The sequence below is a fragment of the Cryptomeria japonica genome, chromosome 3 (genome assembly GCF_030272615.1).
Source record: "Cryptomeria japonica chromosome 3, Sugi_1.0, whole genome shotgun sequence".
Taxonomy (NCBI): domain Eukaryota; kingdom Viridiplantae; phylum Streptophyta; class Pinopsida; order Cupressales; family Cupressaceae; genus Cryptomeria; species Cryptomeria japonica.
The window spans coordinates 995,625,585-995,697,673 of NC_081407.1; the positions used below are offsets into that span (position 1 = coordinate 995,625,585).

The 72,089-nt window shown below is 36.8% G+C and overlaps 1 protein-coding gene and 1 non-coding gene across 2 annotated transcripts; both read right to left on the reverse strand.

The window, feature by feature from the left end:
• Positions 1-1,316: 1,316 nt before the first annotated feature.
• Positions 1,317-49,959, reverse strand: LOC131045314 (adenine phosphoribosyltransferase 1). Its single transcript, XM_057978887.2, has 6 exons — positions 49,589-49,959; positions 47,731-47,841; positions 44,276-44,368; positions 38,300-38,449; positions 22,521-22,579; positions 1,317-1,756 (listed from the first exon to the last, which is right to left on the reverse strand). Exons 1-6 carry the CDS (start codon positions 49,668-49,670, stop codon positions 1,703-1,705), a joined length of 549 nt encoding a protein of 182 aa, XP_057834870.1. The 5' UTR covers positions 49,671-49,959; the 3' UTR covers positions 1,317-1,702.
• LOC131045315 (U6atac minor spliceosomal RNA) lies at positions 49,188-49,315 on the reverse strand. Its single transcript, XR_009105792.1, has one exon. It is a non-coding gene; the product is annotated as a U6atac minor spliceosomal RNA (small nuclear RNA).
• Positions 49,960-72,089: the final 22,130 nt, after the last annotated feature.

Consider the following 72,089-nt stretch of genomic DNA (forward strand, 5'->3'; position numbering starts at 1 on the left):
TGAGGGGTACCGTAAATCTCCAACTGTACTATGCTAATAATTAATTATTGAGCAGAAGGGCCACGGGCAATATTTTATATGATGGTGGTCTATGTTATTTACCATACCAACCGGGGCACGTGAGGAGAGAATGACATGGTTTCTAATTTGGTTCTTCTTATTATAGAAAACTGTGTTTAGTTTGTATTTTTTCCATTCTCGAACATGCTTTGTATATTCTTCATCATCTAGAGTGAAAGCAATAAAAGCTAAAAATGAGATTAACAGTCTCCTAAAAACATCGGCCAAAATTGCGATTAGCAGTCTCCTGTAAACATTAGCCAAATTGCGTTGATAACAGTACACCTTGTGAATAACTATCAATTTTACTACCAAAAATAAGATGTGAAAATCAAAGGCAGTTTTAACCATCATAAATTATTATATAAATACCAAAAGACGTCATTTAGGGGTATCTTCGATTGGCAGACCAATGAATATATTGCACCTATTACGATATCACCAAACAAGGTTGTAGAAAGACGTCGTTAAGCGCAAGCAATCCAAGACAATTTAGAATGGGATCCTTATCTTCTCAAATGTTACTAATTCTACACAGGAAATACTTAAGTATAACAGATCATCTCCAGGACTGAAATTAGTCCACAAATTAATATTTTGTCAATCACAATTTAAGGTTCAAAATGATGTCAATAGAGAATAAAATATTATAAACGGGATGAAGATGCCGAACACCAAATGCTTAACTACCATATGCTGGTTACACAAGTTCAATATGTGAGCATTATGGGTCCTGCTATCCAATTTCGTTCAGAATTTGACGCATAGAGTTTTTCTCAAAACAAGAGGCGAACACTTGGTGCAATCAACACAGACGTGTACATCCATACTTTTTACAAATTTTTAATATTAGAATAGTGTCTACTAGGATTTTCAAAGGAAATTGTCCAAAGTCCATAAATTTTGCAAATACAATCCATCTGTCTAGATTTAAATATGAACATTATGGCAGCCCACTGCTCACCAGGGTTTTCAAAACACTATTCTACAGCAATTTTTTTCAGAGGACGATTGAATATATGTATGACATCCATCATGAGTTCTCCCAACACTTTTAGTCGGCAGTTTAAGATCAGAAATGTGACATGTTGAGGACCCAAAATAACTTCAAAGTTGTTTCATAGTTGCTAAAGAAAATATCACTTAAATAAAACATCCACGAAAAATTTTCTACCATGGAAACCATTTTGAAGCATATTTCTATCACCTAGATGCATCAAACCATGTTACAAAGAAACAATTACTTGCTCAGAATATGAACAATGAGAAGTGCAACTGCTGTACCAAGTAAGAAATCTTAGATCAGGGCTGGATACAAAAGTCGCACATTTAATAGTGCACTAATGCCATGAGTAATAAGAAATTGAAAGTCGGCAAAACTAAAATTCCATGAAAAGAACCCGAAATACTCTTAATGTGTAACTAAAGAACCAGGAAACTAAAGCATAACCCAAGTCAAAGTTTGAAATGAATTAACTGAGTTTAACAAAATACAAATTAAAATTTTCAATTTAGCCTTGCCCTCAGCTAATAAGTCCACTTGACCAATATTCATGCTGTAGAAAGAATAATGTGAAAATATTAATCTTGTAACCTTCAAATGCATAATGCCCAATGGTATTTCCTCGATTGCTCCAAGGAATTAAGCAGACTCTACTAGGATGTAAAGTGGTTTCCCACCTAACCTCTCCCGGCCCTGGAGAAATAAAGCTTAGGTCAATTAAGAAATAAATAATATTTTGATTCACCAAGTCCCTGACGAATGGTGTTGTTGAATCAACAAAACTTAATGCACCTACATTAGACATCAATGCTGGAATGCAAGACGCAATATTCCTGAATATAGTGAATGTAGCATATCTCAACTAACAACTTCAAAATAATGCTTGTCTCAATAAAGAAGGCATATAAGGCATATTGAAAAAACCAAAACAGATTTATTATGTAAAAAGGAAAAACAGAGCATCTACTTCACATCTAAAAATCTTGACTGGTTTATTCACCTTATGTTGTACAACTGTGAACTCAAGATTTATTTTTACCCTTTTACAATAAGGCGTGAAAACTATAGATGAAAACTTATAGCTACATGAGATAAAACTGATAAAATAAGAATAAAATATTTCATGGGTGTTAAAGCGTAATAGTCAAGTAGTGCATTTGTAAAGGCAGTAACTAAGTTCAACTACCCACATCATTGTTCGGTAATCCACAGTCCAGTCTAGGTCCAGTGATGTCCCCAGTTCTCAACAAAAAGCAACGCACTACTATATGAAGCAAGTCGATGTAAACTAAAACCAAAAAACTCCCTAAGAGTAATGGCCTGGGAGACGGGGCCAGATATATACCAGTTTCATCTTCTCTATTAACTGTTTCAATTAAAGTCGATGAAACTAAAACCATTATTATTAACATTTTTAAATGCAAATCTAGATTAGATCTTGCTCAGCTCTTAAACCATCAAACTTATCTTTGGCCTGTGAAGTTTTCCTGATTGAAGAAACATGACCTAACCTCGTAACCAGAACCAATAGAACCCGTAATGCTTTCTAGAACAAGTGCAATCATGATTATAGTCTGTAAACTAATAAGTGAATGCAATGTGATCTTCAGTTTTGACTGAGCTGAGGAATTTTCCTGATTGAAGAAACATGACCCAACCTCATAAGTGTATCTCCAATTTGGCACCAGAAACAATAGAACCTGTAACACTTCCTAGAACAAGTGCAATCATGATTATGGTTTCTAATTTGTAAACTACTAAGTGAACGTGATGTGATGTTCAGTTTTGATTGAGCTGATGACACTAAAGGTCAAAAGGCATCAGCCTAAAAAGAGGGTGCAGGTGACTGATGTTACTGAGAACAGAAAAACCCATCTAGAATGGAATGTGAAGAATTTGTAGATCCAAAATCTATGGCTGACAAATAATCTGTTGCAAGTGAAGAGCTGAATCCACCAGTCAAAAATCTTTGACTGGCAATAGGCCTTGCGCGATCCTTAGAATGCATTTCAAGGCCGTATGCAATATGGTAATTATTTCGAGGGTATAAGCATTATGGGAGTGCATTCCATGCCTATATAGCAAAAACAATCCACTTTATTCATCGCAGGTAACCTAGAGCTTAAGAACTGCAGCTTGATGACATGGGATTGTAAGGGGGAACACAGGAAATCAAAGAGTAATCTGTATCTACAAACACAAATAATCTCTTCCTAGCAACTAATGAAGATAAAGCTGAGGATACCAATGCTATAAGCTAAAGAACAAAAAATCCAACAGACAGCTTCAGTAACTGAGGCAGGCACATCATCCATCATTAGGATGTGTCTTGTCCAAAGTTACTTTCTATATTCAGTTATTTTCTTTTTCTTTTCATAAATTCCCCTTTGTGCTTGACGTGTGCCTACCCTCAGGCTAGGAGGCCAGACCAAGCAGTCTCTTCCATTAGATTCAACTAGAACTTGAACCCAGCCTTTCCATCAAAGTCGTCAGAGAATCACAGCCAGCCATGTATGTGGGGCCACAACAAGAGTGTTGCCTGTGGAAATGTACCCAACTTCAATGCTTTTATCAGTCTCCTGGCATTTGAACCTTAGGCTTTGCACTGAAAGACCTTTTTGTTTCACCACTTGAGCCATTCATTAAAATTTTCAACCAATATCAGTTATTTCTTAATTAGCAAAGTAAAGATATTCTATAAATTATGTACTATAGAAAATGTCTACCACTACCCATAAGTTCAATACTTAAAACAAGTAAATTGACTATTAGGCTAACCATAATAAGATGCAGTCAATTAAAAAGGTGTACTTACAAAATAAGTAAGGATTTACATATTCAGAAATGTAGCATATCAAAATGGGATACTGATTTTGTTTTATTCAATAACTAAGGTTTAACCATCATTTGTGATTTACATGATCAACCAAATATAGCCATATTCCACCTTAAAGAAGGTGAAATTGTTCTCAAATGAATTTCCACCAATTAAACTTACACAGACATCAATTCTGAAAGTTTGGGGGAAAGCGGAGAGGTGGCATGGAGTGGGGCAGACTGACGGGGCATTGGAAAGGGGACCAAGACTTTTGTTAATATCATAAAATGATGCCATGTCTTGAATAACCTAAGACATTTGCCACGTACCTTAACTTGGATAGGTTAGTTAAAGTTGAATTGGTGTAAGATAATTATCAACAATATTCTTTAATATTTCTTTATAAAACTAATAAGAATTTCTTTTTGTTTAACCTTAGTTATTTTTAAATTGCAATTATTTTAAAATGTTCATTTTAAAATTTATTTTCAAAATACCCAACAAGTTTGGAGCGAACTGTACATAATGATGAGTTTCACACCACAAATCTAGGCTCAATTCCCATGGACAATGCACCTTGTAGTGCCCGTGCAGATACCTTGAGGTCATTGTCAAACTTGAACTTATAGTAATGCATGGGCATAAACACTCCCCTATGTGTCACCATGGGGGCATACCGAGGTACAAAAGGGTGTAACCATATTAACAACAACAGCTCACACTACTTCATTTACTGGCTCTGCCCCAAGTTCAACTAAACCTTTTAGTCAAATAGGATGAGCTCAAATGGTAAATCATTGAGGCTTTCACCATAGAGACATGCTCAAACTCCCAAGAGACATGTTACATGCTTAAAAATGTACAACTATTGAATCCATTAAACTACCACATCCAATTCTACATTTGGTGTACGCCAACAGAATAGGACAATTGCAAGTCCAGGGTGAATAATGTTATGAAATTGAAGCTAATTCCTATATAACCTAAGTTCTGGGAGAAACTATACTAATAGGATGCAGAATCCATAAATCAAAATGGTAGGCACAAATCCTAAGATGCACTACAACTAAATAACACTATTACAATATTATTATCATGTAATGTGCACAAAACATTCTCAAACAATTTTCCACTTTGTGTATACATTGCATAAGACATTGAGATGTCAAAAGAAAATCAAACTAGGAGCAACCCCACCCACAGCTACCAGCAAACTTGCTACCAACTTTCTCTTTAGATAGAGTGACACTTACATCAACGAGCACATCTTCAACAGCGTGAACATCCATCTATTTGAAACCACCAGCTACACAAAAAATAATCTCATGCCAAAAACAATCTAATGCAACACTCAAAGATCTGGGAGATCATTATGGCAAAATGATCCACATCCTTAATTCAGAAGGACCGTCCATCTCCAACCAACAGAACCACAACATCCACATCATGTCAAAACTCCCAATATAGATCTAGAGTCACCAAAGTGCAGCAGTACACATTCTCACTACCAACAGAACCACAAATATCCACACCAGTCAAAACTCGCATTGTAGATCCAGAGTCACCAAAGCACAACAGTACACATTCTCAATACCAGAAGTCCATTTGTCTAACTGACAAATCACAAAAACCAGGAGTTCCTCATGCCACCACAATTTATATCTTCAAAACATCAAAGGTCACACATGACCAAATCTCAGCCAAAAATCCACCTACATGCAAAAGCAACAGCTTGTCATGGCAGAAAGGTCAACATCTCCAAATTTTAATTACAACTGCACCACTGTGTAGGGCTTGAAAAAATATGTCGTATCAAAAGAAAAGTATCAACTAACTCCATATCCAAAAGCAATGGCATCCCATAACTTGGCCTCCAACTAGAGTTTACAAGGCAAGTACCAAATCCCTTGGGTACATCGTATGACCACAAGGCTGCTACACAGTGCTTTCCAATATGACCAGGGGGCTACTTTCAAGCACCCATCTATTCCAAGCACCTACCAAATCCACCATATGTTCATCAGCTAAAAAGAAGTGGGCTTCACCCTTTTTATTAAAGGAATAAACTTTTTTACAACTTCCAACACCTCTATACGATGTGAATCTACACTTCCCCATCAACGCCATAATTGTGCCAAACAACCTTTGCCTATGTCATGGTGTTAATACTACCCACAGCATGGTGCTTCTGCTGCCCATTCCCTATCATTTCAACCACAATCCTAGGCTCCTCTAACATACTTGATTGTAGTTCTTTGCTACAGCCTGCATATGGGAGCTTTGAGGGTGGCTCAAAAACATAGTTCCACAAAGTTTTGGAAAGAGGGGACTAGAGAAAAAGGACCTTGATTTGAGGATTGCAGCTAGTGGCACATCTGGCATGGGGAGGGTCAAGGGGCAACACCCCTTGCGGCACCTTGAAGCAACACCTCTCACATGTTCCCGATCTGAGTTCAAGGTAGGGTCAATGAGCAAAGCCCCCATGTTCACAATCTTAGTTTGAGGTAGGGTCAAGGAGTGAAGCCCACACCACCTAGCACAAATTAATGCCGAACGACAAGAACCTTCATGGTGCACACCATTTTTCATAATTTTTGGGGGGCCACATTCCAATGGAGCACAACTAACAAAATGTTGCTTCCCAAAGCATTTACAATGCTGATCTTGGTGCTCAATGGTGATGCCAAAATAATGACAGCCTTAATGTCATGCTTCCATTGCATTCACAAAGACACCAGAAAAATAATAAAAGGTTTACAACACCACTTTTCAAGGAAAATAACACCTACACATGAAAAGCCAGCAACTCAAGCCTTGCAATCAACAAAAGGGATGCATTACATACAACAATGGTTGTACAGCCAAAAACCAAAATCAAAGCAAAACCTCAAAACTTTGAGCTATGGAAGCTCAAGATGAAGGATCTCCTTGTCAATAGAGACATGTATCTACGGAATGCTTTCTGAGAAAGGAAACCACTAGGTATGTTATTTTTAACACTTTCAAATTGATATAACTTAGAATTTAGACTTAGTTTCTAGTTAGTTAGTTTAACTGAAAGAAAATGATAATATAGAAATGAACAAATTGAGAGCAAGACACAGTTACCCTGGGAAAACCTCCTAGGAGGAAAAACCCAGCCAGAAAAGATCCTTAGATCTGATTATGGATTATAGTTATGTAATCATTACGACACTTATCTCTTGTATTTGCAGATTCAGATGTTGCTGTCCAGGAGGTGCCTTCAACATTCACTTGCTGTCATATGCAGAATAGATACTGCTGCTCCCTTCTCCAGATTGTAGGCTTCTAAGAATTATGCTGTGTATGACCTTAAGTTGACAGTCCTTCAATTAGTACTTCGCTGGATATGGATGGCTGGTAGACCTCCAATCAGTTTGCTATGCAAACTCCAATCAGTTTGTTGTGCATACCCTGAATGTTGCCAAGTACCCTAAGGTGAATTTCGCATCTTCAAATGGTGAATGAGGTTGCTGCTTGAAGTTGACTGAAGTTCGCACTATGTAGACATATGAATTTTCGCATAGGATGAGAGAGCTTATGTTTGCTTGATTGAATAACAAATGAATCTTAATCTTTATTTATATGGAGTGAACCCCTTAACTAGGTCGGCTTCCCAAATAATTAATCTTTAATTATTTCCTTTTTAACTGCCTTTGTTAATAGGGTCGGCACTATTGGACAGCACGTTGAATGTTTATTTGATGTAGCGTGGGGGATAGGCCACGTTGGAGGGAAAAGGGGCCAGCCCCTTTTTGGGCGGATTCCAATGTTGCCCAAGGCAATATGAATCCGCCCTTCCCTAATTAATATCAACACTCCCTCTTAATTGGGGAGGAGAACATAACTATAATCTTCCATCTTGCATACCCAAGCAAGGAATGGAATTACATAATACAATCTTCCAGCTTGCACACAAGCATAAGACTGGATCCACCTTACATTACCCGCAGAGGGTGGAGAGGATCTTTTCGACCATCTTACATTGCCCGCAAAGGATGGTCAACAATTACACTAATACCATCTTACATTGCCTGCAGAGGATGGTTTAACAATTACACTTCTCCCTGAGAAGTTTTTACAATACCATCTTACATTGCTCGCAAAGGATGGTTTAACATTTACAATACCATCTTACATTGCTCGCAGAGGATGGTTACTAATTACACTTCTCCCTGAGAAGTTTACAATACCACCTTACATTGCCCACAGAGGGTGGTTTAACATTTACAATACCATCTTACATTGCCCGCAGAGGATGGTTAATAATTATACTTCTCCCTGAGAAGTTTACAATACCGCCTTACATTGCCCGCAAAGGGTGGTTTGATACAACACAACGTATCACTGAGATTGAGACTCCCTCTCAATTAGGGTTTCATTTTCCATAATACCAAGTCTGTCCCTGAAGTGCGCAAACTTCACTTTGGATAGAGACTTGGTAAGAATATATGCAACCTGCTCATCAGTGCTGACATACTTCAGCTGAATAGCTCCTCTTTGCACCATATCCCGAATGAAATGATAGTGGGTTTCCACATGTTTTGACCTGTCATTATCACAGTGAATAGTTGTAGGATCCCAAGCCTGACCAAACAACCCTGCAAGAAGCTTGCGAAGCCACACTGCTTCTCTAGAAGCTACACTTGCTACAATATACTCAGCTTCAGCGGTACTCAATGCCACTGAGGATTGTTTTCTGCAAGCCCAAGAGATTACTGCGGATCTGTTGTGACATATTCACACATCGCCCCATTGCAAATGGGGACCCCTGCTTTTTTTTTGCTTTCTAGGGTTTGTTTTCCTAGGTGTTTAGGGTTTGTCTATTAGCCTTTGCATTTTGAGTGTCGCCAGGGGATCAATAGGATGGTAGGCTTTGCTTGAGCCAAGGGAGTCAACAGGTGTCCCAGAATTAGGGTTTCTTTGAGAGTCTTCTTTAGGGCCTGGTTTTGCTCTTGTTGCTAATTGTGTCTTGCTTTGTGAGTGGGTATCATCCTTGAAGGTCTGAGTTAGGTCGAGTTGGTGAGTGATGAAGTCTGGAATGTCATCCTGATCTTCAAATGCCCTGAAATTTGGCTAAGTCTGGAATGCCCTGATCCTGAAATTTGGCAAAGTCTGGAATGTCCTGATCCTGAAATTTGACTAAGTCTGGAAAACTGAAGAATCCTCCAAAAACTAGATTTTGCAATATAACTCCTGGAGGTTCGAAACCACTCTCAAACATCCTGAAAGTATATATGGAATATAACTGAAGTATAAGAAAGAAGAAAGATATTCTTATACTTAAATGTTATATTCCATATTTTGATCCTGACGGAGAGTTCAAAAAGTCAAATTTCGCTCCTGACCCTTCCAAAGGGTCCAGAGCGAAATTCTCCATAAGACATTCTACTTTGACCAAAACCTAGAACTAATGCATTCCCAGGCTTGAATGAAGGTAAAAACGCTTGTTTGAATGAAGAAATGTGAAAATGAAGTCAAGATCTTGGCCAGGATAAGGAATTTCGCTCCTGACCCTTCCAAAGGGTCCAGAGCGAAAATCTTTATAACTCTTGTTTTCCTCCTTATTTTGGCTAGGCGTTGGCTTGATGGGAGATGAATGGGTATGTTTTGCCTTGAGAGGGAGTTTGATTGATTTTGAAGAACAAGATTTTGGCCTAAAGGAGAATTTCGCTCCTGACCCTTCCAAAGGGTCCAGAGCGAAATTCATCATAAACCCTATTTCTTGCCTTGGATAGACTTGCAACCTTGTTCCTAGCTTGGAAAATGACCTAACTTTGCCTTATGAGGTGGTTTGAAACTTGAAAAGTGAGCAATATGGTCTGGAATGAGATTTTCGCTCCTGACCCTTCCAAAGGGTCCAGAGCGAAAATCTTCTTAAAGCTCATTTCTCCCTAACTTTGGCTAAATTTTGATGTGCAGGGTATCTTGGAAGGAAGGTTGGACATTCTTGTCACCTTTGAAGATTTGAAAGCATGAGAAAATGAAGAATTTTGGACAAGAAGGGAAATTTCGCTCCTAACCCTTCCAAAGGGTCCAGAGTGAAATTCCCAAAGGCTCTTATTTTGCATTGAAGAAGGTCAATTTTTTTGACATGGATGGAAGAAGAATAACTTGCTTTTGCCTCTTGAGGTTGTTTTGAACTGAAAAAAATGGACTTAGCCCAAATGGAGAATTTTGCTCCTGACCCTTCCAAAGGGTCCAGAGCGAAAATCTCTATAAGAGACATTTCTTGCTTGGTTTGGTCAAATTGAGGTGTCCAAGACATGATGAAAGGAAGAATGAACATATTGAAATCCTTGGGCATGTTTAGAAGTTGTGAAAATGAAGGATTCTGGCCAGGAAAGGAAATTTCGCTCCTAACCATTCCAAAGGGTCCAGAGTGAAATTCCTTGTAAACCTATTTTTAGCCTTTCTTGGACATGAAACTTTATTCCTAGCACAATGAAACATGAAATCCTACCTTGCAAAGAAGTTTCAAGTTGAAAAAATGAAGATTTTTGGTCAAGATTGAGAATTTCGCTCCTGACCCTTCCAAAGTGTCCAGAGCGAATTTTCTCAAAACTTCTTTTTGCTATCAAAGTTTTGCTAAGTCGAGTGTGGGATAAGGTAAAATCAAGAAGGAATTGCCCTTGGGAGTGACTTGAAGTTGCAAGAAATCATGAAAGATGAAGGAATTGAGCCTAGAAGAGATTTTCGCTCCTGACCCTTCCAAAGGGTCCGGAGCGAAAATCCTCAAAGTCATCTTTTCTTCCAAATTTTGGACAAAACTAAACTTAGACAAGGGTGTGAGAAGGCATTTGGTTTGCCTTAGAGTGGATTTTGGTTGCTAAGAAGGAAAGTTTTGAAGCCTAATGAAAATTTCGCTCCTGACCCTTCCAAAGGGTCGAGAGCGAAATTTCTAAATTCTCCTTTTTTCCTTGCAATTTAAGACAAGATTTTGGTTTTCATGACATGGAGAGGAGTGAGGCAAGATGTTCTATGCCTTGGAGGTGATTTGAAGATGAAAGGATGGGAAAATTGCCCTAAAACCTGATTTTCGCTCCTGACCCTTCCAAAGGGTCCAAAGCGAAAATCCTAAAACCTATGTATTCCTTTCAAGTTTATGCTAAGACAAGACTAGACCAAGGTAGAAATTGCCCTTAAGACCACCTTTGAGTTGATGTTGGCTTCCAAAAGTGATGATTCTAGGTCAGAGGAAGATTTTCGCTCCTGACCCTTCCAAAGGGTCCAGAGTGAAAATCCTGAAATCCCCTATTTTGCCTTGCAAAAACAAATCAAACTTGGATTGGGTGAAAGAAGAGGACTATTTCCTAGCCTTGAGTGGTGGATTCAAGATAAAATGATGGAGGAGTAAGCCCAAGCAAAGAAAATCACTCCTAACCCTTCCAAAGGGTCCAGGGCGAAATTCACATTTTTCACCTAATTTACTTGTGAAATGCAAAAATTTGAAATGCAAGACTTTGATTAGGTCAAAACAAACATGAGCTCGCCTTCCGAAAGATTTTGGAGTCAAGAAAACAAGGTACTCAAGTCCTAATTAGAAAAATCGCTCCTGACCCTTCCAAAGGGTCCAGGGTGAAATCCTTGAAAACACCTATTATTCACCTTGTTTAGGCTAAGTTGAAGGCAAATTGCAAAATTGTGATGGCAAACCTAGGTTGTGAAGATTTTGATTCCTGAAGCAAACAAGCCTAGATGAGAGGTTCAAATAAGCCTTGAAATAATTTAAGCCTCCATCACTTTGAATATTTTAATGCCCAAGGAAAATGAAGATTCATCAAGCCTTAATCAAGCTTTAACATTCCCTAAACTAGCCTATAGTCTTTCACTAAATTTGTCTATTACAAGACATTTGGAAGACTAAAACAAGTTCGCATAAATTAAGGCATTCATAATTTGATTAATTTCTAGGCCTTGAAATAAATGAAAAAATCCACCTTTGAGCTTTGGAATTAATTTAAAAAATTAAAAATTATGCTTGAGCGCTCAAAAATCATTATTGTGCCTTTACAAACAAGTCGGCCATCCTTTGAGAGGAGTTTTATTTTATTTTATTCCCTATTTGCCAAGTCGGCCTTGAGGGAAATCAAGGTGAGCGCCCTATATAAGGGAGGTGTATTTTAACAAATTCAAATCATTCTTTCATTATCTCTCATGCGAACTTGAAGAGCAGATTTGGAGGTGCGAAATTGAGCAAGTTGGAGGATAATTTCCAGATTTTGGAAGGTGTTTGAAGGCGAATTTCCAGATTTTGAGAAGCTAGTTGAAGACGAAATTCTTTTTTGAAGGCTGATTGAAGCTTAATACATCCAAAGGAGGACCTGAAATTCAGATCAAACGTCCTTGTCCAGCAAATTCTCATCTCCCTTCATTCATTTTTCAAGGTTGATAGCTAAAAATTCAAGGAAGAGGTATGAAGAATCAGATTCTTGAAATTTTTATTCAAAATTTAGTTGGATTTTCCATAGTAATCCTTTGGAAAATGTAAGTCTTGTACAATCTGATTTTAATTTAATTTGAAAATTCATAATTCTTAGATTTATCATCATTTTCAAATTAATATTTAGTTATTTCCTTGAAAGGTCTTGAATCCTATACCTTAAGATATTATGCTCAAACCCTAACTTTAAGCTTTTGTGTAGGTATCAAATGACAACCTCCACAGGACCAGACCAAGACAAGGACGACCTTCTCCAGTCCGGCATCATCAAGGACGGCCCTCTCCAGTCCAGCATCATCAAGGACGGCCTTCTCTAGCCCAGCATCATCAAGGACGACCTTCTCCAGTCCAGCATCATCAAGGACGGCCTTCTCTGGTCCAGCATCATCAGGGACGACCTCTTCCAGTCCAGCATTCGAAGGAAAGGTACACCATCCCTCCTGCACATCGAAGACAAAGGAAGTTAAAGCAAGGGTTCGTTGAAGAAGCAGGCAGTTTCAGAAGAGTTAATTAAAGCTAGCTTCTCAGCAACATCAAATTGAATATCTACCAAGTTACAAGTGTCAGACAAGGTGGCATCCCAGTCATCACTCCTCCAGTCGGATTGGTCCACCTCAGCGTGTCCAGATTCAATGTACCTGACTCATGGGAGATGGCACAAACTTCGATGTACCTACCCCGACTATCCATTGGTCGAATATTCCAGAGAAGACGTGTCCAAATAATGCAATTATTTCATTGGTCAGAATTAAGTTTGTTGTAACAAACCCTAATTAGGGTTTTCATTGTAAAATCTCGGCCATTGATCTCAAGTTGATATGGACCATTGAATTGTATCGAGGGCGCTATATAAGTCCTCGCTCCTCATTTGTAAGGGCTAAAAGTTAGTCAGTAGTTAGAAGGTGAATAGTTAGAATAGTGAATAAGTCAGTTAATAGTATAGCAATTAGAGTAGAATAGAAAGAGAAGGCAAAGATTGTTGCCAAGATGTTGTTGTAAAAGGCTTGTAAAACTTCATTGAAGAAATGGTGAAATCTATGGGTCGATTCAACAATTTGCATGGTCTCTATACTTCTCAGATTTGATTTCATGTTATTAGATGAGTGGAAGAAATGTGTTTGATTGATGGTGAAATTTGTATATCCATACTACTAGCAGTTTGTTGATTGCAGACTTGCCTTGTGTAGTCAACTGGAATCATTCAGCTTAAGCTTAACTTCAATTGTCGCTTCTTCACTGATATGCATCAACCTGATGGTGTCTATGCTTATAGCGATGATCTGAACATCATAAAGCTTTCCTCCGAAGATCGCACTAACCTTGTGGAGATGGTCCTGGGATGTCAAAACAAGACTTAGTTAGAATTTCATCAAAGGTCATTCATTGCTCTTACATTCTTAGTGTCAGAATTAGATCCTTCCCTCGCCCTCATCCTTTTCTTTTTTTTTTCAAAATCTAGGCTAGTGAAATCCTATGATTCCAGCAAATCAGACATTGAGTGTAAGTCCCCTTGTGATTCCAGCAAAATCACATCATACCGCAAAGAGCTTGTCCATGAGTAGAGATCCTACAAAGCAGAACCTTGGAGTTGCCTCGACTGATCCTTTAGCGAGATCTTCAGCAGTTGAGAACTTTGTTCAAGAGAGGATAAGGTACCTTTTAGGTATTTTATTCTGTGTTTGGTCGTGTACAAAATACACATCAACAGGATCCCAAACTAAAACAGATACCGGAGGTGCTTTTCCTGTCCTTGACGCTTCCAGCCCAGTCTGCATCTGAATAACCTTCCAAGGTTATTGGAGTGTTAAGTGGATACTTCAGCCCAAAACCAACTGTGCCTCGCAAATATCTTAGGATGTGCTTGGCCGCAACAAGATGAACATGTTTGGGTATGCTCATAAACTAGTTGAGAGCATTCACACCAAAACATATGTCTGGTCTAGTGTTAACAAGATACATCAGTGATCCAATCAACTATCGGTGCTCTGATGGATCTGCAAAACCAAAGCTAGCTGCAGAAACACTCAACTTCTTTAAGGTAGATTCCATAGGAGTAGACATGGGTTTACAATCCATCATTCTAAATCTTTTCAAAATGTCAATAGTATACTTTCCTTGACTTAGAAAAATTTCGTTAGATCTTTGCCATAATTCAAGACATAAAAAATAATGCATCAGACCTAAATCTTTCATTTCAAATTCTGAAGCTAGTTCTTTCTTGCATCTAATAATAAGTCCATCTTTACCAGTAAGGAATAGGTCATCCACATATAGAACTAGAATTAGCATTTCATCATTGGCTACCTTAAAGTATATGTTAGAGTCAGCATCATTTTTACAAAAACCTAAAATTAGCAAGTATTTATCAATTCTTTCATACCAAGCACGAGGAGCTTGTTTAAGACCATACAGAGCTTTCTTCAACTTGCACACATGAGTTAATTTATCCTGAATCTCATAACCCTCAGGTTGCTCAATATAGACTTTTTCCTCAATGACACCATTAAGGAAGGCAGTCTAAACATCCATCTGATGTAGTTTCCAACCCCTAGCAGCAGCAACAGCTATTATCGTTTTAATAGAAGTATATCTAGCAACAGGAGCAAATGTTTCTTCATAGTCTATGCCTTCCTTTTGAGAAAAACCACGAGCTACAAATCTAACCTTATATTTTTCAATACTACCATCAGCATTATGCTTAATTTTAAATAACCATTTAGAGGAAACAACAGATTTACCTTTGAGTTTGGGCACAATATCCCACACATCATTCTTGATGATTGACTGACACTCTTCATCCATAGCAAGCTTCCAGGCATGATGACTCAAGGCTTCTTCAACATTGCAAGGTTCAGTTTCGATGAGATTGCACATCAATGTAACGTAGTTGGAGAAAACTTGAGGTCTCTTAGTTTCACGGAAAGTGCCACTGGGGGCTGCAAATCTTTCGGCTTCTTGAATGGTGTTTCTTACCCAAAGAGGCCTCTTTTTGGTAACGACAATGTCGCTAGGAATATCAGTGGGATTCATGGGCTCTGATGGATCATGAAGATCATCTTGAGGAGGAGGATCAGCAGGCTCCCTATGAATCTCAGGGTTAGTATCAACATTCATATCTTGATTGTCATTAGTTTCATTGATAACACAAGAACCTTTTGATTTCTTAAAAGCAATATCTTCTTCAAATGTAACATCCCTACTTACCTCAACATACCTTTGACTTGGGATGTATATCCTAAATGCCTTGGAGGATTCACTGTAACCAACTAGCATGCCTTTCTTTCCGAAGGGTTTCAACTTGGTTCGCTTTTCTTTGGGCAAATGAACATAAACAGGACTTCCAAAGATTCTGAGGTGACAGATGTCTGGTTTGGATCTTGTGAAGGCTTCTTCAGGGGTCATGTTCTTTAGAACACGGTGAGGGCATCTATTCTGGATATATACCGTTGTTCTGGAGGCCTCTGCCCATAGGGAGGTCTGCAAGTCTTGATCGTGAACATAGCCTTTGCAACCTCCACAATAGTCCTATTCTTTCTTTCAGCAACACCATTTTGTTGAGGATTGTATGGAACACAAAACTCCCTCTTAATTCCTGACTCAACACAAAAATCATAAAAGCTACCGGAGGTGTACTCACCTCCATTGTCAGATCTTAATTTAATTCTTTTACCAGAGGAGTTTTCAATTAATGCTTTAAACTCTTTGAATTTACTTAAGACTTCATCAGATTCTTTAGATTTCAAGAAGTAGATCCAAGTTTTCCTAGAGAAATCATCTATGAAGATTACATAATAAAGAAATCCACTAGGAGATGCTATCGACATAGGACCACATAAATCAGAGTGAACAAGTTCTAGTTTGTCTTTAGCTCTATTTTCACTTTTATGAAATGGACTTTTAACATTTTTACCTATAGCACAACCTTTACAAGTGTTATCATGGATTTGACTGAGTTTAGGCATACATTTGACTAACTTTTCAAGGGATGGAAGAGCTTGATAATGCAAGTGTCCAAGCCTTCTATGCCATAACTCACAGGATTCAAGAACCTCATTAATGAGTTCTTGGATAGGGTTAGTAGAGAGCTTATAAAGACTATCATATCTATGACCAATTATACGAGCAAATTTAAAACTAGATTTCTTAGGCCATGCAAGAACTTTTCCCTCAGAAAATGCAATTTGATAACCTTTATCTTCTAGAGCAGAAATGGAAATTAGGTTTCTTTTAATTCCAGGAACAAACAAGATATCACTGAGGTGCAAGGAAATACCAGAATCTAAATTTAGAGAAGTAGAGCCAGAACCTCTTACTGAATAACGAGCGTCATCACCAATTACTACGTGAAGGTTGGTATCCTTTTCTACTAAGTCTGAAAGGTGATCACAGTAACCTGTGATGTGTCTGGAGGCACCACTGTCAATCAACCAAGTATTGCTATCTGAAGGAACACTGCTAGACAGAGCGGAGATGAATAAGAAGTCATCATTTTGTTCCGATACTTCATTTAGGTTGGCTTCACTTTGGTTAGGGTTAAACTGACATTCTTTAGCATAGTGACCAAATTTGTCACATCTAAAGCATCGAACACGCGAGGTATCTCTTGGTTTCTTCCAAGGGTGTTGGGAACTAAATGGTCTGAATTCCCTATTTCTTTTTGGATAAGGTTTCTTCCAATTTCCCCCTTTCTTGCATTGAACTGCAAGCATGTGATGATCATCTATATGGGAACTTTTGGTTTGCCCTCTTGTGATGAGGCGAAACTCTTCTTGGATACAATCATTTTTAAGGCGATCAAGGGTAGGTAACTCAGTCCCTGCCACTTATGGTTTGGATAAATGACTCTCATGAGTGAGGTAGACCATTTAGCGCAATCATGACAAGGCCTTTGTCTTCCATGTTATGGCCAATTAAACCTAGCTGATTTTTTAGTTCTGAAATTCTCATAAAGTAGGAAATAACAGAATCTTCTTTTGCCATTTTGATATTAAGTAGTTGTTGTCTTAAAGTAATTGCTCTACTGAGATTGTTAACTTCATATGTACCTTGTAAATGGCTGAACATTTCCCTTCCAATGGTAAATGAGGCAATAGAGGTGACTAGGTGGTCTTTGACTGAATCAATGAGAATCTTCCTGGCCTTGACAGCATCCTTTTTGAATTGTTTTAGCTTGGCTACATCCATAGGTTCAGTTAGCTCTTTTGCTTCTATGAATTGAAGAAGATCTTCTTCCTCTAGAGCCAACTTGATTCGAACTTTCCATGCAGTAAAATTGAGATTCCCATCAAGCCTATCTTCAACTTTCAGCCCCATTGACCTAACCTGAAAATGAGACACCAATCTGGAAATAAAGGAGCACTGAATTCTGAAATCTGAAAGTTGATCTAGCCTATAGCTCTGATACCATGTTATTTTTAACACTTTCAAATTGATATAACTTAGAATTTAGACTTAGTTTCTAATTAGTTAGTTTAACTGAAAGAAAATGATAATATAGAAACGAACAAATTGAGAGCAAGACATAGTTACCCTGGGAAAACCTCCTAGGAGGAAAAACCCAGCCAGAAAAGATCCTTGGATCTGATTATGGATTATAGTTATGTAATCATTAGTACACTTATCTCTTGTATTTGCAGATTCAGATGTTGCTGTCCAGGAGGTGCCTTCAACATTCACTTGCTGTCATATGCAGAATAGATACTGCTGCTCCCTTCTCCAGATTGTAGGCTTCTAAGAATTATGTTGTGTATGACCTTAAGTTCCCAGTCCTTCAATTAGCACTTCGCTGGATATGGATGGCTGGTAGACCTCCAATCAGTTTGTTGTGCAACCTCCAATCAGTTTGCTGTGCATACACTGAATGTTGCCAAGTACCCTAAGGTGAATTTCGCATCTTCAAATGGTGAATGAGGTTGCCGCTTGAAGTTGACTGAAGTTCGCACTATGTAGACATGTGAATTTTTGCATAGGATGAGAGAGCTTATGTTTGCTTGATTGAATAACAAATGAATCTTAATCTTTATTTATATGGAGCGGAACCCCTTAACTAGGTCGGCTTCCCAAATAATTAATCTTTAATTATTTCCTTTTTAACTGCCTTTGTTAATAGGGTCGGCCCTATTGGACAGCACATTGAATGTTTATTTGATGTAGCGTGGGGGATAGGGCCACGTTGAAGGGAAAAGGGGCCAGCCCCTTTTTGGGCGGATTCCAATGTTGCCCAAGGCAATATGAATCCGCCCTTCCCTAATTAATATCAACAAGGTATGGATGCAAACAATTGGGCAAAAGTTAATACGAAGGCAAGAAGTTTAATCTTGCTTTGCCTTTTAGATTCAATGTGGTTGAACATCTCAAGCAAAAGCACGACACCTAAATGCATTAACATTCTGGTAGGTTCAACCTTTGTTGATGTTAATATGAATTAGGAAGAAAAGTGCATTACCTTGTTATTTTCTTTGCTATATTCATGAGATAACTTAGTTATGGAAATCAATAGTACCTCCACTAAGTTGAATTTTAAAGAAGTGATTGCAACATTGTTGTCAATGCAATGATGTAGGAATCCATTGAGGCTGGTACAAAGGACACCTATTTGTGAGAGGTCATTCTCACATTAAAGGAAGGCATAAGTTGAGAGGTCAACAATCAAAATTTGAAGATACATCCCTTAGAAAGTTGAAGGTGAAATATTGAAAATGTTGTAAATATGAGAATATTCAAAGGAATGCAAACTTAATAAGATTGACAAAGAAAAGGCAAGGCATCTACCTCTTGCTCAAAATTGAAAACCCCCACTAAGGAGGTAAAAGATGTACTCTTGCAATTTGCAATCTTCCAAGTACATATGCATGCGATGATGCAAGGCTAATTGATTCAAGGGCTTCTTGCCATACGAGGCCTCATTAAGAGTAGCTCTCTAAATATGACAATTATAATGGATGTGATGTCTTCCTAAGAGAACCCGTGAGATTATTAACAACGGTAAGGTTAATTTGATTCTTAAAGATGGGAGGATGTAGTCAATCGTTTGGAACCTTGCACATTCTGGTTTAGCAAGAATGTCTAATCTTCACGAGTAAGATGAATAATATAGGTGTGCAAATAGTCTTTGGCAAAGATAGTTGCAAGATGGTTAAGGAGCATTTGTGTTGGAAAGAGCAATTTGAACTAGAACTCTATACAAGTTGCTTGCTAGCACTAGGAGTAGTGGATGTTGGTGCCAGAACCATGGAAGTGAAACACCTAAACTGCAATCATTTGCAATAAGATTGCTCTCACAAATTGCCAACTCTTCGTGTTGTTAAAGGAATTGGAGTACTTATGGTTTCATTCATTCATTGACCAGAGGCCACTTAGGGTAAAAGAAAGCAAAGATTCTAGTCTACATTCATAGCTAACTTTGCCTTCTCTCTCATGTATTATACCTTGAGTACAAGGAGGGTCCTTCTACAAAATTGGACCAAATTCTCCCTAATTGGGTAATTGAACCCCTGGAAGATGATGTGGTTGATGTCAAGGGCCTCAATGATTTACCGTCAATTCTATTGCCCATAGTTTGCGAACTCAAACTCAGAGAATACTCGGCAAGCTGAAAAAATTGACTTGGAGAGCACTCGACAAAAACTCAACCCCTTAAAAAAAACACTTGAATTTAAAAAAAAAATTAAATTTTATGCAAAATATAGCTATTAAATATGTCAAATAAGTTTGGCGGGGGTTTGGAGGCAATGCCTCTCGTAGGGGTCTAGGGGCAATGCCCCTTACAAGGGTCTAGGGGCAACACCCCTCACGAGGTTCGAGAGAAACACAACAAAGCCCTTGCCACCAAGCCCAAACGAAGACCTACAAGACCATACAAACCTTCATGGTTCACAGCATTTTTATAGTTTTTTAAAAGATCAAAAACAATGCTTATAAATCCAATAAAACAAGTTTTTGCAATGTCTAACCCATGTTCTTTTTCCTAAATTTTAACATGTTGGCATTGTGAGTTAACCGGAAAGCCTTGCCAATTTTTTGGCAAAACTCAATGAGCAGTTGCCAAAAATTTGATGAGCTCTTCAAATAAACTATACAAAAAAGCCTAGCAAGTAAAGCTAACCAAAAGTCGTGGAGTGAAAAAGAAGGCAAGTACTCACAACTTGCCGAGTATGCAAACTATGCTCATATAAAGGAACCTAGGCTTAAAAGTGATGTGCATTTGGAGAGCACCATAGCTGAAGTCCTATAAATTGATGGCATAGCTGATGCAAGAGTGCAACTCCATCCATTAAAAGACATAATATGATAACTTAGATTTTTTATTTTTGTTTTTTGTATGTGTCTCATCATTTTGATATTAAGTACGAACTCTTGATTCAAGATTCTTGAATGTTGACTCTATTTAATATATTATATTAGTCTTTGTGTGTTTAAACTTGAAAGATTAATATCCAATAATTAATCTTTCCAATTTTTGTTTTGTTATATGACATTTTTAAAAACTGGCATCTCTAAGTACCGTCTCCAAAAAATTTCAAAAAATGACATCAATATCAATACCAATCTCCTAGCAACTATGGTTTTAACTTTTTGATAAAATATAATGTTTACACGTGTAGCCATAAACACTTCTTGCTTATGATGATGGAATAATACACTAGGTATGGCTAATTGGTAGAAACACCAATTTTAACTTTCCCATACATTAGTTTATGCGGTATTCACACAATGGTGTGTGCCACAAATTCACTCTTGATCTTTGTGCATTCATTCTTTTGGCATTACTTACTTTGTTGATTATCCTCTATGTATACCCTGAGCTTGAATCAGCAAAAAAAATGAAATTGAAATTAGTTTGGCAATGTGATTAGTGAATGTCATGTTCAACTTAAAGTCAATAGTTGTTAGATAATGGGTGTACCTATTAACAATGACTATTATCTCTACGCATACACATTAGTCTAATCATTAAGTCATAGTAACAAAAATCTTTCTCGGAAATAACTACATAAACCAAACAATAAAAAAGTTTTTCACTTAGTCAAGAATCAATTGGAAGAAATCGACAAATTACAAAACACGAATATTCAGAAGAAAAAGCCTAGTAGTGAAAAAAAAATTAAATGAAGTTTTTTTAATTAAAAAATAAAAATAAGCTAGGGTACGCAATTTTTTCTGAATAAATTGTGATGAAATTGCAAGTCCTGATTTTCTCCCAATATATTCCAATTTCTTGTTCCTGAAAAAGAGGCCAATTTTTTTGGGAGGACTAAATGTGATCTGAGCCAACATGGATTCCATAACCCCCATGTGTTGATTAATCACAAGTTTTTGCTGATTTTTGCGTCACTATATCAGAATATCTTATATCCAAATAGATACAGAAACTTACCATTATTCACTTTACTTACAGAATGTAACTTTTTTGTTAAATCAAACAAGATAATGTGCATAATTGTACAAAAGCTGGTAACTCAAATTTAAACGTGTAATATCATGACTGTTATTTTCATTGTTTCCAAAGAGATGGAAACATATCATTTGCCCCAGATTTGGAAGAGTCATGCAGGAAGTGACTAATTTATATTAAATTTCAAATATTGAAAAAGTCCTATTAATTTATCTACAAAATGGGTAAGACTTTATGCATGGATGAAATGGCACATAACATGCTTCAGTTTCCACAACTGTTTAGTATTTACAATACCATGTCTAAAGCTTGACAGCAAATACATAGAACCGTGCCAATAGTCAAATTCAAGCAGTTACATTGTGCAGACAAAGACAGTGACGTAAAATCAAAATGCATTTGAGGGTTTGAACAATGAAGCAATGATACAAGAAAATACAGGCATTTTGTCACACAACTACAAATTTACTGAAAATATACGAACTAGAAACTAAGGGTTGGTAAAGTGTGAAACAATCATAAGAGATAAGGAGAAATTTGAACTCCACAGAACCAAATACGATTAATGGGGCTGAGTAGTAAAAAGTTCAAAAGGGAGAAAGAAATCATTGTACTCTACAACTTCCCACTCCAGCCAAATAAGTATGAATACTATACTTCTCATACATATTATAGTTACTTTTCAGCACTATAATACTCATACAGATTATAATTACTTTTCAGCTGTTAATAAAGCTTTACTTGAATATATCATATATAGTGTCCAAACAGATGAACTAACCTTCAACTCGGGAAGCTCAATGACACATGCGCATTCAACCACTTCAGCACCAACACGTTCTGTAAAGGAAAGCATGGTTCAGACAGATTCACCAAATGCTTAATAATTAGAAAAAATCTGAGAGTCAGATCAGAGCCCTTGATTATGGGGCAACATAAAAACAAAACACCAAAAATGACTTAAAATGTTAGTTCAAAGGAAAGGTTTCCCAAAGAGCTCAACATAGTTAAGGATGGATTCATGATATTGAGAATAACACAATAAGCCACACTGTACTACTAGAAAATAAAATTAGATGACCATTCAATGTTAGCCAAGCATTTAGAAGCCTATTCTAACCTAAGATCCAAATAAGTCCCTTACTTTCCATTTGAATTTGCAAATAAATTTATATACATTAAAACACCTAGTTGCCACTGATCTATAATTAGAAAAAATATTTAAATATTAATTCACTAAAGCATTTTTTTAATTTTTAAATTCAAACATCTTAATTGATTTATTTGCTATCCCTTAGGATTTGTTTAAAAAAGGAGTTGTTTAAGCACTACAATTTAATTGTAGATGTGGGTGCAGTAGGAGATATAGAATTGGATGCCATTGATGAGGAGGTTGAGGAGGTGACATTGCCATCTACTATCTACTGGGATTTGATGCAGGAGCATCCATCTCGCCAGGGATGAAATGCCAGAGGTGAAGATATGAAACAAAAGTTGCAAATAAACAGAAAGATGATAAGCTACATCTAAAGGAAATGTTTTAAGAATTGCAGATTTCAATTGATTGGTATGCAAAGTCAAAGAGGAGAGGAACGGTTGCATAGATGGAAGTCAGAGAGAGAGACAGCAAAAGACATTCACTTTTTTTTTCAAATTTTACGGAGAAGTTGAAACGATTTGGGAAGGGAGTGGAACGTAAGTGGTATGCTGCACAGGGAGAGAGAGGACAGTGCGAATACGGGGAAGATAGGACTGAAAATCAAGAGACTTGGGCGTAGTTGGAAGGGGAAAAGCCATGTGCAAGGAAAGAGAGACTCCAGCATGTGACAAAACTAAGCACCTGCGTAAGAAAGAGAAAAGTTCATCATTGCATGAGGGAAGAGGAACGGACAGCGTAGAAGAAAGAGGGTAAGCTTGACCACAGCAGTTATTCACCTCATGGCGATTTATCATGGTGCAATATTCACAGAATTAGGAATCAAATGAACAGCAAAGATTGAGCAATAGAAAAATTGGAAGAGGCATCGATCATTATTAAGATCAAATGCAGATTATGATGCATCATTAACAAGGTGACCCAAGAAGAGAAGAAGGGGGGTATTGGTCAAGTGAGAGGCTGAGTATTGACCAAAAAAGAACAGTGTGTGTGGGTGTGGCCGCTCAGAGAAAGAGGTATCAACCCAAGAAGAGGCATCGTGGGAGAAGAAAACTGAGAGAGGCATTGCAAGAAGAGGGGGGTTAGAAAGAGGTTTGGATTCAACGGCAGTGAGGAAGAGACTGAGCTTGGAGGACTGGAGGAAACCTGAAGATGAGAGATATCGGTCCAATCGAAAGAGAGTTGGGTTCAGCCTGAGAAGAGACAGCTTGTAAGAATTAGAGGAGCCGCTGATAGATGCAAAGTGTGGACATGCCAGTTGAGAACTTGTGTAGACTTTGACGTGCAGGGAAAGAGACCATTGAGAGACCAAGACTGTGATTTTGTTTTAGTAGATTTGTTGTGAATAAAATTGTGTTTCATTGTTGCAATCTGAGTGTTGAATGGAAGCAAAGAGTCTCTGCATTTTATGCATCTGTTTTGTTTGAGTGTTTGTAGCTAGAGGGGAGTACTGTCTTGCACGAGGATTAATCTAGATCAGAAGCACAAAACAACCTTCTAAGTGAAAACAAATCAGCACAAATAGCAATATCTATCAACATAAATCCAGAGTGTATGTAATGTACATAGAAACCTTGCATATATACAAAAGGCATATGAAGTAGGAAGGTAGGACTGAACAACTAACCAACCCTCAAAAGATGGAACTCTTGTGAGCTCACTTGAAAAGTGTGTCAGCAAGTGCTTGCACGAGGTGTCTCACAAAGTAAAGACACATTGTTGGCATTATATTGTCATTGATGTCAACCGGTATGGAATGGTCACCGGTGAGTAAGTACTAGTGACTGGTATGGGTGAAGTAAGTACTGGGGAACGGTATAGGTGAAGTAAGTAGTGATGTCAACCGGTATGAAGGATGGAGTGTGTAAGTAGACAGAAAAGGTATGTTACCGGTACACATGAAGTGCAACATCTACCAATAAGCAGGACCACCGGTAAACAAGCCAAGGAGAACAGAGGGATGTGGCCACCGGTATACAAAAAGAAGTATAATGCAACCGATAAATGGACTTAGTGGATGGACCAGCATGTTTGATGCAAGGCCAAGTTGATCCACCGGCAAAGAGAGGTCAGCAGGTATGAAGTCCACCGATGAAGTTAGATTATACCGGTAAGGTGAGTTGAACCGGTAGTAAGTCTTGGTCGGTGAAGGATGTCAAACCGACTTTGCAGTCTAAGCATAGGTGGATGTCGACAAGGATGACAAGTGAACACCAGGTGGCGAGCACGCAGAGGTCGGTGAAGTGTTCATTGACGTGGTAGTCGACGAGCAGGTCAGCATTAATGAAGAACCCACAAATCATAGGACGATGGCAGGATGTTGCGGCTCGAGGAAGACAAAGAGGCAAGATGATTGATCTGATTCTGCAGGACGAACTGATCCTTGTACTCGTTGGCTGAAGGAAACAACCGAGCCATTAAAGGTGATTGACAGAGAAAGGCCAAAAAGCATGCTACAAACGTCTAAAAATAGAAAACGTGCATTGGAAGGCAAGGATATGGTAGTGTTGTTTGATATGATGCAGATCATCATTCCAAAAAAGCGGATCCGATCAGATTTGATACGGATTGAGTTGGTAGAGAAAAACCCTAGCACCCCACTGTTTGAAAGTTGCTTTTGGCGGGAACCCTCAAATATAAATATGAGAACTTAAGACTGAAGATGATGATGTTGGATGCGAGTTGTGAGAGAGAAGAGAGCTTGAGCAAGAAGAGAGACTATCTGTCTGAGAGTTCCTTCACAGAAAAGTCAAAGTGTGGAGTTAGCAGGCTAAACCGATGAGAGGCTCTAACCGGCAAAGACAAAGTAACCAATAAACTATTATAGTCTTAACAGTCAAGCGTACCGGTAAGGATTGAACGGTTAGGAAGGCATCCAAATGTGGTACTGTGCAATGTGAGGTTTAGAGAAAGAGAAGAAAGGCAGAGAGTAACCGGTAAGTGATCAGAGAGAGAAATTTGATAACCAGCAGTGGAAGAACCAGTGAAGAAGAGGAGGTTGATAACCGGCAAACATCAATTGATCAGGTGTTGTAGAACTCATTTGCAACTAGGTGCTATCATAGCATTAAAATTGCATTTTATTATATTACACCGAGTTGGTGCTTGGTACAGGGGTTGATGCTCCTTGGGTTGGTGCCCTAAATCAGTAGGGGTTGGTGCTCCTTGGGTTGGTGCCCTAAATCATTGTAACCTGTTGTTTCATTGTGAGGCTGGATTGGAGCAGTAGATTCCAGCAACATTTATCACCGAGGTTTTTTCCGTATTGGGTTTTCCTCATACATCCGGTGTTGTGGGTTATGCATTTGTGTGTTTGCCTCTTTTGATATCCTCTCATATCTTACCGGTTTGATTGCTTAGTGTTTAGGTTGTTAACTGGTACTCAAAGCTTGGTTTAAAAAGAAAAGATTTCTAGGAACCATTGATTCACCCCCCTCTCAACGGTACATTGTGTTCAACAATTGGTATCAGAGCCTAGGTTCGCGGTTGATCAAAGCTTTCTCTAGCTTGGGTAGATTCTGGTCAAAGAACACAATGGCAAGAAATGAGTTTGCCTCTTCAAAAGCCCCCATGTTTGATGGAACTAACTATGCCTTCTGGAGCAGAAAAATGGAGACCTATCTTTCCTCTCATGGTTTTGATGTGTGGATGTCTGTCAAGAATGGGTATACTGTCCCTAGTGTTCCTCCCATTGATCTCGATGCTAAGAAGGAGTATGAGAACAATGCAAAGGCTAAACATGCTATTCTAAGTGTGTTGGCAGATAATGAATTTGTCAAGGTCATGCACTGCTCATCCACCAAGGAGACTTGGGATACATTACAGAGATTATTTGAAGAAGATGCCAAAGTCAAAGAGGCCAAGTTGCAATCACTAAGAGGTCAGCTTGAAGGCTTGAAGATGAAAGATGAAGAAAAGATCACAGACTACCTTCACAGAGTAGATGAAACTGTGAACACCATCAAAGGACTTGGAGAGGAAATTGCTGATGAAATTATTGTCAAAAAGGTACTTAGATCTCTCACATCTAAGTATGGTACTAAGGTTTCTGCCATAGAGGAAGCCAAGGATCTGAAAACCCGATGAGTTATTTGGCTCCTTAACTACCTATGAAATGAGGACAACCGATGAAGCATCTTCAAGGAAGGAGGCAGCTTTCAACTCCATCAAAAAGGGCAAGGAAGAGGTTGCTCATAAAGGATCTAGCGAACACTCGGATGCAGAGGTAGCAAACTTTGTCAAAAAGCTCAAGAGAGGATCCGGTAAGTATAAAGGAAAGTTACCACTCAAATGCTTCAACTGTGGTAAAGTTAGACACTTTGCTACAAAATGTCCCTATAATGAAACCGGTGGAGATGAACAAAGAAGTTTTGGCAGATCTGTCGGTAAAGACAAAGAAAGGAAAGTCTACCGGCAAGGAAGAAGAAGCTACCGGAAGTAGAACAGCCTATATACTATTGAGGATGATGCCACAGATGAAGAAAGTGCATCAGAAGATGGCTGCCATGAGGATGAAAGAGAAGTTAATCTCTTTATGGCACTAGATGAACCGGTTGGTGAAGATGAGGAAGAAGAAGACATTGAAGTTGAAGTGGATCTAGAAGGTGAGCTCATAAGTGCTCTTGAGGAGTTAAGTAAGACAAAAAGAGAACTCAAGAAGGTCAAATTTGTTGCAGCAAAAGAACAAGGTCTCTTGAAGCAATCCCTGGATGAGTCCAATCAAGTTATCTTTGACTTGAAACTCCAGTTGGAAGAAGCCAAGAGGATATGTGAAGTTGCATCCTTTGATCTGATGAAGAAGGAAAAGGAGCATCAAGATCTGGAAGAAGAAATAGTGAAGCTCAGAAAGGAGCTTGAAAAGAGTAAGGATGAACTGAAAATGAGGAGCAAATATGAGGGTAGCATAGAAGCCTTGGACAAGATGTTGAGCAAACAGAAGCAATTTAAAGATACCGGTGGCTTAGGATTTGAATAAGGACAAAGTTCAAATTGCAAAGATACATCCGGTAAGGAGATACAGTTCACTTCTTCAAGTGAAGGTGAAGAGAAGAAAACATTCACAGTAAGCAAGGATACCGATAAGAAGACTTATGCAGAAGCTATTAGAAACTGCCCCACAAACCGATATACACAATCAATGAACCGGAGACCACATTCAATGTACCAAATTGCAAGGGTTCACTAGAGTCGGCAGCATGAAAGGAAGACCCCCAGTGAGACAGATGTTTGCAGGATCAAGGCAACCAAACCGGTATGTATCAAACTTTTATGGCTATTGTTACTGGTGTAACAAATTTGGACATAGGATAGCTAACTATAGATTAATGAATAAGCCCATTGTTAGTTATGAAAATAGAAACTCTTTTGCTGCACTCCGCGGGATGAATGTCATCTGCTATCAATGTAATGGATCAAGTCACAGGAGTTATGAGTGTAGGAGAAGCCAACCGGTTTCCTACAATAATTTTTCAAACTCGTCATTTAATATGAATGTAAAGTGTTATAGTTGTCATGAGTTTGGGCATATTGCAAAGCATTGTAAGAACAAGAAAATCAAGCAGAAGAGGACAGCTCCTGAACAGGAACCGGTAGCCAAACCGGAGCATAAAATTGCATCTGACAAGAAGGAAACTCAACCAGTTTGGGTTGAGAAAGAAAAGGACAAAGCAGAATCAAGTCTGATAGTGCAGACTGCCCTACATGCAGAAAGAAGAAACTTGTGGGTTATAGACAGTGGTTGTTCCAACCACATGATCGGTGATAAAAAGAAATTTATCAAACTTGAAGATTGGAATGGTGGCTCAGTGAGGTTTGGAAACAACTCATCTATCAAGATAAAGGGAAAAGATACTCTAAATATTGATGGCAAACTGAAAGCACATGATGTATATTATGTGGAAGGCCTGAAGCACAATTTGTTGAGTGTGAGTCAGATGTGTGACGAAGGTTATAAATTCACCTTTGATTCTACTGGTTGCCAGATAAAGGAGAGTACCGGTCAGGTTGTAGCTGAAGGTAAGAGGAGAGATGGAAATGTATACAATCTGAAAGAATGTTTTGAATCCCAATGCATGTTGGGACAAGTGGATGAAAGCTAGTTGTGGCACAGAAGATTAGACCACATAAATTTTGAAAATCTAGTTGCAATAAGCAAAAAGGGCTATGTGAGAAATATACCACCAATCATCAAACCGATGAGCACATTTTGTGATGAATGTGTGAAAGGAAAGCAAACTAAGGTGAGATTCAAGACAAAAGAACACAACACCTCAAGACCACTTGAACTTGTTCTAGGTGTGGTCCAACTAGAACAAGAGCTCTTGCCGGTGAGACTTTATGCTCTTCATTGATGATTATTCAAGAATGCCATGGGTCACTTTCCTCTAGGATAAATCACAAGCATTTGATAGATTCAAGATCTTTCGAAAGATGGTAGAGAAGGAAAGTGGATGCAAGCTGAAATGCCTAAGATTCGACTGGGGTGGAGAGTTCACATCAAATGAGTTTGAAGATTACTGTGAGAGACATGGAATCAGAAGGCAATACTCAGCCCCCAAGACACCACAACAAAATGGTGTGGTAGAAAGGAAGAACATGACAGTCAAGGAGATGGCAAGAACCATGTTGAATGAGGCAAGTTTATCGGATTTGTATTGGAAGGAAGCAGTTCATACTGCAACATATACTTTGAACTGGGTTCAGTTAAGAACAAACAGTAGAATGACACCTTATGAGTTGTGGTATGACCGGAAACCATCGGTCAAGTACTTCAAGGTGTTTGGAAGCAAATGTTTTATCAAGAGAGACATGGATGGTTTAGGTAGTTTTGACTCCAGGAGTGATGAAGGGATCTTCCTTGGTTACTCAACTAACAGTAAGGCCTACAAATGCTACAACAAAAGACTAAGAAGAGTCATTAAGAGTGTGCATGTAAGAGTTGATGAGGACATGCATAAAGGAAGACAAGCACAAGTAAACCGGTATGATGATTCTGGTGATGAAGGTGAAGAAGCTCAATTAGACAATGAACCAGAAGAAGCATCCAATAAGGTCTCTAACTGATATGTGCAGAAAAACCACCCGGAAGAGCAGATTTTAGGTAATAAGAGTGATGGTGTGCAGACTAGAAGAAGACTTGCTCGGAATGATGAACAAGTCAATTTCTGCCTCATGACTGAAATGGAACCTAAGACATTCAATGAGGCCAACAAAAGTCAGAAATGGATGAATACAATGGAAGAAGAGTTGCAGCAAATTGAGAAGAACAAGACTTGGGAATTAGTCCCTAGACCAGAAGACAAGAACATCATTGGCACCAAATGGATCTACCAGAACAAGATGAATGAAGAAGGTAAAATTGTTAGGCATATAGCTAGACTTGTGTGCAAGGGTTACTCTCAAGTAGAGGGCATTGATTTTGAAGAAACATTTGCACCGGTAGCTAGACTAGAAGCAATTAGGATGTTTCTAGCTTTTTCAGCCTACAAGGGTTATAAGGTATATCAAATGGATGTAAAATCTGCCTTCCTCAATGGAAATTTGGAAGAAGTGTACATGGAGCAACTGGAAGGGTTTTTGTTACATGATGATGAAACCTTTGTGTGCCGGTTGAAGAAAGCCCTGTATGGTTTAAAGCAGGCTCCTAGAGCATGGTATTCAAAAAGGGGAGAGTTGAATGTAATCTATACATCAAGGTAGATGGAAACCACATGATCATTGTGGTTGTGTATGTAGATGACATCATTTTTGGAGGCAACAAGGACACTTTGCAAAGATTTTGCTGATCAGATGCAGTCAAAGTTTGAGATGTCAATGCTTGGAGAGTTGACATACTTTCTTGGTTGGCAGATATCATAGCTAGATAAGGGAATCTTCATCTCACAAACCAAGTATGCAAAGGACATGCTAAAGAAGTTTCAAATGGAGGACTACAAACCAGTGAGTACCCCCATGGTGATCAGAAGAAAACTAAGCAAGAATGATGAGTCGCCGATAGTGGATCAGACCTTGTATAGATCCATGATTGGCAGTTTATTGTATCTAACTGCCTCTAGACCAGATATAGTGCAGGCAGTATGCATGGTGGCTAGATTTCAAGAAGCACCTAAGCACTCACATATGAAAGCAGTCAGCAGAATTTTTAGGTACCTGCAGGGGACACTCAATTATAGATTATGGTATCCTAAACAAGGGGAATTTACCTTGGAAGCATACACATGTTGATTGGGCAGGCTGCATTGATGACCGAAAGAGTACAAGTGGTGGTGCATTCTTCCTAGGCGAAAGAGTACAAGTGGTGGTGCATTCTTCCTAGGTGAGCGGTTGGTCTCATGGCATAGCAAGAAGCAAGATTTAGTCTCCCTATCAACTGCTGAAGTAGAATACATTGTTGCTGCCACGTGTTGCTCTTAGGTGCTTTGGATGAAACAGACCCTCAAGGACATACAGGTGGATATCTCTGATCCTATTTCCATCCGGTGTGACAATTCAAGTGCCATCAACATATCAAAGAACCTAGTGATGCATTCAAGGACAAAGCATATAGCCATCAAGTATCAATTTCTTGGAGAGAAAGTTGAAGGACAAGAAGTCATGATGGAATATGTCCCCACAGGAGAATAAGTGGCAACGTCTTCACCAAACCATTACCGGTAAGCACTTTTGAATACTTGAGACACAAGTTGGGAGTTGTGTCACTTGCCTCGTGCACTTAAGCTTGTAAGGAGATATATGGTTCAGGGGCAATTCATAGCAGTATCTATATCTCTTGAACCACATGCTGATCATAGGGAGAGTTCAGGATTCTATGTCTCAGTCCCAGTTGTAATCACAAAGAGCAGATTTGACTAAGGGGGAGTACCCACAATCTAACCAGTTAAGTATGAATCAAAGGGGGAGAATAAATCAGATAATGAAGTACCCTAACCCTTTGTCATTGTGTCAAAGGGGGAGAAATCTACCTGTGTGGAGACTTGCAGGTGTGTTGACATCAATGCCAAAGGGAGAGATTGTTGGCATTAAGTTGTCATTGATGTCAACCGGTATGGAATGGTCACTGGTGAGTAAGTAGTGGTGACCGGTATGGGTGAAGTAAGTAGTGATGTCAACCATTATGAAGGATGGAATGTGTAAGTAGACAGAAAAGGTATGTTACCGGTACACATGAAGTGCAGCATCTACCGGTAAGCAGGACCACCAATAAGCAAGCCAAGGAGAACAGAAAGATGTGGTCATCGGTATACAAAGAGAAGTATAATGCAACCGGTAAATGGACTTAGTGGATGGACCAACATGTTTGATGGAAGGCCAAGTTGATCCACTGGCAAAGAAGAGGTCAGCATGTATGAAGGTCCACTGATGAAGTTAGGTTATACTGGTAAGGTGAGTTGAACCGGTAGTAAGTCTTGGTCGGTGAAGGATATCAAACCGACTTTGTAGTCTGAGCATAGGTGGATGTCGACAAGGATGACAAGTGGACACCAAGTGGCAAGCACGTAGAGGTCGATGAAGTGTTCATTGACGTGGTAGTCGATGAGCGAGTCGGCATTAATGAAGAACCCGCAAATCATGGGACGATGGCAGGATGTTGCGGCTCAAGGAAGAAAGAGAGGCAAGATGATTGATCTGATTCTGCAGGACGATCTGATCCTTGTACTCGTTGGCTGAAGGAAACAACCGAGCCATTAAAGGTGATTGACAGAGAAAGGCTAAAAAGCATGCTACAGACGTCTAAAAATAGAAAACATGCATTGGAAAGCAAGGAGGATATGGCAGTGTTGTTTGATATGATGCAGATCATCATTCCAAAAAAGAGGATCCAATCAGATTTGATACGGATTGAGTTGGTAGAGGAAAACCCTAGCACACCACTGTTTGAAAGTTGCTTTTGGTGGGAACCCTCAAATATAAATATGTGAACTCGAGACTGAAGATGATGATGCTCGATGCGAGTTGTGAGAGAGAAGAGAGCTTGAGCAAGAAGAGAGACTATCTGTCTGAGAGTTCCTTCACAAAAAAGTCAAAGTGTGGAGTGAGCAGGCTAAACCATTGAGAGGCTCTAACTAGCAAAGATAGAGTAACCGATAAATTGTTATAGTCTTAACAGCCAAGTGTACCAGTAAGGATTGAACGGTTAGGAAGGCATCCAAGTGTGGTATTGTGCAGTATGAGATTTAGAGAAAGAGAAGAAAGGCAGAGAGTAACCGGTAAGTGATCAGAGAGAGAAATCAGATAAGCGGCAATGGAAGAACCAGTGAAGAGGAGGTTGATAATCGGCAGACATCGGTTGATCAGGTGTTGCAGAACTCATTTGCAACTAGGTGCTATCATTGCATTAAAATTGTATTTCATTATATTACAACGAGTTGGTGCTTGGTGCAGGGGTTGGTACTCCTTGGGTTGGTGCCCTAAATCATTGTAACTTGTTTCATTGTGAGGCTGGATTGGAGCAGTAGTCTCCAGTAGCATTTCTCACCGAGGTTTTTCCCATATTGGGATTTCCTCGTACATCTGGTGTTGTGGGTTATGCATTTGTGTGTTTGCCTCTTTTGATATCCTCTCATATCTTACCGGTTTGATTGCTTAGTGTTTAGGTTGTTAACCGGTACTCAAAGCTTGGTTTAAAAAGAAAAGATTTCTAGGAACCACTGATTCACCCCCCTCTCAGTGGTACATTGTGTTCAACACACATGTCTCAACTAGACGAGGTGAGACAAAAGTCTAAAAGTCCTTAAGTGAAGACTTAAGCAATGTTAATAGGACTCTCTCTAGGGATGCTAAAAGCTAACTAGTTTGATAAATCCACTTTTTACACAAACACTAGCAAGATGGAGGTCAAGCCGCAACCTTCTATGCTGAACAAGGAGCCACAACAAACCCCAAGGATTAGAATCTCAACCTCTCCCCATGTTTTCACTAGATTAGGAAAGAGGAAGTTATAAAATGTTGTATTTTGCTTTTTAAGCTAATCAGCCATTAGGATTCCTTGTGATGATGCGATTTTGTACTCAGCTTTCATTCAAACCAATCAAATTTGAAATAAAACACTTTTGTGCTCATTCATTGACTCATTAGATATATCTTGTCATTGAATTTTGCAAAAAAAATGTGTTTGTAAAGAAATTTAAGCAATTTTTAAGTTCTCGAGTTTTTGCCGAATCAAAAACTTTGGCTCTATCAAGTTTTTGCATAGTTCATGTCTGCCAACTATTGTTTGAACTTTGAAGGACACTTGGTGATGGGTTAAAAGTGACAAAATAATGGAAAATGGCAATGTGCCATGAAATTTTGTGTGGTCATAAAGACTTTTATTAGGACTTCGTAGGAGGGGCTCCACCCCTTGACCCCACCCTCACACCCCTCGACTTTGCTAAACACTACCACCCCAAATCCCTGCTCTAATTTAAAAAAGCAAAAAAATAAAATCATGCTGAGCCATGCTAAATGAAAAAGCAACATTTGTTAATCCTTTCAACTCTTTTCCCAATTAATTCCAAGAAATTTAATATATTCGTACTTTTGGTTTGTCGAGTCAATCTCTATCCTAGGTAATGTTCCCATGGTTGTAGCAGCAGTTGCAGACTTGTCTAAAGATACAAGCACAAGACTAAACATAGAGTTGGTGATGCAAGGTCCTCCTCTCTACATAATTCATGATTCCATCATGTGATTTTTGTTTTTGATGCCATGGAGATAATAGTCCATGAGTTTTGTCCACCTAAAAGCTAAAACACTTCAGAATGTTTTTATTAAATGTTGTTACCTTCAACTCAAATCCATTTCTGTACTCATTTGATCTATGTATACCTGTACATTTTATCAAAGTAGCTTCTAATTGATAAGTTTGTTATGTCTTTAAAGTTGATTTGTTGAAGAGTACATAGTAACAGCTTCAAATCCTAATAAAATCTCTATATTTAATGGATTTTTGAATTGTTGAGCCTCTGCCAAGTTTCAGACCTGTCCAAAATCAGCTTGACAAGTATAAAGACAAGTCTGAGTCTTGTAACTATGGAACATACATATATAAATATAAATTGCATAAAAATATAAATACTATATAAATATATTGTATATTCTGCAATATACAATATACAATATACAAACACTATTTTATTTGCAGTATTTGTATATTTGCAATTGGATAAATTATTGCAGTATTTGTAATTTCCATTTTGTATCGTGTGTTCCTTTTCTTTCTTTCTTTTTTGTATATGTATGCATATACAGCCATACTCATACCCAAGGGGAAAAATCACCATACCAGCATATCTAAACCCTGCACCCGTACCCATTCTGTAATGTCCCCTCTTTAGCTCTGTCTAGCAGAGACATGTGAGTCAGCTTATTATGGGGTCTTGTAGGCTGACAATGATGGATAGAGACTCAGTGTGGTTATACAGTATTTGGGACTTGGTGTTCTGACAATAGTTGATCAGTTTGGAGCAATTCCTTATTTTTAGGAGGCAGTTCCTACGTTTATGGAGGATATCCCTACTATTTAGGAGGTTATAACCATACCCAGGGTTGGGTCTCCTTGAGATTATTCCTTGGGTTCAGTTTCAGAGGATTTGGGTTTGTTTCCTAGTTTCTAGGAGCATCCCTAGATTTTAGGGATGAGATTGCCAGTGGATCCTTGATTTCCGACTTCAGTCACAGACAGGTGGCAAGTTGACTTTTTGGTTTATGGTATCATTTGAGCATTTTGCAGCTATTTGGGTTATATTTTTAATATTTCCTAAGTTAGCGTTTATTATTTAAATAAGGCTATGTTTATAGCCATTTTGGAGTAATAAGGGGTTTTTGGCCTCATCTGGATGCGTATCTCTTGGTGTAATAGCTCGTTGGAAAGGTCTTGGACTTTTCTAAATATTTCTCTCGACTCAGATCCTTTCGGTGAACGGATTTCTTTATATTTGAAAAAATGTAGTTTTCTATGCACTTGGCAACTTAAAATGAGAAATATAACATTTTAACCCTAAACGCCACATTGAGTCACTTTTAGGGTTCGAGCTAAGTGGGAAGGTGTTATAAGGAAGTTGAGACCTAATTCTTGGGTATCTTCTACACATTTTACATCTTGGATTTGAGATTTTGGCTCTGGAAGAGCTTTTCAGCATCTGGGACGCCAACCCTAATGCCTTGCCTGTTTGGGACGTAGCCCCCAATACAGTGGTTTGGATTTGCTTGCAGTTATTAGCATCTTGGAGATTGTACGGCACACTTTCTGGAGGTTTCAGTGATTCTAACAGAGTTCAACGTGGGGTTTGGGGGTTTCTATCCAGTTGGGTGTACTTGGCAGCCGTACGGCTGTACCTGGCAGCCACTTTCCTTCCCACGTGCAGCACTTGGAGGGCTGGAATCTTGCCGCAACTTCATTCCTGGTTATATTACTCTTTCAGCATCCAGGTCGGGTTCATTCCTGATTGTAATCTTCCTGAAATTATTGGAAAGCTTCATTTGGTCAAATATTTGATTTTAAATTCAGAAATCTGCCTTGAATCAAATTTGTTTTGGCTGTATATGAACTTCATTTTCAGTACTTTGTTCATGTACTTGTACTTCATTTATTACTTGTTGAAAAATCATCAAAACAAAAAAAGAATCCAACCCTTCTGCAACTTCTGTCTATTTCTGAAAGAAAATATTAATAAACGGGAAAATCAATTTAAAATAAAAAAAATTACAGCAGATCAGCAAAAGAGATCCATCAGGGATCTTTCATTCCCATACCAAAACAGCAACTTAGAACTATTGTATTAGGTATTAGAGTAAAATACAGAGATGCTCCTAGAAGAAATAATACTTCTAATAAAGAAACAACATGAAGCTTATCTAACAAGGTAAATACATAGGGCTAGGTATAAATAAAAAGAATATAGAACTAAAATACAATGTAGTCGACATGAGTAATATTGCCCATGTCATTCTGTTTCATGTGAAAACAGCCTACTTATTAGGAACATCAATTAATCAAATTGGAATTTTACAGTGACGTTGCCAAAAGAGAATTTATAAATATTCCAATACCTGTAAGATAGAAGTCATCAAATGTAGCATTGTCTCATACCAAATTCATTGAAATCCAATTTAAAATATCAGCAAAACAAACATATTTTATGATAATGAAACCTCCATATCCAAAGATCATCAGCTAAATGCTCAGTTTCAGCTGGTTGGGTACATATGCCATCTTCTTAATTAAATTTCAAAAAGGACTTCCAAAGTTGGACCCAAAACAAGGGAATAATGGTTTTGAATCATACTAAATGGAAGAATATACTAGATCAACTATATAAGCATGCTATAAGATATTTTACTATTTTGGCAACATAGAAAAATTTCACTTATGGGAAATAGTATGGCAAGACAGTTTTATCAACAGCCAAAACCATCCCATGTACGACAATAACAGAGAAATAGACCTCTTTCAGGAAACTGAATCAGTGGCTCCTGTCTCTTCATATAGGTGATGTTCTATTTCCTATTGTTTACTTCTATATTCATATTCTAGCATAAATACACCCTTTGGGAAGATGCTATAAAAAATTAGTTGGATATCATTCCAAATTCTGATTGCAGTTGAGATTTGTATTCCAATTCTTATCCGAGATGCTGGTCAATTGAAGGTTGCATTTCATTGCCATGGTTCTGGAGATAGTTATACGATCATTGAATTCATTATGTGCAAATGAGAGGATGGACTATTGTTGGTGTTCTTAGTAGTTCTCATGAAGGAAGCAAAGTCTGTATGATTGTTCAATAGTGGATTCTTACTCAAGGTTATCCCATAAGCTTCAGGGATGTCTTCTTTGCATCCCCTTTTTCTACATATTTCTCAGACATTCATTATTTTGTGGAGGACGCTAAAGAATGTTTTTAAGTCCTAGAACATTGAGGGATCCTCTTTGCATCCCCTTTTTCTACATATTTCTCAGACATTCATTATTTTATGGAGGATGCTAAAGAATGTTTTTATGTCCTAGAACATTGAGGGATATCTCCTCATCAATAGCTTTCAAAAAAAAGAGAAAACTATTCACAAAATTTGAAAATCAAGGGGATGGCACATGGTTGAACAACAATTTTCAATACATAAAAATCAAAAATTCATATTAATACTTCACATTTTTCTTTCAACGTTTCATTTTATTATTTATTTTGATGTTAATTGTTCTTGTTCACTGTTATAGCTGTTAGTTTTATTTGAATTCCTGATCTTTATACCATTTAATTTAATGTTTTTCTTGCATTTGTTATTTATATACATAAATATATTAATTTTGATATCCAAAACTTGGGAAATACATTTTTTATCCCAAAAATGTGTCCCCCCAACCTCAAAAACTTACAGGAACATTGAAATTATATAACTTCAAGATAGTCACATGAATCAAAATTCTCACCTAGTAAACTCATGGCTGCACATAAAGTTCCACCAGTGGCAATTAAATCATCGACAATCAGGGTACGGTCACCTGGTTGGACAGCTCCAACATGCATCTCCATTCTGTCTGTTCCATACTCCAATGCATACTCCACAGAAATAACTTCACCTGAAAACAATGCATATTGATATGGTTACAGAATAGTTCAAAAGCAATGATATAACTTAAAACTCTACCAACAAATAATGGTAATTTGAAATTTTCGGACACTTGGGCTTATTTTCTTGTGAGCAATGACTGACTTGTTCTAATTGTTCAATTGTTTACGAGTGGTGGGTAATGATGGATTATAATCTTCTACAGTTATAATGCTGCCATTAGAATGTATGCATGACAAACTATAATTAAATATTAAGACTTAACTCAAAAACACTAACTACTTACAAGTTACAAATCACCTTCCATGTGATCACATACATATGTACAATATGTCAAACTTTGATTAAATGGTGAGATTTAGTTTAAAAACACTAGCTACTTACCAGTTACAAACCACCTTCCCTGTGAACACATAAAGATACAATGAGTAGAGACAGCGTTCAAAAACTCAGCATACCCAAAAAAAATCAAAAAGTCAAACTTGGACTAGGCGAAATTCCCAAACACTAAAAACACAATAAATTGAAAAATAATCTTTAAAAAATGTATGAAACTGAATTCACAAAGGTCATGAAAATTTTTCCCTTCATTTGTAGATCTAAAATACCAAGTTCAACTCACATCCATTTGATTTTAAATTACATATCTGTACTGATATTTTACAAAATTTATCCATGGAATTCATGAGCCCAAAACAATTTTGCTTTTTTGCTTTTTTAAAACCAAAGTAGGGGGCTCAAGATGGAAACCCCCAATGAGTTAAGGGGTGAGGAAATGACAAGATCTAAGTGCAGCACCCCTTGCAAGGGTATGGGGGCAAAGCCCCTAACAAGGTTGAGAGGAAGCGCCCCTCATGCGAGTTTGGGAGCAGAGCTTTCAACAGGGTATCAAGAGGCAATGCCCCCTTGCAAGGGTCTCAAGGCATAGGCCCCAGCAAGGTCAAGGGGCAATGCCCTTCATGGTGTACAAGGCCCATCCCAAATTAAGGCCTTTGGGCCCACACAAACCTTCATGGTGAGTGCTTGAATGCTCCAATACGTCAAACAGCTCAAATACTCAAAACAATTAATGCAAGAAAAGATGACAATGAGTATTTTTGGGATAGAATGTTTTAATCTGCCATTGGCCAAGTTTTCACTTGGACACACAAGTTTTTGCCTAGTTTGTCGGCAAGTTTCCAGCAATTACTCACCAAAAACCTTGAGACTCGGAAACAAGTTTTCCTATGGGATACTAAAGAAGCATGTTTGACCATTTGTGCTCACACAAGTCACAAGAGCTTTTGAACCATGACTTTTTTAGAGAAAATGACAAGGGAATGTTTGTACATGTTTGACCATATGTACATACAACATGATAATTAAACCTACTCAAATAGGGAAGTAGTACATACCCTTTGGGAGAATTTAATCGTCATGAAACCTATTATAGATATAACTGTACTTTGATATGCATGAAAGAGATTCCCAGCTGTTTTATGGCTCTAAGAGTTGCACAACAACCTGTGCCATCCAAGAAAATATGAAAAAGCATTTAAAATGAATCAAATTTAACCATATATATATATATATAGCCGAACCCATACCCATACCCAAGGAAACAAAAATTGTCATACCATTGTACTTGAACCTTGTACCCCTACATGTACCAAGATCAGAAACTTGGCATTATACAATCCTACAAGGTTTAGAGTGTTGAAACAAATCAAGATCTTGTTGAGTGAGCCATTTTGTTCCCACCTCTTGACTAAAAAGAGGGAAATAGGGCATCATACTCAATTTGTGAGTGGTGCTCTTTGAACTTTGCACTACCAAAACGATTAAGGTAATCCCCACCAAGGATGTTGGTCATCATAGTCTAGCGATGACATATCTTGCTCATTCTGTAGTATAGTCAGAAGCATGCTAAATGATGTGCTTTACCATAATCTTGTCAACATGGCACTTGATATACATATTGATAGGTGTTGCTCAAAATGGAGTGTGGAGCAAAGATTAAGGCACCAGGAGGAAGTGTTGATACAAGTAGATAGATACCAAGAGATAGAGGGCTCCATATAGAGTAGCATGGTTGGTAGTTGCCCAAATTTGCGAATGCTCCAGATCATCCAGATTTAGGACAATGAGGGTTTGTCAGCTTTTGGGGCCCATATGATCCAAAACATGTTTTTTAGTGTCTGTAGTGTTAGTGTTAGTGCTTTGGTTATACTGTAACCTAAGATTCTAATTACGTGCTAAGCTGTTAAGTTATGTTGATATTTGTGTTATGTAAGGGTGTTTAGTTGTAATTAGTTGGGAAGGTCCTTCAATGTAATGTAGTGTAAAATCTCTCTATGTTCAATATGTGGATGTGAATCTCTAAGCATCTAATTCCAGCACCCCTAACATCTTATTTTAACACCAAAAACTTGTTACTGTTACACGACAATAGTTTCTCACACAAAATGCCTACATAACTAAATTGAAAGTGGTGATCACATACCCCATAACAATATGTACTTTACACCTCTATCTATCACCACTTGAATAATGAACATATGACAAAATAAGAGCTTCATAGCAATGAGCTTATTACATTAATATGTAACAAAAGGGGGTTGTATTTTGGTGGGCAGCTTATCCTCCCACTTGTTGGGGAGTTTTTCCCTAAGGACTGATGGCTAAAAATAAGCTCTCCCATGCATCTTATTTCTCTTTTGCTTCTTTGTTCTTTTCATCAAAATGAGCATATGTAGCTTCTTCAATGATTAAAAGGTTTGACAATGGTTGTTGTTAATCAACTAGATGAAATCATCAAACATATAAACTAATGTAGATTCTCAAGGGTTTAAAGTGGATCCATGCTTGGCTCAACCAATCATAATATCTTCAACACATTAAAGAATTTTCAGAACAACTTACGGATTTTGTCAGGGGACCGTCTCAAAAAAATGGGGTTTGCAGGCCCCTTCCGCTGTGTGCTTTGTGAAAAAGAGGAGGAAGATGTGGACCACCTTCTATTTAACTGCGAATTCGCCCAGGAAGCATGGCGTTTTGGGTTGCAGAGACTGAATTGGAAGGGTCCAATGGCAGGGAACTTGAGCAACTGGCTGGAGTCTTGGCCTGTTTTGGGTAAGTCGTCAATCTTCACTGCCATTTGGAAGATTTTACCCTCTACTGTTTTTTGGGAGCTCTGGAAAGAACGGAACCGTAGAGTGTTTGATAGAAAAGCGGAAAATAGGGATCGCTTTCTGATTAGATTGGAGAAGGCAATCTTGGAATTGGTCACTAATGCTGCTTCTCAAGTGAACTTAGCAAAGACTCCTTTCACCCCGTTTGATGCTGGAGTTTTGTTGAACTGGCCTTTGATCAAATTTAGGCCTGCTAATGGGCTTTTGAGGGCAAATCCTCAGAGGATGGGTGAAGTAAGACACGAGTGGGTCCCGCCAGATAAGGGTTGGGTCAAGGTCAATTTTGATGGCGCCTCGAGGGGAAATCTAGGGATCTCTGGTGCGGGAGTAGTTGCCCAGGATGCTTGTGGCAACATTCTAGCCCTAGGAGCTAAAAGATTGGTGGATGGATCGAATAATGAAGCGGAGTGCCAAGCGGCTTTAGAAGCTATTCTTATGGCTAAGAAATTGGGAGTGAAAAATCTCCATCTGGAAGGCGACTCTCAGATTGTGGCGAACGGGATAGCTAGAGGTCGTATGGAGGCATGGCATTTAGACAAACATGTTCAAAGAATGAAACTTCTTCTGGGTGGCTTTGAAGACTATAAGGTGACTCATGTTCTCAGAGAAGCTAATGTGGAGGCTGATAAGCTTTCAAATGTGGGGGCGAATGGTTCTTTGCAAAACAATTTTAGAATATTTGAGGACTTTCGAACTGTTAGTTTTCATGATTTTGGTTGAATTGCTTTTATTAAGGGAAGTGAACCCGAGTTGTTCTTGATGTGGTTGATTGACACTGGACTTGTGGGAAATTATGGCCCTTGTAGATTGTGATCTACGATTTAGTTGCAAGCGGCCTTGGTGGCTTTGGAGTGATGATGGAGGCCATCGGTGAGTTGTCTTGTTGAGGATGCGTTGTTTGAGGTGAATCGTGTGGTGCATTCATGCCATGTGATGGTGGTGGCTTTTTTAAAGGCCTTGGTCTTTGTTTCCCTGGCATTCGTGGTCGTTGGTTTCTGGCTTTGGCTGTGTGTGCAGATTTTAGTGAAGAGGCGAGACAAAATGGAGGCAAATTTTTCCTTCACAACGGACGGTCAAATGCCAGCATTTCGCGGGTTGATCTCGAGCAACAAGTTGATGAATGTCTTCAGGGTGGATGGGGAGGAGTTTTGGATGGCAGTGTCGTGATGGTTGGGGAGGAATTTCTGGAGTCTGACTGTCGGCCTCGAACCAACCTCGACATCTCATCGTTGTTTGTCGCCCTGGCTTTGTCGGTGGGAAAGTCGCCGGAGGAGGTGTTGCAGGTGGCAGGCTTGGTGCTACGTCCAAAGTGGGCAGGAGGTTTAAATGATGTGGTGGCTCGAGCTGTTGTTGGGAAAGGGCTGAAGACAATGGAAGATCCATGGCGGAGGATTGGAATAGAAGCGGGGGAGCTGCAACCGTTTGCTATCTGGTTGGCTTCTCGACCTGTTGAAAACCAGCTTGAGAATGCACGGAAGGGTTGGAGGGATGTTGTGCAATATGTGCGAGGTTTGGGGCCGACTGAGCGATGGAAGATACGCGGGAAGAAGACCCCAATTCGGTCTGAAGCTCCGCTAGGCGAGGATGGGAGGCCTATGACCCGCCATCAAATTCCACGAAAGCAAGTGAAGGTAGGGGAGCGCGAGTCGCTACGTGGTGTTAGGTCGAGAACACCGCCAAGTGGAGGAGGTGAGGTGTAGGATGCAAGGCCCAGCAAGGGCATTCCAAACTTTTCTCGGGAAGAGGCTTTGGGATGGTTCTGATAGACGGGTCTCTTGGGCGCGTCAGTTTTTAGATGGCGTTTATGTATGTACGGCTGGTTTTTTGCAATGGCTGGTTATGTAGGTCTGGTGTCGTTTTTCGGGTTCTGTTGGTTTTGTAGGGGCGAGACCCCATGTAATGGCAAGAAGTTTGGCTGCATTTTGGATGTAAATCTTCCCTATTTCAAGCAATATATAATCCTGGTTATCGATCAAAAAAAAAAATATTCCAAAGCATAAATTCTGAAAATAAGCCTCTTTTGTGTCTTGTTTGTGAATACCCTCAATTCTCTCCCCTTCATATCATATTTCACTTATAGTGCATCATACTCAAATAAAATCATCATACAAGAGAGGCACCGTCAAATATATGTGCATATTAGTTTTCTTCATCATAAGACAAAACCATGCTAAAAAACTTCAAAGAGATTTTTTTGTTAACAGATTTGAAATGTTCAATAATATACCGGTAGCCATCTTGGAGGATTTAAAGTGGGACTCTTTTCTGTATGATTTTACATTAAGTTATTTTCCAGTCATGTTTTTTCTCACTTTTTGACATTTTTGAATTAAAAAAGGAACTAGGTTCAGCCTGAATTGATTCAAGTGAGTGATCCACCATACCTAGTAAATATGGATTATTAAACAAGTATAACAAAACATTGGATAAAACCGTAATTCCTTCAAAAGCATTTTAGGGTGTATTGATCCCACAGTAAAAACTTCATCAAGCATTAGTTAATGAGTGCATCCTCATGATGCACATTATAAATACAAGTATTATTTTCATCATTATAAATCTTGCAATATAATTGAGATTTCTTTCACTTTCAACCATTAAAAATCAATAGCAATGACAATATATAATATCTTCTAATTTTGGCATTGAAAAGGGATCAGAATTACCAGGCAACTTTTTTGGTTTTCTCATAGGTACAAATTTGGCCCCAATTGCCAATGCAATTGGAGGACCAAAAATAAATCCTCTCGCTTCAATTCCTGCATATTTTTACAAGCATGGTATGTTTGTTTATATCAGTAATGATGTTAGTAAGAAACCAAAAAACTTTAAATTGCATTGGCAACATGGATAAAACATGTGTACTTATTCTGTGCAAGCATTGATAGCCAAGATTGCAAGAAAAACGAATTGGTGCGATCCATAAGCTTGAGATATACACCACAAACAAACATTTACTTTTGCTTCAAGAAATTGACTCAAATTAGAAACTGGAAAATGATAATTATCAAGACAGTGTCACAGCATACAATAACAACCATCTATATAAAAACCAAACAGAGGGGCAAAGTCGATGCAATGCATCTTCAATTTATATTAATGAGTTTTCTAATGGTTTTTGTCAATGCCCTAATACCCACAGAATTACTTTGGTAATCAATGGACATTAACATGATCTCTTCCTTCCATTTTTTCTTGAGTCAAAATGTCAAGAAAATCCATATTGTTTACAATTATTAGCACATTTTGCTTAAATTTGCAAACCAAAGATCAGACTGCACTGGTTAACTTCCAGTAAATTAGTATAGTACTAAAGTTGATTACCACAATCATTAAACTGTATAACTTGTAAGATATACTCAAAATTTTAGATAACAGATAAAATTATTGGGCCCCAACTCCGTTTTGTAATGTAGGGTTCAATTTCTTATATTTCAGTAGTGGTATTTAACACGATATTTTTACAAAACAAAATGTAGAGGAATTAGCTAATCAAAGACAGTTGCAAATGACATGCATACAACATGTTACAAATTCAAAACACAATCTCACATTTGTGAACCACATCTAAAAAAGAAAAGCAACAGGATGTTAAAAGCGTGGAGACTCCATTAGTTCCTTAGCAATTTTGTATGTATAATAGGTCACCATATGTCAGATACATCGCTGTCTCTACCTGCATAGAAGTGCAAGGACATGTATACAACATTAAACAATTCATATGCTTCTAAAGGATATAAACTCCTATTCAAGGCCTATAGATACAACTTTTGCTAATTCATATTGTTCTAAATCTGTAAGGATATAAACTCCCACTCAAAACCCTAATGCAATAAATAGAAAACCCTGTAAAAGCTAGTGATGACATCATCATATGAATTAATACATTATTATGGCTAAAACAATATCAAAGATGCATTATTTCAAAATATTCGTGCTATTTTTCCTCACTTACTAAATTATGCCAAATAGAAAGCAAAATATGTTATAGTAATGTGTGATTAAAAGGTACCCATTTGAGGCAGATCAAAAATTTCATTAAAAACTCAAACAAAAGGCTGGTTTTCTCGAGATTCATGCAAGCAGCTTGTCATTGGCATTAACATGAAATCAACAATATCTAAAATTGTGTTCATTTGCTGAGGTTCTGGCCAGTGTGGACAGCTTGCATTACCCTTGAACTGCCAGGCAGGTCACAACTATATGACATCTTTCTTGCTTCTGTCTGAAGAAAACAATAAAGGAAAAGATCCACATTTCAAATTCCTTTCCCTCCCCTAGATGACGGAGATGTTAACTTGAATGGAAGTCGACAGGGGTATTCAGCACAATGCAGCACTCACATTACAATTACTTTGGGATATTTCAATTCAAGAAGAGGAAGCTTGTAAAATGTTTGAATATTCTCACCTTGAATAGTAGCATAAAGGTTATTAGAACCTTGTATATTTATTATGACTTTTCAGTATCCATTGCAACCAGTTATTTAGATATATTATAATTTTTCTTGTCATTAATATATTTTGTTCATATAAACTGGATGTACATTTTGCTTAAAAAGAAATACCCAATACATATAAAGCCAAAATAGTAAGAATGGAAAACCAGCTACCATTGGGATACCAAGTCTTAATGTAGGGCATGTTTTGTTGGAAGTGATTCCTCTGCACAAGTCTGAATAATGTACTGACCAAGTTCAACAAGCTTAGTGCACCGGAGGCTTTTTTAGCCTGAGTTGGTGCCCCTGTCCCATAAAGAACTCTCTTTTTAATATATAGTCTGTAAATGAAATGCTAAGATTCTATTTTTTCATTTCTTTTTTCCAATTCCAAGCAAGTAGTTAAATGATGTAAAAATGATGTAAAAATGTAATATTCCAAACATGTTTAACTAAAGGGACTTTTGACACTAGAGAATTATGTGTCCTAACATAGCATAAATCCATTCTCTAAGTATCCAAATATTCTGGGCCACCCATGTCTTATAGATATCAGGATACATATCTGCCACGCCATAATTTGTGTCACATTCACACATAGCGCTCTGACGTCCATGTCGTATCTGTATGTGGGCACCCAATTCATGCATAAATGTTGTATTCTTTTTGGACATATATCTGAGCACAAATTTCTCAAGCCCGAATATGGCTCCAATACAACATTGTCATATCAATTCTGAATATAGATAAGCACAACTGGAACAAGACAACACATCCAAACACTAGGGAAAACAAATAGCAATTACTTCATTATATCTACTCACTTATCTAATAAATTTAGTGAAAAACTAGCACTGATAAGAATTTCTCATTTCTAACGTGTATAAAGCTAGGTGTCCAATTATTATACAAGTTATCAATAATTATAAAATACTTAAAGGACTAGAACATCAATACCCAAACGCATTTGACATATAACTCCCTTCCCAGGACACAAGCCAGTTATCCCTCCTAGAGACTTAGGTCATTGTGCATAGCATTGGTTTGTGCATTCCTACTATTCTAAGACTATTATACTGTCTAAATTGAAAAACGTTCATCCCTTTACAATTCTATTTCATCTCACTGATGGCACTAAGCATATTTATCTCCTATGTTACCTCTTCAATAAAGGGAACTTTAGCAGAAGCTATTGTTTATGTTATACCTTTATATCTGTCCTTAAGCATAGAATTACAGCAAAGACGCATCTCAAAATAAATATAATAACAGCCTTTTCCAACTGCTCAAAAGAAATTTGAAACCTATAAGTTGTTAAGGCAATGTGGCACTCAACATGCTATATACTTGTAAGTAAAATATTAATATACTAACATAGTGACGAGAGTTGATAAAAATATAAATCAAACAAAATTTCTCTGTGAAAAATGCCTCCAGACACATAATAACCAGCAAACTTTTGATTGATTGTGTTTGTCTTGGAAGTGAACATTAAATTGGGCATTTCTGAGAATACTGCAATAACTTTATTTGTTCCCAACACTTCACATCCACCTGTGTGGCCCATCCTCAGGAAAGAAAAGGAGAAAATGTCCCAAAGATGAATTTACATATTATAACATTATATTCTTAAATTATACAGCAAAACATTAGTAAAGCACGGTAGCAAATGTGAGAATTTACCTGCCACCACTGTGATATTCTTGTCCTTGTACCTTTCAACAAATATATCAATGCTGTCCCGAAAGGCCTTGTGATCCAGAAGCAACGTTGTTATGTCTTGAAACATAATTCCTGCCCGACAAGACACCAAAACTTTTTGTGAAATTTCTTTGTAAAAAACTTTAAACAACCACTTCAAAATAATTCAAATCAACAGAATATAAAATGACTTTTAACTTCCTTAAGAACAAAACAGATGACTTTTAACTTCCTTAAGGACAAAACAGACCTATTAAAAGTTTGTTTGCTTGTTTACAAGATGGTTTCCAAGAGTTTCTTTGGTTTAAAATTTAATAAACTTGTTATTAGTGCAGACATGTGTGATTGTGCAGGAAGCATGGTCACCCCGAAATTGTCGATGACTTACATTTGGGGGAGACGTGATTGATCATGGGCATTGGAGCCAACAAAATTTAAAATATATATATCAATAAATTATCAAAATTTAGTGTTAGTCTAACATTTATAGCACTCAGTTTACTTGCATAATCTAGTAAAATGGAATACCCAACTTCCCTATTTCAATCTATCTCGATAAAACTACCGTACACACAGGCATCTTAATCCTTCTTAATTTTTTTGTTTTCTCTAGTACTACATTTAGATTTCACAAAAAAAAACAATCTGCTACAAAAACTAGCAAAGATTTATCCATAATTAGAAAATTGCATGACTGTTATTGCTTTTTTTAATTTTTCAGTTCGTTAACTCTTGTCAGCCAGTTATTAGCACTTGAGGGATAAAATAGCTGTAGTTTATATGACATACACAGGAAACTCTTGTACCGCAAGTTTCAAGGGATACTTCCAAGAAATATACAAAAACACTCGACAGCACTATCACAAGTATTATGACATTCAGTGGCGTCCTATTAATTTCCAAGGCAGATGCATTTCCAGTATGAAAGATAAGTAACCGAGGTCAGGATGCAAGTCTCTAGTTAACTATAAAAACTATTAAATGATATAAGAATGAAAGATATTGCTCTAAATGAGCTGCAGCAAATGTCCTGCTGCAAGAATATCCAGTCTAAAACAGCATATTTTATTATTGTACACATTTTATAACAGAATTCAGCCAAATCACTCGGCCATTTGCAATCAAAATTAGTACAAAAATTCCAATCAAGACAGATAAAAAAAAGCTTGGATAAATAATAACAATTGCAGCAATAATCTTCTCTCTAAACAGATACGCTTCGATAGTTCCTCAATACCAATTTGGTCTCTTGAAAGTCATGGTCATCATAATCACAGTAAGGGTGTTAGCGGAATATCTGTTTCATCTTCTAAATATATCGAATTTACACTTTTTCCTGATGTGGTAACTATTTCAACCTAAACCTGCACTGTAAGGGCGGAGAGTCGAACAGGGACCTCACAAATTACCATGAAAGGCGGTTGAGCTACATCCAACAGGCTAAATTTTGGTGAACAGTCTACCATAGAGGAAATACGATGACTTAACCATGTGCAAAAGGAAATTCCATAGATTACTCCCATCCTTATCAAGGGGCATGCCAATCGTCTGTTTTTTCCACGAAGGACATGACAAAGCATTAAAAAACAAACTTCACGTTATACGTCTCATGAGCGACACGCTACACAATTTATCAAATGGCCGCCCTATTACTGTAAAATACACAAACGACGGAAGCAAAATCCACGCTGCGGAGCTCGCTGTTCGCAGCTCAGTGCCAAAGCGCCCGGAGGTCCTCAGTTCGAATCCTAGTTGACTTACACCAAAATACTTAAAACGTTTGAAATTTCTGAAGAATTTTCTGTAAAAGAGAATGAAAAACGGAAGAAATGTGATTTACCGGGCTTTGGAAAATCAGGCACCACTCGGATTGCCGCGGAGATACGTCGCACTCTTTCATCGCCATCCAAATAGGCCGACATTTTGCATACACCACAGCAATGCTGCTAGCGCTCTACAAGGCCAGATTATTTCCTGATCGCGTGAAGCAAAGCAAGAGGTGGAGATGGAGCGCGTAGGGAAGAGCAGGAGGAAGAGGAGGAGAAAGAGGAGCGGGGCGGAGTCGAACCCTTGACCCTTAGAGCCAGCGGGGCCCCGGAATAAGTAAGCGTTGAGTTTGAGAGAATGCAGGGTAAAGACTTTTTAGGGGTTTCGGAATATAGGGAAGGTGAAGAGGTCATAAAAAATTGATTAAATGAGTGTACCAGGACAGCGACTGTGCGCATGCGTGGGTTTTATGTAAGGGAGGAGACAATTTTTCCAAATTTGCAAAAATGTAAGGTAGAGATTGGATCCAAAGAATTCGGAGGGCATCCCATAGAGGTTGGAGTGCTTGTACACCGTCTGGTACAACATTTTTGACAGGAAATTTGCCCAAACTTTAGTCTGTTGGTTATGCAACTAGCGTGAGGTCTACGTGGTGGAACATTGCCGGCAGTGGCAGAGTGAATTTTGTAAGGAGTGTGAGAGAAAGTGTCCCGACTTATAATTGCCTCGTACAAAAGAATCCCCGCCGAGATTTTGAGGGTCCGCCCTCCACGGACATGACATCCTTTTCCCTATTCCAACAAACCTCACATCCTTCCTTTTCCTTTTTCCATGTAAAATACCCTCCCTATTTCTTCATTTTCACTCCTTTCTAGAGATACCTAGGTACACTCATGTATAGCTCAAACTCCAATTAAAAGTTTTCTTTTTTAATATTGAATGAAAATTTTGAAGTACACTGAGAAGTCCAATTATGGTTAAATTTGATGATTGTATGATTATTTTCTATATTTTTATTATAATTTTATTTTTTAAAAAAATACTTGAAATTTATGATGATTGTATGATTATTTTCTATATTTTTATTATAATTTTATTTTTTTTTTAAATACTTTAATTTATGATGAAATATATATATATATATTTATTGGGGGAAATGTTTAATTTTATTAAACAAAAAAGAATGTACAATAGATATGAAAGAGTATTGAAAACAAAATTATTTGGTGTACTTTTTAATGTTATTTTTTCACTTTAAAAAGATTGTCATTTATGATGATTTTAAATTTAAAAAAGATTAAAGATTCGAAATTTATTTTTTATTTTTATTTTAACTTTAGAAAATATTAAAGATTAAAGATTCATTTTTTAAATTTATTTTTATTTATTGAAATTAATTATATGTGTTAAGTATTTGATTGGTTGAGAGGATTGGTGTTCATATATATATTTGATATATCAAAGAGTATTGAAAACAAAATTATTTGGTGTATTTTCTAATGCTATGTTTTTCACTTTCAAAAAATTGTCATTTAAGATAATTTTGACTTTAAAATAGATTAAAGATTCATTTTTAGAATTCATTTTTATTTATTAAAATTAATTATATGTATTGAGTATTTGATTGGTTGAGAGGATAATTTAGATCTTATTATTTTATTTTTTTACTTTTTTTAGGATAAAGATGTTTCATATAAAGAATATTATGTCAATATTTTTTTGATTTATCAATCCCATCGCATATCAAATATAGTTATCAAATCCTTACACATGACATGTAATAGTTATCAAATCCTTACACATGACATATAATATTGTATTAAGTGAACTTCTTTGTTACTTCTTATGTTATTGTCATGTCAAAACAATTTGCTTTAATAGTACAATACATTCATCTCATGTCAAATGTCATAATGCACAAATATCTAAGATTATTTAGACAATCTTAAAACATTATTATAGTTGAAAAAGTGTGTATAAAAAGTAACTCATTTATCTTTTCATGTTAAGAATAAATGACAACATTTTTTTTCTAGATTTTTTAATATTTTTTCTTCTAATTGTTTAGATAAATACAAAATTTATTTATTTTTGTTGATCTTGATCATTTATTTTTGTTGTCATCAAAAAATATCGTGGAATCTCATAGATTGAGAATTGATCCCCACACTTACTAGCATTATTATCATAGTGGGACAAACTCTATCTTGAAGCACAAGGTTAGTAGATAAAAGAATCATAGAGAACATTTGTCTAATTATATTTTTTTTTTATAATTACTAATAAAATATATATAAAGAGATGCATTTAGATTTAAAATAAAGAGGCCTGTTTAAAGAATTTATGACAATTTTTCATTAACATTTATTTTAATAGATAAATTTCATATTATTATATAATTAATTTTGTAATTGTTTTGATTCTTTGTTATATTCTTGGAGTGTTTTGGGTTGTGATGGTGGTTTGTGACTAGTTATCTAGACTTATATTTTTATTGGACTATCAATTAAGATAGTATATTATATTATATTTAAATTATTAATCAATAATAGATGCTACTTAAATTTTATTTAATGTTATATAATAAATAATAAATTTATATTATTATATCTTCCATCTCTATCTATTTGTCTCTCCTCTCTCTCTCTCTCTATCTCTCCATCTCCATCTTCATCTCCATTTCTATCTCTATTTTCCTCTCTATCTCCTTCTTTCCCTCTCTCTTGTTCGCTCTTCCCCCATCTATCTCTACATCTTTATATCCTTCTTTCCCTCTCTCCCTATTGCAAACATTACATGAGTTTGTCGGTAATGGAGCTTGAGTATCTTCATGATTCAAAACTTTGTATTTCACTCATTACATGAGTTTGTTGGTAATGGAGCTTGAGTATCTTCATGATTCAAAAACTTTTTATTTCACTCATGTTTATATCCTTGTAAATGGATGCATGGTTGATTTAAAGCTACCACTTCTCCATAGAGACAAGTGTTGCACAAAAAACATCATTTTGTTGGATGGCCTAACAATTGAACTCATGCACTACACAAATGTACGAAAAAAAATAAACTAGAAATTTTCTTAATTGACCTTCAACGCCTCTTTGACATATCTATTGCACACCAAGGTGTGATTACTAGTTTTATTTTTTTTCTAAAAATTCTATTTTTGATAATTTAATTTTAAATTTTTTAAAATTTATCTATTAAAAGAGAATACATATTTTAATGGTAATGGTTTTAATTTCATAATTTTTTATATTGATGTAATTTTTTATGGATATATATTAAGTATAAAATATTTAATGATATTATATTTAGGTGTTTAGATATTGTAAGGAATAAAATAAACTACATTATATATTCAAAAATAAAAATTAATGTATTTAAATTATACATAAATATAAAGAGTTGACTATGATTAATTGAGATTAAAAATAGATGTGTTAAAAATAGAATAGGATAAAATTATGGTGTCTTGAAAATAGTATAGTGTGGACTTTGATTACTAAGATGATTTTAAGAGATAAAAACAAAAATTTAGAATTAAATCTAATGTTAGAGATATAAGATGACTTTATCTCTGAAATTTTGAAGACTTTGGTTAAGGTCTTCGGTGTATCTGTGTCATAAGAAAGGTGAACCTTTTTATAAATAGAAAAGAAGTTTTCCTAATGTGTATCTATGTAAGGAAAGTTAGATAATTCTAGAAACATATTAGGACCTATTATAATAAAAGGAAAGACTAATCAACTTTCTTGTTAGTAACCGAGACTTAGGATTGATCCAATAAACATGTCACTTGTACATTGTATATTGCATTTATAATAAACTTGTCAAAGTAAAGCAAAATGAACAAGGAAAGTGCACACACTTTTCACCCATACAAAATTACAATGTAAATTAACTACACAAGAATGTTGGGACTAAGGTGTCTCAACCTTTGAAACCTAACATTTAATTATTTATCATTTGGTTTTTAGTATTTATTATTTCCCAAGTTGTAGCTTCATCAGTTGTCATGTCACTTTGTGGGGCCTATCGATGAGGCACCATCCTGTATGACATGTGACGACCATGACAAGGTTCTTATTTTTAGGAAGTTGGTGCCCGCCTTGGAAGACTTACACTTATGGCTAAATTAATGAAAATAGTCATGAGTTTCTATGTCATGAACTATGACTAGCTACGACAACTTGCCATGACATTTTATGATAGTTGTAAGAGTCGTGTATGACAATTTCTATGCAGGAACTTGTGAGTAATTGGCACCGGCATTTCTCACATGTTTTAGGTGTCATACATGTCAAGGAGACTCATATTGGCACAGTAGATGAAGTGTTGCATTTGGAATGTTGAGAGGACTAATTTCTAACATAATAGGTTATGACAAATGAACTACATGAATAGCCTATGACAATTGTTGCATAGCGGGTGAAGGTGGACACCTTGCATGTTGTCCATCTACAATTGCATGTATGTAGCGAATGTGGAGGTGACACATAGCAATCTCGAGGGCCCATTTTAGTTGTCTATAAATTGGTGGTGTGTTAGTGCATTTTTTATTTTACAGGTTGAAGATTTTTTTATATGTAGTTATGTTGTCAAAATTATTTTAAATTCTTGTTTTTTTATATGTAGTTATGTTGTCAAAATTATTTTAAATTCTTGTTGTAGTGTGATAACTCTTGAAGAGAAATGGCTTTGTTATTGTATTATAACTATGTTATTGTTGAATAGTACAATGGATTTGTGTGTTTGGAGTAAGGGTTTTCTTGCAAGGGTTTTAGACCATGTAATTACAATGTTATGGTATTGCTTTGTTTAATCTATTTCTTATAATCTTTTAATGTGCAGCTATATGTAGTTGTAATAGTTTTAAGAATTTGAAGAAATATTTGCAACCCTCTCGTGTTTAGGTTGGTGTAGGAATCTTTTTTGTGCACCTATCTTCCTTTCAAAGAATTACATTTATAAATTTTTACATGATGCATGAGTATTAAGTAACTCTATATCACTTTTATTTTTTTAATCATGTTTAAAAGTAAACTTGCAAGGTAGGAAAATTATGTTATCTAGTGTGTGTGTGTGTGTGTGTGTGTGTGTGTGTGTGTGTGGATAGATAGATAGAAATGAGACAAAGACCATCACTCCACAAAATTATTTTTCCTTGAACTTTTCTATTTATGTTTTGAGGTATATTGTCATTTCGAGTTTACAATCATCACATAAAAGATGTTATATTGATTTTTGTTGACACTTAAGATAATTGCAATTGGTTTGAATAATAATGACACAATTTATATGTTTTTCTCTAAATAAAATCCAACTCACATAAGTTTATGTGAAAAACAATAAAGGGTTCTAAGCATTTAAAAGGAATGGAAATAGAAGATATGGATTTGTATATACTAAAAGTAGAAGAAAAAGAAAGAAAAGATGAATGTGACAATTTATCTTTACAAATTTCTTTTTTGAGTACTTATTTTTGGGCTTCTTGAATTTTTATATTGGTTTCTTCTTATTATTAGACTCGGTGGTTGGTAGTTTGTGTTTTTCAAATATATATTATTGGTGAGGAGTGTGTGGCATAGATCTATTTACAATTATATATAATTCTTAATTTGTTATCTCTCCCTTTTTCTGTTCACCCCCATATTGCATGAAACGTGTCAATAAATGGAAGATATCCATATCTTTTCATATATGAACAAAAAATAATAATTTAAATAAAGATTTCAATGTCATAGATATGGATAAAGGAACGTTACTAATCACTGAAAAGATTCAAGATAAGATGGAAAATTCTTTAAATGAAAAAAATTGTGTGAATGATAACAACCTTTATTTAAATCCAAAAATGATAAAATACAAACACTTTATTTCACATTAATATACAATAAAAAAATAGTCTTCCAAATATGACCCAAATGCTATATTTAACTTTAGGGTATATATATAAATTCCAACAACAATACAATAAAAAAGAAAAGTAGAAAATTAATTATATTTGTTGTTATTGTGATACATTTGTAAGGCTGGTATGGTTTTGTGTTCTTTAGTCTAATAAACATCAAGTGGAGAATCCTGTGTGATTTCATGTGATGGGCCAAAAAAAAAGAGATTTTCCAATCACATGCACGTTTTGTGTGGGTGATAGAGTTCAAATGACACTCAAAGACGAGGACAATGATAAAAGCAATGGAATTTTACGACGGAGTCAAGGCAAAAGAATTGAGTGGTTTTGGCGTTATATCAGAGTTACATTCCAAAAGTGATTGAAATTTTGAAAATAAACAAAAAGTATTAAGTAGGCTGTGTATTCGTCTTCCTTAGATTCTCCACCACCCACCAAAAACGTTTTAATCAACTTTAATTGTTTTTATATATATATAATCATATTTTTAAAATGGATGGTAGAGAATCATGTTTCCAAAGTAATAAGAGGAATATGTGAGTTCAAAAAATGGAAATAAAATATATAAAATGGGAAGAACATTATATTCTAAGGAAGCAATCATTAAGTTATGATTTAATAAAAAAATATTATAATTGTGTATCAAGAGAAACTATAATGTTAAGGAAGGAGCTATAATCTTGTTTATAAGATTACTCTATCTTTAATATAATAGATTATTGTCATTATACATTGGTTCATAGTAAGTAAGCCTAATAATTTCTTCTTCTTCGAGATCATCCTATGACTAGTTCTGAATAGCCCTTGTTAGAGATATAGTCAGAGACAAGCAAGGGAATTCCTTTTGATTTGAAGAGGGGTACCTACACCATTGAGAAGATGCAGATGTTGGAACTTCAATACCACTTTGCTAACTCGAACTTGAATATGTATTGTTAGGAAATGGGGTGTTGTCAACTTGCATAAAGTTACAATGTTTCATTTATTATTATTATTTGTGTTGCACTTAGGAGACCTACGGATAAGTGCATCACATGGGGTTAACATTTTTAGAGCACTTTATATGTTGTATTTAACATTGGTAGATATTTAATGTGGGGCTTCACATGAAAAAGGTATTTAATTTGATATTAAGAAAATATATTTAATAAAGTGAAAACTTAGTACCCAATATTAAATGAGGGGTTAATGATTAAATTGTAATATCATGGTATTAGTCACGTGGTTTTATGTAATATCACTCGATGGTTTTGTGTGAGCTTGATTTTATAAAAGCAAGCACATGGGTAGTTGCCTAAGGTTGCCTAGTTAGCAATTTTGGCTAAGGGGTTGAGAGCATTCTTGTCAGCATTTGTGAGGATTTGAAGCATGGAATGGGATGTTTGGTTATATGCTTGTTCACATGGAGTTCTTAGAGAGCTTGTGTTCCAGAAGTGTTCATGGAGGACTCTTAAGATGTATTGTAATGATTTCATCATTGAAAACTACAAGAATTATGGATGCTTTTGAAAGTTGGTTTTTTCCCTCTTGAGGGTTTTCCCAAGGTATATCTTGTGTCATCTTTGATGGTATGTTGTCTATTCTTTTACATATAGATTGTGAATACTTGTTTGCATAGATTTCTTTATTTAGGTAATGTGTTGATTTGTCATTGTATGATTGGAAATTTCCCACCATTCGGTATCAAAGCCATGATTGTGGTTGTATAACCCTTGTTAAAGTAAATTTGGTGTTAAGTTGAATCTAGAGCTTGCAAGAAAGAACGAGAACATGGAAAGGTATGAGGTTTTTATGCAAGTTGTTATTTGTAAATTTAAGGTTTTGGGGTTATAGATTTGTGGTCATTTCTTATAAATTTGATCTTATGAATTTGAGTTGGAAAAGGATAATTAATGGGTGTTCATGATGAGGGGTTAGAGAAAAAAAACACAAATGACCCCCTATACCATAACAAAATTCACCATTGGATCTAGGAGACATGAGAGATGAAGATTGACATAAAATTTGACCTATTTGGACAAAGTTGAAAAAAAAGGCAAAAAAATCTCTCTACCCCATTGTATGGTTGTACAGGTATGTAGAGAGGAATCAGAAAGAATTGTTTAATTTTTTTCCTAGTGCAATAATCTTATAGATTTATTTTTATATAGAATATTGGGGGGGAGGGGGGTTCACAGACTACCCCCTCCCCCCCAATGTTGCACGCAGTGCACAAGCAATTGTGGTATTGTGCATATCAACAAGTATTATGCCACTATAATGTTGTTGGCCCACCAACTAGCAAGTACCTAGCCCGACCAATAATTAATCCACCAACCCACCACCTTTTCTTGCTCCTATATAGAAAAATAGGTTGATATTTTCAAAGGAGCATAATTTGAGCTTGGAGTGTTAGTTTTTTTACTTCTTATAGTCGTTGGAAGGTGGTTTGAGAATTACACAATAGTGTGATTATTTTTTCCATATATTACCATTTTGATAGTGAAATGCTTGTTGGCAGTTAGATGTTCCTTTCAAACTTAGGGAGGTCATAACTTGTGCAAACTAGGTTAGATTTTGGACTTCCAATAGTGGATGAAAAGCTTGTTTAGAGAACTACATAGTGGATCAAGTTTGGAGTTGTTTTAGCATGATTTATTTGTTGTTATTTTCATATGATATTTTTATGGATTTTTGTGAATATGGTGATTTTGAGAGCTTATGGAAAAACAAATCTTGGTGATATGGTGGTTGTGTCATGTTTTATACTCACATATACATCTCAAATTACTCACATTTGACATAGTGATCAATATATTGTTAGAGTTGTATGTTGTGTTGTTGTGTCTACAAGTTGTGCAATGTTGTAGGCAATCTATACTTATATGTTTCATATATGGCTTGGATGTGGGTTATTTGTACCCATAAATGCTTTAGTGTTGATACAAATTCAAATCGGTGGCTTGGTTTAGTCACTTGTTTTGCTAGTTTATTTGTCACGTTGAGGATGAGAGATATTGTTACCAAGTACAATAATATTGTGGGACCCATGTTGTTGACTATGTATGATGAAGACATGTTTGACACAGTGGGAGCTTGATGCTTGTATAGATGTTGGTGATCATGGTTCCATGGATGTTCCTTATTCTTTGGGGACCTTTGACATGACTGTTAGGCCCAATATGGAAAGCTAATGTACTGAGAGGGGAGGGGTGAATCAGTACTTCAAAACATTTCTTCAATAATAACTTTACTATTATGCATAAACCGAATAGTGCAGTAACATAATATAAAGCTGAAACAAATAGATAACAACCATAAATGATTCACTCCATAACACATATATTTTGGTTACGTAGAAACTCTTGGTTAGAGAGAAAAACTGCGGTGGGGATGGCACCCACAACTTCACTACTGCAATAATAAAGATTGCTCGGCTAGAGCTACATGTGTTAGCTATTTCTGATAGCTTACCTTGTTAGGATTATCAAGATTTGTTAGATCTGCCTTGCTAAAGGATTTTACAACACTTAATCTAAATGTTGCACCTGGTTAGAGGCTTTAAAAATTATAGACTTGATTAGAGTCTTTTACCCTGTTAAAGGTTTTCTCTTACAACTTCAAAATATTACAATAAAATCATTACAAATATCTGTAACTTTACATTTGGAATGTTATAGCAGATTCTATGTGCTCAAAATAAGATTACCTTGCTTATAGCATACCTCGGTAACCCATATAGTAACTCGGTAAACCCTTCTATTTACTATGTTCTTTGACTGTTCTCTGAAATCCTTCTCGATGACCTTTGTGTCTCTGTAACAGTCATAACACTTAGTGCTTTCACATGTCTTGCTTCATATATTTCTATATCTTCCTTTATGTCATGCTACATGTATTTATCTGATCTTAATCCATGTTGTATAAATAGATCTCTTATGTCGGTGATCCATTCATTACTTCAATCTTACAAATATATTTTATCGAATGAATAACCATGCAAAATATTTCATTGGTTAGATAACCTCAAAATCATACACAATCTTTAAGTGCAATTTCCAATGTGATAACGGTTCTATGTGCCTCAATCTTGTAACACATTTTCATATGTATGTCCAGGTTCAATGAATCTGGTAACACGTTTCACTCGGTTTATATCAACTTGGTGTGTCATCTTTGCTACTCGGTAGACAACTCGGTGTATACTACGCTCTGAGACTACTTTCTTCTATAACTGACTGGATTGTGCATACCGACTGAATATTTCGGTAGTAGTAACCAACTAGAGTATATAGAATAACTTTGAACATAAAACTAATGGCAACTTGATAAGTAGTAACAATCTCCCCTTTTGACATTAGTTGAGATGTTTGACAAATACTACTTTCAAAGTTATAAATCAATAATCTATATACTTGCAAAAATTGACTATACTAACAGTATATACAATAGTCAATGAAATAGTAAATCCAGATATACTCCCCTTATCGATATTCTGTACAAAACTTCTGATTTTGCATGCTCGGTGATCAATGTTTTGTGTGTTGCACTTGTTCTTTGCTTACTGTTCTGTTCACTACTCGGTTCACTACACTTGGATACTCTGCTCACTCTGCTCGGTATACTCCCCCTGTATACTACATTCCTTGATACTAAACTTTGAATACTATATCACTCCCCTAATACTGTATCACTCCCCCTTTTTGACAAACATCAAAATTTAGTTACCATTCGGTGGTGGCAACTGATCAAAAATGGATTTGTACTTGGTCTATGCTTCGGTGAGAGCGATAGAGAGGGCATCCTTTACACTGTCCATTAAAGAACTATGCGCTTGAATATCAACCAATAATGATATTAAGCCATCTAGAGTGCTTCCCTCTGGTATAGTAGACAAGTATGTGGCTCAGTTGATCTGTTCGTGGACGGATGAAAGATGAGGAAGGAATAATGTCTGAAGTGTCATTATGTCCATCCTGATCTTGTGTTCTTCATTTCTGAGGTCCAATTGTTGAGCCATGAGCTGTTGTAGCTTTGTATAGAAATTCTGAACTGAATTTGGCTCTGTGGTCAACTTATTTGAGAGATCGGTGATCTCTTTTTCAATTGCCTCAATTTTATTTTTAATGTCTTTAATGAATAAAGAAAATGTGCAGAGTTTCTGAAATAAATAAAGAATGTGCTTGAGTTGAGGAGTCAACTCAGCAATAAATTTGACAAGTTTAACTTTGCCAATAGCTATAGTTTTATGTACCTCTTCTATCATTTTTGCAGTGAGCTCCTTGTCTTTTAGCTTGCTCAAATATTCTGATGCATCTACTTCGGATGTCTCTATCTGTGTTAGGAGTTCATCCAGTTGAATGTGGATGGTTGCATCTGTTGACACTATAGCTTCAGGTAGCATATCTATTAAGAGTGCTTTCACCTTCTGAAGTACTTTATTCTTCTTTTGAATTGTCATTTGCTTCTCTTGTTCGACCTTTGCTTTGCATAGTTCACCGAAATCAATAAGTGCTTGCCCCTTTAATTTTGATATGTCTACATTGGGCAACACTATTGGTTTTGACAAATCAACTTTAAAACTATGCTTTTTCATCTTCTTTTCTTTACCTTTCACCGATGGAGCTAAGACAATGGCTTGTGAGGCTTGATGACCCTCGGTAGGTTGCTCGGTAGAGGCAACACTTTGGTTGGTTTCTTTAGCCTCTGTAGAGTCCTTTGGTGTCTCGGTACTCGGTGTCTCAGTGTCAACATTTTCAGTGCTAGAAGGTGCTTGAGACATTTGTTCTTGAGTAGTACCTTCTCCTGATGTAGACTTGTGACCTTTGGTGCCTTGATCCATATCCTGAGGGGTTTCAGTTGAGACAGGTTGATTGACCGGTGGATAAGGCTGAACTTGTTCCAAGACTGATTCACTGGATACAAGTTTTGCATAAGCATTGCCTTCTATCATTTCCTATTTCGGTGCTTCTGTATCCATGATATCTTCATCTATTTGAATGGTGTCAGCAAGGTCTTGCTCGGGAACATCAGTATCTTGCTCAATGACATCAACAATTTCAACTTCAGCTTGCTCACTAGCATCCTTGATTTTAAAGATTTCCTGCCACTTTGCTTTTGTCTCATTTTCTACTTCAATATACACCCCATTCATCGGTTTCAAGGCTCTTTGTTTTACGAGAAACTTTGAGTTGTAGGTTGTCAAATGTTCTTTTATTTCAGCTACTGACATGTCAGGAAAGAGATGTACCAGACTTCTTTCTCTGATCTATTTCGCCGAGTCCATTGCATACTTCCACCTATTGTCAATATGTAAATATAATTCATTTGGAAGTGACTTAGATAGTTCCAATGGAGCTAACCGGAATTTTAGAAGTGTGCAGATGACAGCTTCTTCAATTTGTCTCTTTTCATCATTATTTCTGGTTTCATACTTAACATATCTGAATGATCCAAGTCCACCATATTCTTTCATATTAGCATAGAAATTTTCAACACTATGTACATTTACCTTCTTGCTCTTGACAATCTGAAATTTGCTTGCATCCTCAGATTTGGTGTCACTAGACTCTTTTACCAGAATGAGTCTCCGAGTAGTTTTCTTGTAAGTTTTTGTTACCTTAGGAACAATAACACTCTTTGCTTTCTTACTCGGTGAGGTTGCAAATGCTCTAGTGTTAGGTTGCTTTGCTGGTGGAGTCGGTGAGGCCTTTGATGTGTCCTGTTTCTTTCTTTTCAACACTTTTCCCTTAGGCAATTTGGTGCTCAATGTTATAGCTGCCTCTCGGGCTTCAGATTCCTCTTCGGTAATGGCTAAGGTGCCTTTGACAGGTGTGGAGGAAGAGTCTTCTTTGAATTTCTTCGATAATGCCTTTATCATCTTTGTTGCCTTTCTTGTAGCTTTGGGTACTACAATGCTCATTTTTACTAGGTTCCATACCTCAGCTCGGTAGCATGTCTTGGCAATGTAAGAAATGCATCAATTTGTTGTTGTGTGATGTCAACATCGATCTCGTAACCCATCGGTGACAAAGATTGAGTTCTTGGTTCCACAGCATTCACATAACAGTAATCAGTGTCAACTTCAAAACATATGTCATTTTTGTATTTCTCCACTAGCTGGGGTGGAATCCGGTACCTGTTATGCATTTTCTCTTGAAATTTACTGAAGTAATCATCCATAATATCATTAAAATTATCACCTAACTTTTTGATGAAGTCATTAATCTGATGGGTGATTGGTCGGTGTAGTTCCCAAACAACTTTACCGACTGATGGAAAGAATTTTTCAAAATAGAAAAACATGCATACGAGTAATGATCCAAACTTTAGTGTATTAGCCGAGTTGTTCTTCTTCGGCTTCCTAATGGTGTTCAAATTCTCAAACAAGTTTTTCAGCAACACCTCACAAAGATCAATTTTCATTCCCTTTTTCACAATTTTGTATGCTAGGTCTACTGCTGCATAGAGTACACTATTTTCCCTTGTCGATTGGAAGAAATAGTAGCCTGTTACTCTAATGGCAAATTTTAGTTCTTCATCTATGGCATTGTTCAATTTTAGTCCTTTGCAATCTGATTTCACTCATGTTAAACTGATCAATTCATTTTGTGATATCATCTTTTGGGCTCGAGCATGATCATAAATAGGGTAACCGGTAATGAGATGAATGATTTCCTTGGTAATCTTAAACGGTTGCTCTTCTAGCCACATGAAATCATTGTGGATTCTGCTCAGAACAAACTTGACCCACTAGGGTTTGAACACACGGGGATAGGTTAGGGCTTCAATTAATCCCTTGATCTTAATGTGCTCATACTTGTTATTTAATTTACCATCTGTGCATAATTCATCATAGGTGTCTTTGATTTCAACATGACCGAGTTCTTCAACACGACATTTGGTGAAGAATCTCATATCCTCGACTAACAACACTCTATCTGGGATGAGTGAAAATGCGGTTTTGTCATCCGGTTCAGATGCAACTTTGGGAGTTAACGAGTATTTTAGTGAGGGCTTCTCAACATTCTTGACAACAATGGGATCTTGGATCTTAGGTGCCATTTGTAGATTTCAGATAAAAACTAACAAAAGATCCTTAGGGTTTTAGGATTTTCAAGCGGCAGACGCTTCACACTTAGCAGATAATAATAACTTGATAAGATCGGCAAACCAGCTTAACAATGAGTTGAGATTGATGTTAAATACCTTGAATTTTCTTTGCAGGATGTTTGATCGCCTTAGATTCGCTTTGCTCTACTCTCTCGAAAACTTGGTAAGTAAAAATGACCGCGAAAATGCTTTAAGTACATAATATGCCTTATCGGGCTCCGTGCAGGCTAGGCCAAAAACATTAAATGCACTCCGTTCCACTAAACTTTCTTTCCTTTTTCCACTTTAACCAAGTAACCAAACTTCCTTCATTTACAGACTTGACAAGTTTCCTGTATAGTGCTCTGAAAGGAAATACAAGAGCAAGGAAAGAAAAATAAAATCCAAGTAAGTTTATTGATGAAGTAAATGTTACCAAGAGAAATGCAGAAATTTTGGAGCAATCACCCAAATGTGAAGAAGGAGGCACAATAAATTTTGAAAGGGGAAAAGCAAAGAAAAACCCCTTGTGATATTATGAATGAGGCAAGCCTAAAATGTGTGTGTGTGTGTGTGTGTGTGTGTGTGTGTGTGTGTGAGAGAGAGAGAGAGAGAGAGAGAGAGAGAGAGAGAGAGAGAGAGAGAGAGAGAGAGAGAGAGAAGCTCTTTACAATATTATCATTAAGAAGAAATGAGAGAGGAGACATCTCTTAAATAGAGATGAGGAGAGGAGTTACAAAGTAACTCCCAAATCTATGAATGCCACCATTCATAAAATGTGTGTGCCATGTGTCCACATCCTCTTATGGAGGAAATCTAATATTCCTTAATAAAGGAAAATAAAAGAAATGACTTGTCCTCACACATGTACTAGAGGACAAATTACATGTAGGAATTCCAAAGGAATATCCTAAACTAAATACAAATAAACCTAATCCAAGTAAAGATTAATTATTCTAACCAAAAGACTTTGATAGAATTTCAAACTTACTAATACATCTTTAACTATGCAGATTTTGAATTAAGTACATAATAGAATAGGAACTGTTAAGATTTAACCTTGAGAGAATGCAATCCCTTCATACCTTTGCCGATTAATTTGGAATAGGTGCACCTAACTCGGTAGGTAAAGTGCTTTCTTCATTTGACACAATTTCCTTCTTTTTCCAAATCATCTGTAATTTGTCTTTTATTTCCTTAGTGTCTTTTCTAGGTTGATCTCTGCAATCTCTAGCCAAGTGTCTAACTTTGTGACAATGAAAACATGTCATACCAGGATTTCTCCATGATCTTCGGTTGTTCATCCCAAACCTTATAAAGCAGTTGGCACTTATATGTCCATATCTTCCACAACATTCACACCATATCCTTGTATTGTAATCCCATGGTACTATAGAATACTGTCGGTGAGGATTTGTGTGAGCTTGGTAACCTCTAGCATTTGCTCGATGTGTAGACCACATGTAGTTCTTTTGCTTAAACCAACACTTCTCAGTACTATGTCCATATCTATTGCAGTTTTTATAAAACCCTTTGAATTTTGCCTTCTGATAATTGTTAACAGACTTTGTCTTACATTGATTAGATGTGTGACCATATTTATTGCAGTTGTAACAATAACCATTGGACTTAGTGACATTCGGTTGCTTACCTTTTCTGATTTGGCACATGTTGGCAGTGTGACCTTGATTTCCACAGTAGTTGCAAATAGGCTTCTTTCTTTTGATGTTATTCTTGATTCCAGCTTGCTTTGATGATTCTCCTTTCTCGGTAGTATGAATTCCCTTCTCGGTAGAGTCTTTTCCTTTGTAACCGAGTCCTACATCTTTGTTGGGTCTTCTTGTATTCAGTTACTCATCCAACATCTTTGATGCTTCATGACTCTTCTTTAGTGTTTCTTTGGATTTCTTCTCTGTTTCAAGTTCATTGGTCAACCTTGATACTTCAAGTTTCAATGCTTGATTCTCACCATCTTTCAGATTTGCTTCATGATGTGCATAACCTAGTTGATCTGACAAGTTTTGTTGAATTCCAATAATCCTTGTGATTTCATCATTCTTATTAGATACTAAGACTTCAAGATGTTGTTTCTCTTTTTCTAGATCTCTTACTTTATCCTCGGTTGTCCTCAATGCATCAAGATTTTTAGTCATCTGTGTGCTGAAATGTTCATGTTCTCTTTTCATTGCTTTTAGTTGATCAACCAGTGCTTTGTTCTTTTCTTTCAATAATTCAATCATTTCTTCATTCTCTTCAAATATACTATTTTCAGATGATGTCTCAATTTGTTCCACTAACTCTTGAGAGTCTTGGAAATCATCAGATAATCTTCTTCTCACTTTCAGAGATTTTTGCATTTGCCTTTGCATGTCTGCAATCACTTGATTAGCATGATCCAACTCTTCTTGCAGATACACAATCCTCTTAGATTGTTTATAGCCTTCCATTGATAAGATCTTTCTCTTTAGGCAGTTAAACCCTTTTCCAAGATTGAGGCTCTGATACCAATTGTTAGGCCCAATATGGAAAGCTAATGTACTAAGAGGGGAGGGGTGAATCAGTACTTCAAAACATTTCTTCAATAATAACTTTACTGTTATGCATAAACCAAATAGTGCAGTAACATAATATAAATCTAAAACAAATAGATAACAACCATACATGATTCACTCTATAACACATATATTTTGGTTACGTAGAAACTCTTGGTTAGAGAGAAAAACTACGGTGGGGATGGCACCTACAACTTCACTACTGCAATAATAAAGATTGCTCAGTTAGAGCTACATGTTTAGCTATTTCTAATAGCTTACCCTATTAGGAGTATCAACATCTGTTAGATCTACCTTGCTAAAGGATTTTACAACACTTAATCTAAATGTTGCACCTAGTTAGAGGCTTTACAAATTATAGACTTGATTAGAGTCTTTTACCCTGTTAAAGGTTTTCTCTTACAACTTCAAAATATTACAATAAAATCATTACAAATATCTGCAACTTTACATCTGGAATGATATAGAAGATTATATGTGCTCATAATAAGATTACCTTGCTTATAGCATACCTCGGTAACCCATATAGTAACTCAGTAAACCCTTCTGTTTACTCTGTTCTTTGACTGTTCTCTGAAATCCTTCTCGGTGACCTCTGTGTCTCTGTAACAGTCATAACACTTAGTGCTTTCACATGTCTTGCTTCATATATTTCTATATCTTCCTTTCTGTCATGCTACATGTATATATCTGATCTTAATCCATGTATAAATAGATCTCTTATGTCGGTGATCCATTCATTGCTTCGATCTTACAAATATATTTTATCGAATGAATAACCATGCAAAATATTTCATTGGTTAGATGACCTCAAAATCATACACAATCTTTAAGTGCAATTTCCAATGTGATAACGGTTCTATGTGCCTCGATCTTGTAACACGTTTTCATATGTATGTCCAAGTTCAATGAATCTGGTAACACGTTTCACTCAGTTTATATCAACTCGGTGTGTCATCTTTGCTACTCGGTAGACATGGAATGATACTCGGTAGACAGCTTGGTGTATACTATGCTCTGAGACTACTTTCTTCTATAACCGACTGGACTGTGCATACCCTCTGAATATTTCGGTAGTAGTAACCGACTAGAGTATATAGAATAACTTTGAACATAAAACTAATGGCAACTTGATAAGTAGCATAATGACATGATTATTTATGCAAGTGAATTGTTCATGGTGTTGGATTGATTCCTAATTGATCATGGCAGTGTATCTTGTTGTTTAAGGATCGTGGTTCTACTTTACCTTTTGGGATCTCATGATGTTGTAATTGAGTTTTTTTATTGTGTGAGGCCCTTGGTTGATCTTCAATTAGGAGATTGTTATCATAGTGTCATGGATAACTTGTTTGCATACTTCAGTGGGAGCTTGTTACATTGATGTTTAGCAGTGTTCTTCTTGGTTTGGCTCTTCCCTTTGGGAGCTCTTGGTGTTGAGTTGTTTAATTCTATTGGGACCATAAATGATCTTCAATTAGAAGATGGTTTGTCATGTACCATAGAGAGATCAATACAACAATTCATTGGGAGTTTGTGGTAGTGATGTGTATTCACCATTTTGATGGTTGAGGATCTTTTGTACTGTTTGTTGGCATCATGGATGGACTCTTGGATTTTGTCTATTTTATGCAATGAGCGTTATTTGGCATATTTGTTTTCATTAACATGGTATTATTATCTTTAGGTGATTTGGAGATGTTTGACATCTTGGATCTAGGTGTGTGTAAGAAGTTGAGTCCACTTTTTGACACTTTTTGGTCAAAAAGTGGTAGTGTTTTTATTGATTTTAAAAATTTGTCACAATTGACCTAAAAATTTGAAGAACTTTAAGATTGAATCATGAAAGAAGATGGTATTTTGAAATGTATTACTCAAAGTCTAGTTTCCAAAAATGTAACTTATTTTGATACCCAAAAGGTACAAATTGATTTTCAATAGGCATTTCTAAAAACCACTATTTATAAGTCACTTTTTCATGACCATACCGTGCACATGTACAACAACCATATTTTGACCTGAATAAAAGTATTATTTTGAATCCTCTTGGGAAATGATTTATAAGCTACTGAAGATTGTTGTAAAAAAAAAAATTAATTTTTTATGAATTTTTTTATTATTAATTTTTTTTTTTTTTTATCAGCAAGTGCTATCGAGATGGGGATAGCACCCTATATTAATCCAAAAGAGACATACATAGTGACATTTACTAAAAACTACCACATCCTTCAAAACAATTTCTAATGCTAATTACATAAGCCTAAGGATGGTGGCCACCTGCATGCCTATGGTTCCAACTTGTCGACATTTCCTTCTGACAGCCAGCCATCTTCTTGCATCATCATCCTTCTGAAAGGTCCCATGTCTGCGTTCTTGACACCCACTCTGAAAACCTCCCAAGCCTCCGCCATGAATTCCTCCTTCCTCATCCCGATTACTTCGGCAGCAAGCCGGACTTCATCCTCGGGGTCCGAACACTCCTTATCAGAAATAAAAACCAAGGGGTTGAAATACGGCCCACGAATGTTGGCTTATTCCTCCTCCACATCCAACACCGCTCCTCCAATGACTTCAATATCTTCTTCCCTAACGAAGCCCTCTATTTTTTCCACACATGCTTCCCTTGACGGTAAAACATCCACCAATAGGCACAGGATAATCTCATAAATAAAACCGTCGCACCAGTGCCGCTCCTCACTGAATGCATCATCGAGAATTCCCTGGATAGCATTCTGGCCTATGATGTCTATATCGAATAGCCATTTACATAGGGCTTCCAGCGTCTCCTCATGACAGAGGTAGCTCAGACCAAACCTATGAACCATCTTGCTTATGCAGAATGTTTCGTTCTGGACTATCTACTCTATTTTATAATGATCGTCTGAATCTAGAACCCTCTCGGCCTTTCTATCTCCTTTTTCTATTTATTCACGGCCTATCAAAAGTTTGAAGAAATGCTGAGGGTACTTCTGCCCTCCCTCGTGAACCGTCGGATAAGAGTGTACCTTCTCTTATCCTTGGAGCCATGCCACCTTCCGATCAACCAAATCTCGACTTTGGGATGTGTGCAATGTCCTCTAGCAATCTCTGTTGGAGATCTCTGCTAGTTGCATTTGTAGGCGACAAGACGATTGACAAAGAATTTTCTAACCCGTGATTAGCAAGGAGGTCCACAACTTGGTTGCCTTCATGAAATGTATGTTGTACCTAGTAATCCTCAAATTTTTGAAGATAACCATAAATTCTTGGGATCTAAGTATCCAATCGCTAGTTCATAAAGCGCTTATTGATGATGCCATTGAGAACCACTTTTGAGTCTGCTTCAATCACCACCTTTGTTAATCTGTTAGTAATTGTCCATTTGAGTCCTTCCTCTAGAGCTATGATTTCTGCTATGTCGTTAGAGACAAAGCTCGCTTGACCACATACCGCCCCTATAAAGTTGCCCTTCTCATCTCTAATAACCGCTCCATAGCCTGATAATCCTGGATTTCCTTTGCTAGCCCCATCGAAGTTCATTTTTTTCCATCCACTAGGGGGGGCTTCCATTTAACCTTTTTTCATTCTATCGACTTGACACCTTGGGTGTGATTGCTACTCTGTTTAAACTTCCACACTTGCTCCATTTCCATATCCCACTTTGAGTAATATTTATATTTACTGCTGAAGATCTTGCCATTAATTGTTTCTTCAATGGCCCCTTGAATTTTATTGACTAGTATATTGACCTCCAGCTCTTCTTCCCTAAAAATCCTTCTGTTTGTCTCCTTCCACACATGCCACACCAACAAAGAAGGAGATGAAATCCATAAGCTTCCCCATTTTGAAGATCTGCCCCCTGTCGGCCAAGCATGAATAAATTCTTTGAAGGAATCATTATAAACCATATAGTTATGAAGCTGCATCTGCAGCCAATCCCAACACTTCCTAGATAAAGGACAATTGTACAATAAATGATTTCATGTTTCTTCCTCTTTTTTGCAAAGACAACATCTGCTAGGCCCCTGGATACCTATTAACTTCAATCTGTCACTAGTGAGGATTTTTCTGTGCAGAGCAATCCAAAGGAAAGCCCCCGCCTTATGTAACACCCATTTGTCCCAACATAAGGCAGTCGACCAGACCCCATCTTTTTGCCTCCTTCTTTGTAATTCATATCCCAAGTACCTTATAACTCCTTGATTTAGATGCGTTCCAGGTAAGAGTGTCTTTTTCAGTTGACAAATGAATGCTTCTATTGCGAAGAATATTATTCACCTTTGCACAATTTTCAATCTGAACATTTTCGAACACCTTCCATCGTATTGGGGAATTTGGATGACTCTCTGCTTGAACATGTTAGGCCCAATATGGAAAGCTAATGTACTGAGAGGGGAGGGGTGAATTAGTACTTCAAATCCTTCTTGAACAATATCTTTACTGTTATGCATAAACCAAAAACTGTTGTAACATAACATAAAGCTAAAACAAATAGATAACAATCATACATGATTCACTCCATAACACATATATTTTGGTTACGCAGAAACTCTTGGTTAGAGAGAAAAAATGCGGTGGGGATGGCACCCACAACTTCACTACTGCAATAATAAAGGGTGCTCGATTAGAGCTACATGTTTAGCTATTTTTGATAGCTTACCTTGTTAGGAGTATCAAGATCGTTAGATCTACCTTGCTAAAGGATTTTACAACACTTATTCTAAAATGTTGCACCTAGTTAAAGGCTTTACAATTTATAGACTTTGTTAGAGTCTTTTACCTTGTTAAAGGTTTCTCTTACAACTCAAAATATTACAATAAAATCTTTACAAATATCTGCAACTTCACATCTGAAATGTTATAGCAGATTCTATGTGCTCAAAATGAGATTACCTTGCTTATAGCATACCTCGGTAACCCATAGAGTAACTCGGTAAACCCTTCTGTTTACTCTGTTCCTTGACTGTTCTCTGAAATCCTTCTCGGTGACCTCTGTGTCTCTGTAACAGTCATAACACTCAGTGCTTTCTTATGTATCACACGTCTTGCTTCATACACCTCTTCTTCTTTCTTTTTGATCCCAATCCATGCTGCATAAATAGATCTTTTATGTCGATGATCTGGTTCATTGCTTCGATCTTACAAACATGATTTATCGAATGAATAACCATACAAAATATTTCATTAGTTAGATGACCTCAAAATCATACACAATCCTTAAGTGCAATTTCCAATGTGATAACGGTTCTTTGTTCCTCGATCTTGTAACATGTTTCCACATGTGTGTCTAGGTTCAATGAATCTGGTAACACATTTCACTTGGTGTATATCAACTCGGTGTATCATTATTGCTACTCGATAGACATAGAATGTTACTCGGTAGACAGCTCGGTGTATACTGGGCTCTGTGACTACTTTCTTCTATAACCGATTGCTTTGTGCTTACCGACTGAATATTTCGGTAGTAGTAACTGACTAGATTATATAGAATGACTTTGGACATAAAACTAATGGCAACTTAGTAAGTAGGAACAATCTCCCTTTTTGACATTAGTTGAGATGTTTGACAAAACTTCTTTCAAAGTCATAACTCAAAAATCTATATACTTACAAAATTTGACTAAACTAACAGTACATACATTTGTCAATGAAATAGTATATTTAGATATACTCCCCTTATCAATATGCTATACAAAACTCTGATTTTGCATGCTCGGTGATCAATGTTATGTGTTTACTGCTCGATTGTCACTGCTCTGTTCACTGTTTCCCTGTCAAAATTAACTGTGCATTTGGATACTCTGTTCTACTCGGTATACTCCTCCTGTATACCACACTCTCCCTTTGATACTTTGATACTATTCTCCCCCTTTTTGACAAACATCAAAACTTAGTTACCAGTCGGTGGAGGCAACTGGTCAAAAATGGATTTATACTTTGTCTTTGCATCGGTGAGAGCGGCAGAGAGGGCATCCTTGACACTATCCATGAGTGAATTCTGAGCTATAATGTCAGCTAACAGTGAAATTAGTCCATCTAAGGTGCTTCCCTCCTGCTGA

What these genes read in the sequence shown, in the direction of transcription:
- LOC131045314 (XM_057978887.2), bottom strand. Translation starts at nt 49,670, where the DNA reads ATGTCGGCCTATTTGGATGGCGATGAAAGAGTGCGACGTATCTCCGCG. An exon ending in AAAACCAAAAAAGTTGCCTG is followed by an intron (nt 38,450 to 44,275) that starts GTAATTCTGATC and finishes CATTGTTTTCAG; the next exon opens with GTGAAGTTATTTCTGTGGAG. An exon ending in TGCAGCCATGAGTTTACTAG is followed by an intron (nt 22,580 to 38,299) that starts GTGAGAATTTTG and finishes TTTCCTTTACAG; the next exon opens with AACGTGTTGGTGCTGAAGTG.